This window comes from Hypanus sabinus, chromosome 3 (genome assembly GCF_030144855.1).
Source record: "Hypanus sabinus isolate sHypSab1 chromosome 3, sHypSab1.hap1, whole genome shotgun sequence".
Lineage (NCBI taxonomy): Eukaryota > Metazoa > Chordata > Chondrichthyes > Myliobatiformes > Dasyatidae > Hypanus > Hypanus sabinus.
In genome coordinates, this window is record NC_082708.1 from 29575695 (window position 1) to 29647783 (window position 72089).

The 72089-nt window shown below is 41.7% G+C and overlaps 1 long non-coding RNA gene across 1 annotated transcript; it reads left to right on the forward strand.

Annotated features, from left to right (window-relative positions):
• Positions 1–1403: 1403 nt before the first annotated feature.
• LOC132390731 (uncharacterized) lies at positions 1404–55211 on the forward strand. Its single transcript, XR_009510993.1, has 3 exons — positions 1404–1560; positions 2262–2335; positions 55153–55211. It is a non-coding gene; the product is annotated as an uncharacterized LOC132390731 (long non-coding RNA).
• Positions 55212–72089: the final 16878 nt, after the last annotated feature.

The following is a 72089-nucleotide window of genomic DNA, read 5'->3' on the forward strand; positions in this document are numbered from 1 at the left end:
TTTCTGTATAATCACTCAAAGAGTTGAACTGCATGTGCATGTAACGAGAGCTGTATAACTCATCTCCTTCTACCTTAGGCCAAGAACTTATCAATCATCCCTGCTGTGGACACTTTCTGGAGGTCCAAGATCCTCATGCTCCATGACCACTGGACTAGGTGTGTAAATGTAGGAGGGGACTATGTTGAAAAATAAATGTGCTAGGTTTTTCTAAAATTCACACCTTCTACCTTAGGCCACGAACTTATTAATTACCCCTTGTAGATTTCAACCATTTTGAAAATTCATCTGGCTTAGTAATTGGATTTTACTCTCCACTGGTGTACTAAATGCACTATGTTTAAATCAGACACCCCCTCAGATCTCCTAAAAAACTCAGTAAATTGGTCAAACGTACATTAAAGCAGTGCTGTGGTGCTTTGTGTGCAGACTCGTATATAAGAGCAGGACTGGTTTCTCATTGGCAGCTTCATGCAAATCTTACTGTTCTATTGCTGCACTCATTGCTGGGAAGTGAGTTCTCAACACAAAATAGGGCTCTGCTGGTGAAAAAGCATTCTCGGAAGGAAAACATGGTGCCCCTCCTATCTGTCACAAGGCTCGTCGCTCCGGGGGAATCAGCTTTCAGTCCTGCCCAACAGGGTATTCAAGTTTGGGTGGATGCTGTGTGATGTATTCCAGTTCCAAACCCACAATGCAAAATATCAGACAGTACACCATAAACAATCAAATGATGAACTTCATGAATCTTAATCCAAATATAGGGTTATTATGAAAATAAACGAACAAAAACAAAAGGGCCAAAGTTAAGTCTCAATATACTGTTGGAGCTCGCTCAGCAGGTATTCCTCCACAAACGACCTCTGCCGAAATGTCGCCGACCCTCAGTCTCCAGTGTATGCCATCCAGCGGTCTCCCAGCGCTCTCCACACACGTCCCTCCTCTTCACTGTCCTCGACCAAAAGCCCGCAGAAAACTCCGGCTCCCAGACATACAAGAAAGAATAACATTTCTCCCATTGGATAGCACCCCCCCCCCATTATCTGTAGCTATAACCAAACATTGTTGCTACAGAGAAACCATTACCTCGTCAGTAAACATTACAGAGAAGCAATTACATTAGCGTTAGCAGTTAACAGTACAGAGAGACCCTACATAAAATATTAAACAGTGGGAGTCCAACAATTTCAGGTCTGGTTGAGAACTGGGTCAGTAGGCACATTAGGATGGAGTTAAATTGGCCTTTACTTCCAAATGTGTGACAGCAATTTACTCAACTGTGTAACGTCTGATTAATTTGTTTTCCATTGGCTTCACTTCCACATATTCCAAGCCACTAGTTTCATCCTCTGTGATGTTGTGAAACCCTCCACTTCCCATTAAAAAACTGCTGGACTATCCAACGTAAGGCTGAGCCTGGGATGTTTGTTGTACTAATGCTGTTATGGCAAAGGAGAAAGTGATAAATCCTCTTTGAATTCTGTTTGCAACTCACTTCAAAAGAGAAAGCTTCCATATGCCAGGCCAAGCTGAAAAAAAATATACCACGTGCCTTATCAGGTAAGCTGGTTTCTCTGACGAATCCTTATTCTTATCTCAGTAGGACAGAAATGTAATTGGCTCTGATTCAAATTTGTGCAAAGGAATTTAAATTTGATTGATTTTGGTTGGGTACAATAAACAGACACAAATTGCACCGATGCTCTTAATATGCTTAATAATTACTGGGGAAACCTGCTCCCCTGTTGCCCCTGCACTAGATGATTAATTATTCTTATCTGCAAATTGAACAAGATATGTTTGGTTTGATATAGGTATAAAACATTACAATTGTTTTCATCTTAATATGAGCATTGCCAAATAGAATATATGTAGAAATTATTTAAATGGGAAATCATTTGCTGTTGTAAGATTATAGAATTAAAAAAAAAATCTGATAATGAAAATACACAAAGGGGGACAAAATTCCTGGACTAGAAGAGTTGATGTATTGAACATGTGAAACTAATTACCCTCCTAGAACAATGCAGAACAGGTGTTTCTTCAGATTGAGCAGGATGCATTCCCAAGTTAACACCAGTGGCAGATGATCCACAGTGAGGTGAGATGCTAAACTTGCCAATGAACATACCAGTAAGTTAGGATTTTGAATGTAAAAGTCCCAAACTTGCTGGTTGGGTTCATTTTGTCATTGGACTCCAGTGATGGAGCCTGATGTTGCTGACATTCTGTAGAGAATCTGCTCAATGATTGCCTTCCAGATCAGACCTGCCACAGACCTTTGAGCCCAGTAATTGCTAAAGGTGTTTCATGTTTGTGCGGAAGGAAAAGTAAGGTAAGTTATATTTTAAAATTACTTCTATTTGCTATAAGATATTTAAATATTTGGCAGTGTATAAGATCCTTTTTAAAATTCTGTACTGATAGTTTCATTTTTAATTGTTTTGAATGTTACTGGATGTCAGGAACGTTAGGAAAGACAACAAAAGGTTAACAGTTTTGGTAGGTGGCAAAGCTTTGCAATTGTTTGGAAATTATTTTTTTTCCAAAGTTTTGTGTGCAGGCTTTTACTGGTGTAGTTATGTGACCTGGGCAGGTGTGTGGTAAGTGCAGGCGAAAATTTAGATGCATATTTTCTTCCTGCCAAATAAAAGAAATCCAAGCTTTAAAATTCAAGGTGTAGTTTTTGGGCTGATTAGATTACAATGTGATGTATATTTTTAATGGGAAAAATGCAAGAAATTGCAGGACTATTATCCTCTGGAAGTATGAAGGAGGAGGAGGAGGAGGTGGATCTTGTGATTGAGGAGTGTGTGATACAGTGTTGTCAAACTGGAATTCAATAAACCAATTTCTGCAACGTGTTCAGCACACATACAGAATTCAGTGTAATATGGCAAGAAGAAAGCTTTATTGGAACATTTTGAAAGAATTAATAAGCATTTGGAGGTTTGTTCCTGATTGAGTCCTGCTGAGATTTTCTTCAAGTCAACTTGTGTTTCATGCTTCTAAACATCTGACTGGTATGATAAGCATTGATTGACAATGTCTCCATTTTAAACTTACAGCAATCTTTGTTCCGTCCATGACTTGCGGAGTGCAACTTGATAGGGAGAATGAACGTTAATCGCACAGATCACAACAACTTGCTAGAAGGAGTTGAGGAGGGTCATACAGAAAAGAATTAGGGTCACTAAGTCCTCGTTAACCTCAATAATAAGCAAATACTTTGAGAGGCTGGTCAAGGATTACATCTGCAGCATGCTACCACCCACACTGGACCCCTTACAATTTGCCTACTGACATAACTGATCGACGGATGAAGCAATAGCCACAGCTCTACACACCATCCTTACACATCTGGGGAGGAGGGATGCTGTTCTTGGACTACAGTTCGTCATTCAACACCATAGTTCCTTCCAGGCTCAACAAGAAGCTCAGAGGCCTCGGCCTGCCTTGTGCAGCTGGATCCCAGACTTCCTGTCAGATCACCAGCAGGTGGTAAGAGTGGGCTCCCTCACCTCTGTCCCTCTGACCCTCAACACAGGAGCCCCTCATGGCTGTGTCCTAAGACCCCTCCTTTACTCTCTGTATACCCATGACTGTGTCGCCACCAACAGCTCCAATCCCTGTTAACTAAATTTGCTGATGACACTACACTGATTGGCCTTATCTCAAATAATAATGAGGCAGCCGACAGGGAAGAAGTCATCACCCTGACACAGTGGTGTCAAGAAAACAACTTCTCCCTCAATGTTGCGAAAACAAAGGAGCTGGTTGTGGACTACAGGAGGAATGGAGACAGGCCACTCCCTATTGACATCAATGGATCTGGGGTTGAGAGGATGAACAGCTTTAAGTTCATAGAAACATAGAAAACCTACAGCACAATACAGGCCCTTCATCCCACAAAGTTGTGCCGAACACGTCCCTACCTTAGAAATTATGAGGCTTACTTATAGCCCTCTATTATACTAAGCTCCAAGTACCTACCTAAAAGCCTCTTAAAAGACTCTATTGTACCCTATCATTCCTCAGCATTAACATCGCTGAGGATCCTTCGTGGTCTGTACACACTGGCTGTGTGATGAAATAGGCACAACAGCTCCTTTTTTACCTCAGACCGTTGAAGAAGTTTGGAATGGGCCCCCAGATCCTAAGAACTTTCTACAGGGGCACCATTGAAAGTATGATGGAATTATGGTATTGTGGTATTGCTTATGGTATTGTTTGCACTGTTGTAACTATGTGGTTTTGTGCAGGTCTTGTAGCTTTAGTCTTTGGTCTTGTTTTGTCTGGTGTTTCTGGGGAACACGCTAAGATGGTAGCGCGATATTAATACGCAGCAGCCTCTCCGAACTGTGGACTGGGGATTGCCAAACGTTATGTGGATTTTCTGGTGTAGTCTGTTTTGTCATGTGCTTTGTTGATATCATTCTGGAGGATCGTTGTTTCATCTTTTGACTGCATTACATTTGTGGTTTTTAAATGACAATAAACTGAATCTGAATCTTGACTGGCTGCATCACTGCCTGGTACTTCCATCAATCGCAGGTCTCTGCAGAGAGTGGTGCAGACAGCCCAGTTCATTTTAGATGTGACTTCCCACTATTCAGGACATTTACAAGAACAGGTGTGTTTATATAAAAAAAAAGGCCTGAAGGATCATTGGAGACCCAAGTCACCACAACCACAAACTGTTTCAGCTGCTACCATCTGGGAAACGGTACCGCAGCATAAAAGCCAGGACCAACAGGCTCCGGGACAGCTTCTTCCACCAGGCCGTCAGACTGATTAATTCATGCTGTCACAACTGTATTTCTATGTTATATTGACTGTCCTGTTGCACATAATATTTATTATAAATTACTATAAATTGCACATTTAGATTTTTACTCCTCATGTATGTGAAGGAAGTAAGTAATAAAGTCATTTCAATTCAATTCAAGCACCTGCTTATGCCAGCACTGGATTAGTTTAGCATTTGCAGTAATATTACATGAATCCTAATTTATTCTCCTTAGTTTTCCACTAACATTCCCAGATTTGACACTAACCAAAGCAAGGTGGCAACTTGCTGTAGACAATTAACCCACCAGCTCACACGTCTTTGGGATGTGGACGGAAAGTGGATCACCAGGAGGAAACCCACACACTCAGTGAGTTGGCTCCAGAGGTCAAGATGGATCTTCAGTTGCTGGGGCGATAAACCAGCAACTAACTGCTACTCACTTGCCGTATATTCAGGAGGCCACATCACCGATTATTCCAGAAGCTGTCCATAAAATGCCTCCTATTCAGATCCCAGCACCCTTTTTTAAAATTCAGTCCAGTCCTCCTCAGATCCCTTTCTCAGCTCGTTGTGATCCCATCTTGCTTTAGACACTCATGAGAAAATAATTCTTATTACCAATCCCATCTGTCTGACAATTGTTGTAAACCTCAAGCAGGTCACCCCCAGACTCCAAAGTTGAAGAGAAAAAGAAGCCATCTTATCCAGTCTCTCCTTATAAACTGAACTGCGGCAATCCAGGCAACATCCTGGTAAACCCCCTCCAGCATACTACGATCCTTCCTACATGACTAGAACTACACATAGTATTGTGACCTAACCAAGTTTTTATAGAGCTGTATCTTGAAGGCAATTCCTGCTTGTGTCTTCTTCATTGTCTGTCTTCATTACTGCTGCCACGTCTCAGGATCTGTGGACTTCTACCTAAAGGTCACCTGATTTCTCAACTTCACCTTGATTATTCAATTTACTATGCATGTCCAGCCCTAACCTGACCTTCCAATATGTATGCATCACTGCACTGGTCAAGATTAAATTCCATCTGCCATTGCTCTGCCCAATTTTCCCTCTGATCAATACCTAAGACAATCATCCTTGAATCAAATGCCACAAATTTTTATCTTGATTTCCCGAATGATGTCTGTAATCCTTTCCGTACGCAGATGTTACAAGTGCTTCACCATTTCGCATGAAATAGGAATGCTTATACTCAGGATATTTAATGATGAAAATCTTAAAGCACTTCCTGGATATTTGAAATAAACGCAGTAAACTCCGAAAACACTGAGCAGATCAGGCAGCATGAGCGGAGATAAAAGGGGTGAATATTTTCTGTTGAGAAAGGTACTTCTGTTTGCAAAGCTAACTGTTGCTCTTTCACACAGACTTTCTGAATGTTTCAAATTTCCGGTAGTTATACTTCTTTAGATTTTCATCATTATATATCCCATGAATGTGAAAATTTCCCATTTGTAGAGAAACTATGAATGAAGATTTAATGAACAATTTCACACAGTTGTGCTTGTAGATAACCAAAATTAGGACCCTTTTTATATTTAGGTTCTTTTGTTTCACAAGAAAACTGAAGAGCCATAGTAGCAGAGGAGATATTACCATACCAGTGATGATCTTTCTAAACTTATTGAGATACAACATGGAATAGGCCCTTCTGGCCATTTAAGCCATGCTGCCTAGCAATCCCCTGATTTAATCCTAGCCTAATCATGGGGCAATTTAAAATGACCAATTAACCTACCAGCCAGTAGGCCAACACCACCTTTGGACAGTGGGAGGAAACCAGAACACCCAGAGGAAACTTGTGCTGTCATGGGATGAATGTACAAATTTCTTCCAGGCAGCGGTGGGAATTGAACCTGGACTGCCTGTATTGTAAAGCGTGTGTTAACCACTATGATACTGTCTTGTCCCAACACTAAGGATAGACTAAATACTCTTTCATCTATTTTAAATTTTCTGATAGTAATCACAGAAAGGACTAATGTGATAGTAGTGATCAAGAGCTATTGATAAACCAGATCTGAATGACCTTAGTTGATGTCTGCAAATAATCAGCAGATAGAACTCACTGCAGTTAATTCTGATGGGGCTCATAGGAACGTATTATATTTTACAGTTCTCTTTTAGTGTTCCTGTACATTGATGCAGCACACTATAATCCTATTTTGTTTGAATTCTTTGCAACAACCTGTCTCTGAATGTGAATAAAACAAAAGAGATGGTTGTTGACTTCAGGAGGGCACAGAGCGACCACTCCCCGCTGAACATTGACGGCTCCTCGGTAGAGATCATTAAGAGCACCAAATTTCTCGGTTTTCAGCTGGCGGAGAACCTCACCTGGTCCCTCAACACCAGCTCCATAGCAAAGAAAGCCCAGCAGCATCTCTACTTTCTGCGAAGGCTGAGGAAAGTCCATCTCCCACCCCCCATCCTCATCACATTCTACAGGGGTTGTATTGAGAGCATCCTGAGCAGCTGCATTACTGCCTGGTTGGGAAATTGCACCATCTCGGATCACAAGACCCTGCAGCGGATAGTGAGGTCAGCTGAGAAGATCATCGGGGTCTCTCTTCCCGCCATCATGGACATTTACAATACACGCTGCATTCGCAAAGCGAACAGCATTATGAAGGATCCCACACACCCCTCATACAAACTCTTTTCCCTCCTGCCGCCTGGAAAAAGGCTCCGAAGCATTCGGGCTCTCACGACCAGACTATGTAACAATTTCTTCCCCCATGCTATCAGACTCCTCAATACCCAGAGCCTGGACTGACACCTTACTGCCCTATTGTCCTGTTTATTATTTATTGTAATGCCTGCACTGTTTTGTGCACCTTATGCAGTCCTGGGTAGGTCTGTAGTCTAGTGTAGCTGTTTTTTTTTTCTCTGTGTTGTTTTTTACGTAGTTCAGTCTAGTTTTTGTACTGTGTCATGTAACACCATGGTCCTGAAAAACGTTGTCTCGTTTTTACTATGCACTGTACCAGCAGTTATGGTCGAAATGACAATAAAAGTGACTTGACTTGACTTGAAACATCGAAGCAGACTTAAGTTATGTGTTAGAGAGTATAGTTAGGGAATTTGGGGACTGGGGGCAGGAGGGGTGTTTAAAATACTGTGAAGGAGGAGGGGTGTTTACAATACCATGTTGTGTAATTTAATAACTTTCCCATTTGATTTTAAAATCCAAGAATTAACTAATAAATATGTCTCACTGAAAAGACAGAGGGGTCTTAATATCATCTAAAAGCAGATTTTTTTAAGATGGAATACAGTATAGGATGTGTATGGCTTTGAACTTTGGGAGAAGGAATAAAAGCATAGATTATTTTCTAAACAGGGAGAAAATTCAAAAATCAGAGGTGCAAAGGGACTTGTACATTGAATCAGTGGTAAGGAAGACGAATACAATTTTAGCATTCATTTCCAGAAGATTAGAAAATAAAAGATTCTTGATTGTTCAGGGCATGAAGGGATATAGGTTGAAGGCAGGATATTGGGGCTGAGAGGAAAAGTAGATCAGCCATGATGAAAAGGCAGAGCAGATTTGATGGACCAAATGGCCTTACTCTGCTCATTTAGCTTATGGCCTTACAAAATTACTGATGTAATCTTGAGCAAACATGAGGAAATCTGCAGATGCTGGAAATTCAAACACACACAAAATGCTGGTGGAACACAGCAGGCCAGGCAGCATCTATAGGGAGAAGCGCTGTTGACATTTCGGGTCGAGACCCTTCGTCAGGACTAAGAGTCTCGGCCCGAAACGTCGACAGCGCTTCTCCTTATAGATGCTGCCTGGCCTGCTGTGTTCCACCAGCATTTTGTGTGTGTTGTTGATGTAATCTTGAGACTTTATAAGGGATTGAACAGACAACATTTGGAGTATTGTGAGCAGTTTTGATCCCCTTATTTAAGAAGAGATATTTTAGCATTGGAGAGGCTTCAGAGGACATTCACGAGAATGATCCTGGGAATGAAAGGGTGCATGTATGAGACATTTTGATGACACTGGGCATGTACTCACTGGAATTTAGAAGATTGAGTGGGGATCTCATTGAGCCCAATCGCATATTGAAAGGCCTGGATAGAGTGGATGTGGAGAAGATGTTTCCGACAGTGGGAAAGTCTAGGACGAGACTGAGTCTGCTACCAGATTGCTAAATTCGTCCAATTCTGTTAAGAAGTACTCGGTCAGAGTTAAGCTGAGCTTCATGTTTAGACCACCAGATGGCACTTGTTCCTGCATTTCAGTACTTACTGGTGCAACAAACATTCCACCAAAGGAATTCAGCGGTCGAGCAGCATCTGTGGGTGAAAGGAACTGTAGACTTTTCAGGTTGATCCCTGCATCAGGAATGTGGAAAGGGGAGATGGCCAGAATAAAGAGCAGAAGGGGAGTGGTGAGATGGGAGTCTGGGACGATTAGCATGTTGGTTAAACATCTCTAAAAAAAAGTATACATATTAACTTTATATTCACAGTTAGCCTTGTGCCTACTTTAAACTGGCAATCTGTAAGATTTATATTATACCTCTTAACTAATCTTTTATTCTTCATTGTTTTTTTTTTGATTATTTGCACAATTTGTCTTTTACACATTGGTTGTTTGTCCATCTTTGTTATTGATAGTTTTAAAAATTTTGTAGTATTTCTCTACTTTCCTGAAAATTCCTACAAGAAAGTAAATCTCAGGGTAGTATATAGTGACATTTATATACTTTGATAATAAATTTACTTTGAACAAGGTACGGACAAGAGAGGAACAGGAGCGCCTACAGGACTGCTTTGAATCGGTGGATTGGACTATGTTCAGGGATTCGTCTTCAAATCTGGATGAGTATGCTGCAGTTGTTACCGACTTCATTAAAACCTGTGTGGATGGGCGTGTGCCTGCAAAAACTTGCTGTACATTCACAAACCAAAAGCCGTGGATGAACTAGGAGGTTCGTTGTCAGTTGAGGATTGGACCTATGGCATTTAAGTCTGGCGACCCAGGTCTCTGTATAAGAAGACCAGGTATGACTTGTGGAGGGCTATTTCAAGAGTGAAGCGACAATTCCGATGAGGTTGGGGACGATATTGGATGCATGCCAGCTCTGGCAGTGTTTGCTTCCTACAAAGCAAAACCCAGCATCGTGACTGGCAGTGAAGTTTCATTACCAGATGAGCTGAACTCCTTTTACGCCTGCTTTGAAAGGGAGGATATAACTACAGCTGTGAGGATTCTTGCTTCACCCAGTGACCATGTGATATCTGTCTTGGAGGCTGATGTTGGGCTCTGGTGGAGTAACCTGGTAATGGTTTGAAAAATTGTGCCAATCAACTGGTGGGAGTATTGGAAGATATTTTCAGTCTCTCACTGCTACGGTCAAAAGGACCTGCTTCAAAAGGGCAATAGTTCTATCAGTGCACAAGAAGAGTATTGTGAGCGATTCCAAGTTCCTGGGCGTCAAGATCTCTGAGGATCTAACCTGCTCCCAACATATTGATACAGCCATTAAGAAGGCATGACAGTAGCTATATTTCATTGGGAGTTTGAGGAAATTTGGTTTGTCACCTAAAACACTCAAAAACTTCTACAGATGGAGAGCATTCTGACAGGCTGCACCACTGTCTAGTATGGGGAGGGGTGGGGATCGAAAGAAACTAGAGAAAGTATTAAACTCTGTCATCTCCATCATTGGTACTAGTCTCTGTAGTATCCAAGACATCTGCAAGGAACAGTGTTTCAGAAAGGCAGTGTCGATTATTTAAAAACCCTTATCACCCAGACATGCCCTCTTCTCATTATTATCATCAGGAGGGAGGTACAGGAGTCTGAAGGCACTCACTCAACGATTCAGGAACAGCTTCTTCCTCTTTGCCATATGATTCCTAAATGGACATTGAACCCATGAACACATTTTTTTTCATTATTTCTGCTTTTGCACTATTTTTAATTTATCTGTACATATATATTAGCAATAGATTGATTGGTTCACAGAGAAAGCTTCACATGGGTCGGGGAGAAAAGTTTAAAAAAGGAACGTTCTGCGGGGCTCAGTACATTAGCGGCGAATCAATCAATTCGACAAAAGAGAGGGCTTTGCACAGTTTGGGGAGTAGAGTTTTAAAAGGAGCGTCTCATGAGGCTTGGCGCATTAGAGTAGTGGTTAGGTGTCAGATTGGGATGTCCACAAGACTGCCAGTCTCCGCAATGGCCATGTCTGTACCAGGCGCATCGAGCTGCAGCTCCTTAGAGACCGAGTTAGGGAACTGGAGCTGCAGCTCAATGACCTTCGGCTTGCGAGGGGGAGTGAGACAGTGCGGTGGTGGTAGAGGGGAACTATAGGCAAGTAGTCACCTCGGGGCCACAGGAGACAGATAAGTGAGTGACTGTCAGGAGAGGGAAGGGGTTAGGTAGTGGAGAGCACCCCTGTGGCTGTCCTCCTTAACAATAAGTACTCCATTTTGAGTGCTGTCATGGGGGACAATCTACCTGGGGGAAGCACCAGTGGCTGTGCCTCTGGCACTGAGTCTGGCCCTGTGGCTCAGAAGGGTAGGGAAATGAAGAGGATGGCAGTGGCAATATGGGATTATGTAGTAAGGGGGACAGACTGGTGATTCTGTGGATGCGAAAAAGAAATAAGGATGGGAGTTTGCCTCCCAGGTGCCAGGGTTCATGAAGCTTCTGAGTGTGTCCACAATATCCTGAAATGGGAGGGTGAGCAGTCAGAAGTCGTGGTACATATTGGTACCAACGACATAGGGAGAAAAAGTGCGGCAGTCCTGAGTGTAGAGTACAGGGAGTTAGGAAGAAAGCTGAGAAGCAGGACCTCGATGGTAGTAATCTTGAGACTGTTGCCTGTGCCACACAATAGTGAGTTTAGGAGTAGAATGAAGTGGAGGATAATTGCGTGGCTGAAGGATTGGAGCAGGAATTCAGATTTTTGGATCATTGAGACCTTTCCTGGGGCAGGTGCGATCTGTACAAAAAGGATGGGTTGCACTTGAATCCAAGGGGACCAATATCCTGGTGGGGAGGTTTGCTAATGCTATTGGGGAGGGTTTAAATTAGATTTGCAGGGGGGTGGGAACTGAAGTAAAGAGGCAGAGGATGGGAAGGTCGGAGCACAAGTAGAGACAGCTTGTAGGGAGTTTGTGGAGAAGGGTAGGCAGATGTTAGAGCAAAGATGCACTCAACCTAATGGTTTGAGATGTGTCTATTGTAATGCAAGGAGTATCATAAACAAGGTGGATGAACTTAGAGCGTGGATCAATAGTTGGAACTGTGATGTTGTGGCCATTACAGAGACTTGGACATCTCAGGAGCAGGAATGGCTGCTGTGTGTGCCAGGCTTTAGATGTTTCACAAGGAACAGAGACAGAGGCAAAAGAGATGCGGGCATGACATTGCTAATTAGGGACAGTGTCACAGCTGCAGAAAAAGAGGACATCATGGAGGGATTGTCTACTGAGTCAGTGTGGTGGGAAGTCAGAAACAAGAAAGGGGTAATAACTCTATCGGGTGTTTTTTATAGACCCCCCAATACTAATGGGGATATCAAGGATCAGATGAGAAGGCAGATTCTGGAACGGTGCAATAATAATAGGGTTGTTGTGATGGGAGATTTTAACTTTCCTAATATTGATTGGCATCTCCTTAGCGCAAGGGGTTTAGATGCGGTAGAGTTTGTTAGATGTGTTCAGGAAAGTTTCCTGATACAAATGAGTACAAACCAACTAGAGGAGAGGCTGTACTTGATCTTGTATTGGGAAATGTGCCTGGTCAGGTGACAGAATTCTTGGTGAGAGAGCATTTTGAGGGTAGTGACCACAACTTTATCTCCTTCACCATAGTGCTGGAGAGGGATAGGAGCAGACAATTTGGGAAAACATTTAATTGATATAGGGGGAAACATGATGCTATTAGGCAGGAACTTGGGAAGCATAAATTGGGAGGAGATGTTCTCAGGGAACTGCATGGCAGAAATGTGGCAAATGTTCAGCGAACTTCTACATGGAGTTCTGTATAGGTATGTTCCACTGAGGCAGGGCAAGGATGGTAGAGTTAAGGAACCACAGTGTACAAAGTATGTAGAAAATCTAGTTAAGAAGATAAGAAAAACTTATGAAAAGTTCAAGAAACTATGTACTGTTAGAGCTCTAGAAAATTACAAGGTTGCTAGGAAGAAGCTTAAGAATGAAATTAAGAGAGCCATAAGGGGCCATGAGAAGGCCTTGGTGAGCAGGATTAAGGAAAACCCCAAGGCATTCTACAAGAATGTGATTAGCAAGAGGATAAGCCGTGTGAGAATAGGGCTAATCAGGTGCGATAGCAGAAACGAGCATGGAGTCGGAGGAGGTAGCAAAGGTACTTAATGAATACTTTGCTTCACTATTCACTAGGGGAAAAGACCTTGGCAATTGTGGGGATGACTTAAAGTGGACTGAAATGCTTGAGCATATAGGCATTAAAAAAGAGGATGTGCTGGAGCATTTGAAAAGCATTACGTTAGGTAAGTCACCAGGACCAGATGAGATATACCCCAGGCTATTGTGGGAAATGAGCAAGGAAATTGCTGAGCCTTTTGCAATGATCTTTGCATCATCAATAGGGACAGGGGAAGTACCGGAGGATTGGAGGTTTGTAAATGTTGTTCCCTTATTCAAGAAAGAGAATAGAGATAACCTAGGAATTACAGACCAGTGAGTTTGACTTCAGTGGTGGGCAAGTTGTTGGAGAAGATCGTGAGAGGCAGGATTGATGAGCATTTGGAGAGACATAGTCTGATTAGGGATCGTCAGCATGGCTTTGTCAAGGGCAGGCTGTGCCTTATGAGCCTGATTGAATTCTTTGAGGAAGTAACAAAACACATTGATGAAGGTAGAGCAGTGGATGCAGTGTATATGGACTTCAGTAAAGCGTTTGATGAGGTTTCCCTGAAAGGCTCCTTCAGAAAGTAAGGAGGCATGGGATCCAAGGAGACCTTGCTTTGTGGATCCAGGACTGGCTTGCCCACAGAAGGCAAAGGGTGGTTGTAAATGGTTCATATTCTGCATAGAGAACGGTGACCAGTGGTGTTCCAAATGGATCTGTTTTGGGACCTCTTCTCATAAATGACCTAGATGAAGAAGTAGAAGGGTGGGTTAGTAAGTTTGCTGATGACACAAAGGTTGGGGGTGTTGTGGATCGTCTGGAGGGTTGTCAGAGGTTACAGCGGGACATTGAAAGGATGCAGAACTGGGCTGAAAAGGTGCAGATGGAGTTCATCCCAGATAAGTGTAAAGTGACAACACGAGTGAATCTGCAGATGCTGGAAATAAATAAAAACACAAAATGCTGGAAGAACTCAGCAGGCCAGCATTTTGTGTTTTTATTTTTTTTAAGTGTAAAGTGGTTCATTTTGGTAGGTCAAATTTGAAAATAGAATATAATATTAATAGTGAGACTCTTGGCAGCATGGAGGACCTGAGAGATCTTGGGGTCCATGTCGGTAGGATACTCAAAGCTGCTGCGCAGGTTGACAGTATTGTTAAGAAGGTGTATGGTGTGTTGGCGTTCATCAACCATGGGATTGAGTTCAAGAGCTGTGAGTTAATGTTAGAGTTATACAAGACCTTGGGCAGACACCACCTGGAGTACTGTATTCAGTTCTGGTCACCTCACTACAAGAAAGATGTGGATACTATAGAGAGAGTGCAGAGGAGATTTATAAGGATGTTTCCTGGATTGAAGGGCATATTTTATGAGAATACGTTGAGAGTACTTGGCCTTTTCTCCTTGAAACGAGGGAGGAGGAGAGGTGACATGATAGAGGTGTATAGGATGATGAGAGGCATTGATCGTGTGGATAGTCAGAGGCTTCTTCCCAGGGCTGAAATGGTTAACATGAGGGGGCACCGTTTTAAGGTGCTTGGAAATAAGTACTGAGGGGATGTCAGGGGTAAGTTTTTCACACAGAGAGTGGTGGGTGCGTGGAATGCACTGCGGGCAGCAATGTTGGCAACAGATGAAATAGGGTCTTTTAAGAGCCTCTTAGATAAGTACATGGAGCTTCGAAAAATAGAGGGCTATGCGCTAGGGAAATTCTAGGCAGCTTCTAGAGCAGGTTACATGGTTGGCACAACATTGTGGGCCAAGGGGCCTGTAATGTGCTGTAAATTTCTATGTTCTATATACTTCCTAAAATAGATTTTATTTATGTTTCTATATTTATCATGTATTGAACTGTACTGCTGTCACTGTTAACAAATTTCATGACATATGCTGCTGATATTAAAACTGATTCTGATTCTATGCTGCTACCAGGATTGGGGCTTGTGCTGGAATAAACATCATTATATAGAGAAGCTGATGGCAAACCTTTCTTCTGGTTTTTGTGTTGAGTGGTCCTGTCCTCCTCCCTCTAGCTACCCACATTTCTTCATTTAAAAAAAACTGCATCCTTTCTATTCCTTTGGAATTTGTCTCCTAAAATGAAACCTTCAGTTTAGTTCTCCTGGCAGCCTTTGGGCTCTTTTATCTGCCCACTGCATTCTGTGGCTCCATGCCCCTGATCAGTTCTTTTGCCCTTTGCTTCCCTGCCACTGTCCAGAGCCATGTAATCCTCAACGACCAGATCTCTGCAGTTAGCTCTCACTCTTGCCTCATGCCTTCCTCATTATCAATCAGCCACTGATGGTTATTAACCTTATTTCAGACTCTGTTTCTCCCCCTCCCCAATATTGTTAACATTAGTATGGTGAAGGTTAATTGCTTCGGACTGTGTGTCATCAGAAAATAAAACCTTAATATAGCCTCATTATAGGAGGGGTGTGGAAACTTTAGAGATCCTACAGAGGAGATTTACCAGGATGCTGCCTCGACCAGATAGCATGTTTATGACGATAGGTTGAGCAAGCTAGGGCTTTTCTCTTTGGAGTGAAGGAGGATGAGAGGTGACTTGAAAGAGGTGTTAGACTTGATAAATTTTCATTGATTCTATTGTGTTCTTCGTATCTGTCTGAATGCTTGCAAGAAAATGGATCTCAGGGTAGTATATGGTGACATAAGTATACATGCAATGGCCACTTTATCAGATACCCTTTGATAATAGATTTACTTTGAACTTTGTTTACAAGTTGAGGGGATGCATCGATACAGTGGACAGTCAGGGATGTTCTCCCAGGGTGCAAATGTGAGGGGGCATAACTTAAAGGTGATTGAAGGAGAGTGTAGGGATGATATCAGAGGTAAGCTTTTTCACACAGTAAGTGGTGGGCCCTGCTAAGGGTGGAGGTAGAGGGAGATATGTTAGCAACATTTAAGGAAGTCTTCGATAGGCACATGAATGATAGAAAAATGGAGGGCTATGTAGGAGGGAATGGTTAGATTGATCTTGGTGTAGGTTAAAAGGTTGGCACAAGATTGTGGGCCGAAGGGCCTGTAGCATTCTGTAATGTTCTATATTCTAATGCAAACAACACAAGTTCTGCAAATGATGTTTTCTTTCCATTTTCCAACTGGGTGGATAAAACAAATAATTATATCAGCACATGTTCGGCATTTCACTGTGATACCTTCTTTAGATCTGAAGATGAGGTATTGAATTATATGCTTCATCTTTTGTTTTGGGGAATCTTGAGTCACACATTGGTGTGGTTTTACCTTTCCACATCTGTCATGGTTTCTGTGAATATGGTTTAGAGTTGCCACTGGCATAATGACGATGTATCATTCATGCAGAGATGAAAGACTGTCAGCATGAGCACTGTGGACCCAACGTGGCCCATCATTCACGTACCCGAGGAGTTTATGATCCAATGGTAAACACAAAGTACACTGCAGATGCTGTGGTCAAATCAAGACGTACAAAAAAACTGGATTCTGCCCGACCTTATGATCGAATGGGTCTTCTAGCCAGCAGCAGCTGATCATCATCCAACTAAAAGGGTGATAATTGTAAGTTGCAGTAACAAGTGTTCAACACAAAGCACCTCAATAACCAAGCAGCGCCTCTTACTTTCTTAGAAGTTTGCACAGATTCAGCATGTCATCTAAAACTTTGTTAAACTTCTATAGGTGTGTGGTGGAGAGTACCCTGACTGGTTGTATCGCCATTGTTCAAGAATGGAAAAACATACAAAACGTGGTAGGTACCGTACAGTCCATCGCAGACTGTATCCCCACCGTTCAGCACATCTACAAGAAAACAGCATCCTTCATCAAGAGCCCACCATTTGAGCCATGCTCTCTTCTCATTGCTACCATCAGGAAGGAGAACAGGAGCCTTAGGTCCCACACCATCAAGTTCAAGAACAGTTACTACCCTTCCACCATCAGGCTCCTGAACCAGTGTGGATAACTTCACCCAATCAACACTAAATTAATTTCACAACCTATAGACTCTATTTGTTCTATTGTACTTCTTTATTCTGCTGTGAAAGTCTGCAAGAAAATGAATCTCAGGGGAATTTTGAGTAAAAAAAATAGCAAAAACAAAACAGCTGAGTGATCAGGTGGGACATCAGTTTCACCAACTTCTGATAGTGCAGGACACCCTTGCTTCCCATACTTGGACACCATGTTACAACTTATACATAGTCCTTGTGTCCACTTAAGATCAGCCATGTCTTGGTGAACACTAAATTCAGATGGACATAAAAGGGTCCTAGGCGGTATAGCGGGAAGGGGTTGATTAATGCATTTTATTATATATTAAATTAGGCCATTACTTGACTGCCACACATCAGTACTAAAGTGGTCTATAGGCCATTGTTATTCATTGGAGCTTAATGTTTCATTATACCAATGACTGACTATAAGACTTTTTGAAGTACCTAGAAGTTCTCAAGGGGCACAATGGGTATTTGAGTTTAAGTTAAACGCAGTTTCTTTTATTAACATTTGAAAGCATCAATCTTCCTTACAAATTGATACTAAAAGACGGCATGATACAGAAAAGTTGCCGCATGAAGGCACTGTGCTTCCTGTTTAATTCTCAACAGTGAATATCTATGAACCATACACACATTTCAGAGTTCAATTTATTATGAAAGGACGTATATGTCACCGTGTACCAGCCTGAGATAGATTTTCTTCCAGGCATTCACAGTGGAACAAAGATATGCAATAGAGTCAATGAAAAGCTCCACTCTCTTAAAGAATGACAAACAACTAATGTGCAAATACAAAAAAAAATAATGAGCAAATAAATAATATGGAGAACATGAGTTGCAGAGGCCTTGTGCGTGAGTCCATAGGCTGTGTTCAGTGTTGAGATGACTGAAGTTATCCACACTGGTTCAGCAACCTGATGGTTGAAGGGTAGTAACTGTTCCTGAACTTTGTGGTGAGAGACCCCAGGCTTCTGTACCTCCTCCCAATGGCAGTAGCCAGAAGAGAGTATGGCCTGGATAATAGAGGTCCTTGAAGATAGATGCTGTTTTCTTGTGGCAGCATTCCCGGTAGCTGTGCTCATTGGTGGGGAGGGCCTATCTGTAATAGACCCGACTGTGTTCACTACTTTTTGTAGACAGACTGTTCTATTTTGCCTGAGTACAAATAATTCATGATTCTTATTTTGGAGCATTTTAAATTTGAGCTTTGCAAAGGGATAGCTCCCACTGATAGCCACAAGAATAAAGATCCAGCAATCACTGGATTATTCCCTTTCCTGATGTCAATTTGAGTCTGGTGTAAGCGAGATCAGAATTATGATATCCAACAACAGGGAAGTAATAAGCCAGCTGCGCAGCCCATCATGTTGAAGAATCTGCACAGTTAACAATATAGGATTCCTGGGATTTGTGTCAGAGGTGTGGTGATGTGCACTGCTAACGTTGGTAAATAGCACGTGCTTTCTTTGAGAACATGTCCGAGCTCAACTAGTATTTCCTATCCTCAGTGCTGCAGCTTTCTGTGGCAGTAGGACTTTGCATCCAGACATCTGTCATGTGATGAGATGCACGCCCTGCCCATGAGGAAGACAGGAAAAACCCTTACAACAGGCAAAGCCACATTCATTTCAGCTGGATGTGCAGATGTGGAACCACAGTAAATTTTTCAGAACCATTCAAAGACATTAGAAAACCACTTTTGAATATCCAAACTGTTAGAAGAATCATAAAGTTAAATTAAAAACTTCTCTTAATTATTTTGGTGGCATTATTTGCACTTACTGAGTTTATATACCAAAGCAGTATTTCCCAATCATTTGGAGCCCAATGCCTCACTAAAGCATTTTCATACTTGCCAATGCCCCTCTTGGGTATAATATACTTTCCGGTGCCCCCTGTGTAAAGACATGCTTACCATATGCTAACATGAGAAAAATTATTCTGCTTTAAATTTTTATTTGTCTTTAAACCTACCTTACACTGTACCTGTGCACTGTACAGCAGCTTTGATATCACTGTGATCCTTGAGCTTGATGGTTTTTAGCAAGAGTTGAAATATCTGGTTCAAGTTGTGACAGTAAAAGCCTTAAATCCCCACGTGTAACAATGTCCAAGCAGTTTCTGTTTTTTGTGAGTATGTGTTTCACTGCACTGAAGCCTCCCCCTTCAACAAGGTAGGATGATGGAAATGCAATGAAGAGTAGTTTGGCTCTTTTCCATAGACCAGGAAACTACTGTATGTACAAACAGTGTAGCCACATACCACAAAAACCAACTTTTTTTGAAAACATTTTTGAACTTTCATTCCAAATTTTGATAATTTCTTCTCGCATCCTCTCTTCCTGTTCTTCCACCTTGCAAAGAAATGGTTTTAATTACCCAGTCTGGAATTTTCAGATCGTTCAAATCCTTGAATCAATTCTGAAAACTCCTTCTTCAGTAACTTTTGCAAGCAGTACTCTTGCAAAGAGAGTTCCATGCTTTCCTTGCAGGGAAACTGTGAGACTATCCTTCTTCCAATGTTACATAGAAACATAGAAAACTTACAGCACAATACAGGCCCTTTGGCCCACAAAGCTGTGCCGAACATGTCCCTACCTTAGACTACCTAGGCTTTACCCATAGTCCTCTATTTTCCTAAGCTCCATATACCCATCCAGGAGTCTCTTAAAAGACCCTATCGTTTCTGCTTCCACCGCAGCTGCCGGCAGCCCATTCCACACACTCACCACTCTCTGCGTTTATTTAAATAAATAAATAAATAAATAAATAAATAAATAAATAAATAACATTTGAAAAAAACTTACCCATGACATCTTCTCTGTACCTAATTCCAAGCACCTTAAAATTATGCCCTCTCGTGCTAGCCAGTTCAGCCCTGGGGAAAAGCTTCTGACTATCCACATGATCAATGCCTTTCATTATCTTGTACACCTCTATCAAGTCACCTCTCATCCTCTGTCGCTCCAAGGAGAAAAGGCCGAGTTCACTCAATCTATTCTCTTAAGGCATGCTCCCCAATCCAGGCAACATCCTTGTAAATCTCCTCTGCACCCTTTCTGTGGTTTCAATGTTTTGCTTATATATTTCCAATTTTCTGGTAAAAGTGGTCACTGCACTATTTGCCTGAATTAAATTGAGATTCTCACTCTGCTGTTTCATATTTAGCATGTTCATTTTGTCGTACAGATCGGCTAGGTATGCTACATCTCCATGTAGAAGTTCAATTTTGTTTCCCAAGCTCTTGTCGACTTTGAACAAAAATTCAACCGCGGTGTCAAAAGATCAAAGAAACGTTTTAAGCAACAGCTTTTTCACAGCCAACACACTTCAGAGTGAAGAAGGAAACGTTCAAACCCTTCATCATTATCTTGGCATAACTGGCAAAATATTCTGCCATTTAATGGATGAGCCATAATTTTGTTGATAGCAGATTTTAAAAGCGTCATGCTTGAAAAAAGTCACCTGCGAGGTTTTTGGCTGCAAGAAATTGACAATGAATTACACAATGGCTTGCAAGCAGACTTGGAATTTCCTTTTTATAAATGCCACTAAAGCAGCATGGTGACCTGTCACTAGACAGTGCTATCCGTTGCTCAAGAAATTATGCTCCTAATCAGAATACTTTTATGTTCAATATAAATTTTGAACTCATCATAGATTGATTCTCCATTGATATTTGTTTTTAACTTTTTACAAAAGAAACACACCCTTTATAGACTTCTCATTTTTGATAAACCATATATATGTCATTAGCAATGCCTCGTTGTCTTGCACAGTTGACTCATCCAGTTGTATCCCAAACTCTATTTTTTGTAGCTCTGTGCACAGTTGATACTCAGTGTCTTCATTTATTTCATCATGATGAGGTACAGAGTTATTACTCAGAGGAATTGATTTTAAAATACTGGTACCCATTTTGGGAACAGAGGTGAGCACTTCTGATACAGCAGGCATTGTTAATCTTTCACCAATTTACCACACTTTGCTATGGTTTTGGAAATGTTATAAGAAGCAATGTGACCACTATCAAGGTCATTTTTAGCATTTTTGGCAAGACTTAAGTGTGCAGTGACTTTCAAATGTTTCTTTCATCTTCTGGAACTGAGCAATACCGTAAGTACCTTTACAGGGTGTCTTTTATGTACATTTTCCTGCGGCCTTGATGGTTTCATCTTGTAGACAGTACAGTATTACAAATAAGATACATGGAGCATTGCTGATCTGATGGGAACGGAATTAAACCATACTCCCGGAATATAACATTATATTGAAGCACTTTCAGTAGTTTCTGTTTCTTAGCTGGGATTAGAATTCAAGGTTTCACTGCCTTCAGATTTTGTCCATCATTAATGGGGCTAAATTAAAATAAAAAGTCGACACAAACTGGAAATACCAATTGGATGTTGATTATGGCAGCGAGTTGACAGGATCAGTCAGGTCTTGTGCCTCAGGTTAGGCTATTGCTTACTACCTACCCCAGCCAAGAATCTTGAACTCCCCCAGACAACTTCTATTTCCTCTAATGCCCCTTAGGATACATAACTGCCCCCACTGGGAATCACTGTCCTAAAGTTCTAACAGCACACCCTGTGGAAGAATAGGGTACTGCGTCCAGCTACACCTGGGTTTCAGTGTTAACTGTGCTTGTGTGTGCAGCTGTCAGATTTCTTCCATCGCAGTGGCAAGATGTAATTGATTGCCTTTAAAGTCCTGGGCTTGTATATACACAGAAGTAAGTGACTGCACAAATGTACGAAATGATTTCAGGCCACTTGGCCCAGTTGCTCATTTGCTGGTGTGTTCTATCTGAGCCTTCGATTATTCTCATCCAAACCTATCAGTGTCATCTTTTCCCTCACGTGCCTGTCAACCCTTCTCTTGAATGTATCCAACTGCTTTATTGGTTGATTATTATCCCTTTCAACCCCATTCTCCTGTCTTCTCCCCATAATTGTTGATGCCCTGACTAATCAATCACTATAAATGTACTCAATGAATTGGTCTCCACAACATCCATTGCAATGAATTCCATAGATTCACTACTCTCTGACTAAAGACATTCTTCCTCATCTCTGTTTTAAAGGCACGTCCCTGAATTTTGTGGTTGTGTCCTCTGGGCCTAGCCTCCCCCATTATTGGAAGTGTCCTCTCCATGTCCACTCTACATGGCTCCTTCAGTGTTAGATAGACTTCAATGGGATCCTCCCATACTCTTATTCTTCGAAAGGGGCTACTTCTGGCTGGATTTCATGGTGACTATTTGATGTTGAATGTCTCTGACTATACTTTTCCCCACAGTTGAAAACATTCTCTCCACGCTCATTATATCAGAAGCAAACTTTCATCATTTTAATTACCTTCAGTAGGTCAACCCTCAGTCCATTTCTCTCAAGAGGAACAAAAGCAAGCCTGTCCATCAAGAAAAGAAAACCCAATGGAAAATGGCTTGAACAGTGAAATAGATAATATTTTTAAAAAGAACAGAAATGGTAGATTTGATGAAATATCTGAGCAGGCGAAGACGGGTGCCTGGATAGTACTCTCTTCCACAGAGTGTTCATTTCCTTTCTGGATACATTTATATCAGCTTTGTCGTGGAAAACTATGTCTAGATCATCCAATTTATTTGTAAGTGGTAAAAATGTTTAGCTATAATCTCACAGTTCTAAGTATCAGGAGAATTCTATTGAAGAATATGCTCTCCAAGAATGTGTTTTGAACTTCAGATGTAAAGTATATCTACACCTGTATGATTTCCTTTTTTGCCAAGGAAACTAAATCAAGGGCCATTTCAACAGAACATAATCTGATTATTTTGGATCAATTTTGATTCATCCTATCTTATTTCTCACAAGGCTTTTCAAGAAAGCTATAAGTTGAGAGATGGAAGACATTAATGAACATACCCACTGCATTACACACCCTCTCCAACTATTGCTTCCTGTGCACTCTGTGTACATGAATGATAGAGGTTCTTGAAAGAGACAACTGCTCCTGAATAGCAGCATCCATTAACATAACAATGCATTGCTCTTCACAGATTTAACATGAGGAGATGCTGAGAGGGGTATCAGAGGATTTTGTCATTTTCAGACAAGACCTTGACACTTAAAATAACTGGGTTTGTGTCTGCTACATTGGTGGTCATCTTTTATGAATGCACTGAGCTCCTTTACACTTACTCTAACAGTTATATCAAGGCATGTAATGTTTTTAATCAAAGTGAGTACTTTACCAGATTTGTGCCCTTGATAACGAAGTCCTCTTTTAATCAGAACTCTGTGAAATAATACTGCAATATTTAACATTGTTCCCCTCCGCAAAATATACATCAACATAGAGTAAACTTTTAACTGATAAAATAAATTGCATTATTCATCAGAAACTAAGCCAGTAAGAGAGAAAGCCTCATAAAAATCTTGTCATTGATATCCAAGAGTCTCAAGTTTGAAGAAACTCAAGCTGGATTTGTAACGCTTACAATACAATAATATAATGATAAGTAGTCAGATACTTTACAACAGAAAAGATGGATAGGATTCATCGTTAGTCTTGGTTCATTTCTCCTGAGACTTAACAATAAACATATATTTGAAATAATACAGATTGTTGGATTTTTGTTATTATAAAGTTACTGAAGACTCAATCTGTGTGGCAACCGGTTCATAGCATAATCAAACTCAATGACTCTGAATTTTTGTGAGATTCCCCTGATATCTTGCAATAACTCCAGCAGGGGATCATTGGGCAGTCTGGGGAATGGTATAAATAAACATTTTTGGCTGCTAATCCTATTTCTCCAAGACATTTTTTTTGTTCTCACGCCTGAATTTTTTAAAAAAAATTCCAGGCAACCACATTTTTCTTCACTTAACATCAGTAATTGGATCTCAAAGGCATTTCATTTGTTGTAAAAATACTTTGGGACATCCTGCAAATAAGAAAATGTATAAATGCAACTTGTTTCTTTTCTAAATATTAACAGCTGTCATGAATGAGGAATCTTGCTGCGAATACAATTAGTTTCAAAACTGGCCCTGGTAACAAGAAGATGGAAAGCATTCAGCACATCAAGAGTACCCTGTCATTAGGTAGATCATGACTAATCTACATCTCAGCATAGTTCAAAGTTCAAAGTAAAGTTATTATGAAAGTATAATACAAGTATATTAATTGAGACTTGTTTTTTAGTAGGCTTTTACATGAAATTTAAGAAGTATAATGGAATTCATTAAAAAATACTGTAAATCACAAAGAGTGACAAACAACCGATGTGCAAAAGAAGACAAAACATGCAGATAATTTTTTTTTTAAAAAGGGAATAAATAACACTGAGTTGATACTCAGTCTAGTCTCAGCACAGACTAGAAGGGCCGAGGTGGCCTGTTTCCGTGCTGTAATTGTTATGTGGTTATATGGTTGTCGAGCCCTTGAAAATGAGTCTATAGGTTGCGGAATCAGTTCAGCGAGGTGAGTGAAGTTATCCATGCTGGTTCAGGAGCCTGATTGATAGTCAACCTGATGGTATGAATATTGATTTGTCCTTCCAGCGAACAAAATTTCCCCCTAACTTCCTCTGTTCCCCAATCTGACCTTTTCTCGCCTGCCTATTATTTCCTCCTGGGTCCTCTCCTCCTTCCCATTCTCCTATTGTCCACTCTCCTCTCCTATCAGATTCTTTCTTCTCCAGCCCTTGACCTTTCCCACCTACCTGTCTTCACCTGTCACCTTCCAGCCAGCCTCCTTCGCCTCCCCCTAACTGTTTAATTCAGGCATTTCCTCCCTTCCCTCTCAGTTCTGAAGAAGGCTCTCAGCCCAAAACAGTTTACTCTTTTCTGTAGCTGCTACCTGGTCTGCTGAGTTCTTCCAGCATTTTGAGGGTGTTGCTTTGGATTTCCAGCACCTGTAGATTTTGTCATGTTTGAGAATTATAAAGATTAGCTTTACTTGTCACATGTACATCAAAATGTACGGACCTTCCCGGGAGGAAGAAGGAGGAGCCTAGGAGAGACAATGGCACCTAATGGCGGCTCCTTTGCTTGCATCTTCAGAAACAGCTCTATTTGGTATCCCTATTATTCCCTTTCTGGGTTCTTTTGAAGACCGTGACCTGGAGCTACATACTGACTTCGGTTCTTTGCGGGGATGGGACCTGTTATTCGATATGCCAAGGATGCAGCCTGGGAGATTAGCTGGCCTTCGGGGTTCCGGGATCTCGTGGCCCTGGAGACTGGCAGACCAAGGATCTGTGTCTCTGCAGGAAATCGGTATGTCATGGGAGACGGAATATTGAAAGCTCGGGCTGGCTGTGTGCCCAGAGACCTGAGTTCTTTGGGCACAGAGCTCAGAAAAAGCGATGCGGCGAACTGTTAACACCATAAATCAGTGAGTTGTTTGTTATGTCTCCCCTTCACTGTGAAACTGAGACACCTCTTTTCTCCTTATTATGTAGAGAGAGAGAGAGAGAGCCTGTGGTGTGTTGAATACCGGGTGAACGAGTGGTCTTCGGGGTACTGCAAGTCTGTGTATTTATTGATGTTTTACTGCACGTTGAGTGCTCGGTGGGGGCACCGATACTTTTTTTTGCTGCTGAGGGAGGGAGATTGTTGCTTTTCTGCTGTTTATGCGTGGGAGGGGGAGCTGGGTGGGGGACTTTGTGGTTCTAACATTTAACTGTCATTCATTCTTTGGGGCACTGCTCTGTTTTCGTGGATGGTTGCGAAGAAAAAGAATTTTGGGATGTATACTGTATACATTTCTCTGATGTTAAAGATGCCTTTGAAATGTGTTGTTTGCATCAAATCAAATCAGCGAGGATTGTGCTGGGCGCTGACGTAGCACGTCCACAACTCACTAACCCTGACTCATACAGTACGTCTTTGGAACGTGGGAGGAAACTGGAGCACCTGGAGGAAATCAACGTGGTCATGGGGAGAATGTACAAACCCCTTACAGGCAGCGGTGAGAATTGAACCTCAGTCCGTGATTACTGGTGCAGTGATAGCATTAAGCTTGCTGCCATGCTATCTGGACTGTTAAGCCCATTAAGGATTTTGCCTGTGGTTTGGGAACTTGCTAAAGACCAATAACAGTGAAAGATTACCCACTCCAGGCTAATTCACTTCTACTATGGCTCTACACTCAGTGGCCACGTTAGTAGGTGCCTACTGTACAGAGTTCTGCAGGAGCATTGTATGCCCACAAAGTTCAGCAGAAAGCAATGTCCACATCTCACAAACAAATGGTTAGAAAAAACTATTAACAATTGATTCAAACTGCACAGTTCACAGACAGAGAAGTCACGCGACATCCAGTTTCAACAGCAATGAAATGGCTTCACATTGGCAAAAGGAACATGCATCCAGGCGAGAGGTGAGAAGGGCTGATGCTCCCCATTCAGTAACCTTTCTCACTTTTATTTTCTTGTGGATAAACTTAGGCCTGTGACATTCATGCAGACTTTGATAGTGTTGAAATTTGAAAGCATGTGAATTAAATGTAATCATGCATCCTATTGCCAGTGTAACACGTCAGTCAAATGTGTTTAATATAATTTTAAAACACACATGATTCAGCAGATGCTGGAGATCTTCAGCAACACACACAAAGTGCTGGAGGAACTCAGAAAGTCAGGCAGCATCTATGGAATGGCTGAGAACTTTTCATCAGGACCGAAAAACAAGGGGAGGGGAGGGAGTTCAAACTGTCAGATGGTAGGTGAGACCAGATGGAGGTATGTGTCGGCGTGCAAGGGGGTGAACTAAAAAGCTGGGGGTGTGATCAATGGTAGAGGTGAAGGTTTGAGGAAGAAGGAATCTGATAGGAAAGGGCAGTGAATCAGGAAAGAAAGGAAAGGAGGAGGGGTAGAGGTGAGAAGAGTGGCTAACTAAATGGGAAATGGAAAAAGAGAGAGGGGACAGTGATTCCTGGAAGTTAGAGAAATCGATGTTCATGCTATCAGGTTGGAGGCTACCCAGACAAGATATGAGTTTAGCCTCACCGTGGCAGTAAAGGAGGCCATGGACAGACAGACGTGTCAGAATGGGAATGGGAAGTTGAGTTGAAATAGGTACCCACCAGGCTTGGTTTTTGCCGCAGACAGAGCAAAGTCGTTAGATGAAGCAGTTCCCCAATCTGTGTTGGGCCACATCTTTTCATAGGAAAATAAAAACACAAAATGCTGGCAGAACTCAGCAGGCCAGACAGCATCTATGGGAGGAGGTAGTGACGACGTTTCAGGCCGAAACCCTTCATCAGGAGTGAAGTAACATGGGATGGTCGAGGGGGGATAAGAAGTGGGGGGAGGGATGAAGTAAAGAGCTAGGAAGTGATAGGCTGAAGGGAAATGGGATGGGGGAAGGTGGAGAATTATGGGAAATAAAAGAGAAAGAAAGAGAGGGCTGGTGGGGGGGGATTATATTGAGGGGAGAAAAAGAGAGAAAGAGAACCAGACTAAAATTATAGATAGGGATGGGGTAAGGGGGGACAGGGGTATCAACGGAGGTCCGTGAGTTGAATGTTCATGCTGGCAGGTAGGAGGCTACCTAGGTGGGAGATAAGGTGTTGCTCCATCAACCTGCGTGTGGCCTCATCTTGACGGTAGAGGAGGCCATGGACAGACATATCGGAGTGGGAGTGGTCTGTGGAATTGAAGTGTGTGGCCACAGGGAGATCCCGCCACTGCTGGAGGACTGAGCGCCGGTGTAAAGTGAAACGGTCTCCCAGTCTGTGGCGGGTTTCCCCAAGGTATAAATGGCCACATCAGGAGCACCGGATACAGTATATCACCCCAGTTGACTCGCAGGTGAAGTGGTGTCTCACCTGAAAGGACTGTCTGGGGCCTGGGATGGTGGTGAGGAGAGAAGTGTGGGGGCAGGTGTCGCACTTCTTCCTTTTGCAGGGATAAGTGCCTGGAGGGAGGTCAGGGGGGAGGGATGGGGGGGGGATGAGTGGACAAGGGAGTCACGTAGGGAGCATTCCCTGTGGAAAGCCGAGAGTGGGAGGGAGGGGAAGATGTGTCTGGTGGTGGGATCCCATAGGAGGTGGCGGAAGTTACGGAGGATTATACGCGTTTTAGAGGAAGCTGCTCTGGGAGCACTGGATACAGTAGATGACCATGACAGACTCGTGGGAGAAGTATTAGCTCACCTGGAAGGACTCTTGGGCTTTGAATAGTGGTGAGGAAGTCAAAGTCAAAGTCGAGTGAAAGTAAAATTTATTATCAGAGTACATGCAACCTTGAGATTCAGAACCCTGAGGAAGGAAGTGCAGGTCAGATGCAGCACCCGTCCCACTGGCTGTGATAAAAGGCAGGAGGGAGAACAGTGGAGAAAGATGAGTGGACAAGGGAGTCACATAGAGAGCAGTCCCTACAGAAAACAAAGGAGGGAGGGAGGGGAAGGGAAAGACATGCTTGGTGGTAAGGTCCAGTTTGAGATGGCAGAGGTTATGAAGAATGTTGCGCTGGATACAGAGGTTTGTGGGGTGGTAGGTAAGGGCAAGGGGAACCTTATCCTCTTGAGATGGTGGGAAGATAAGGTGAGGGCAAATGTACAGGAAATGGAGATGAGGGTGAGAGCAGCATTGATAATGGTGGAAGGGAAATGCTGTTCTTTGTAAACAGAGGACATTTCAAATGTTCTAGAATGGAAAGCCTCAGCCTAACAACAGATGTCACAGACACGGAGGAACCGGGCGAAGAGAATGTCATTTTTAACAAGTAACTGCATGGGAAGAGGTATAGTCAGAATAGCTGTGAGGGCAGTAGATGTGTGTTTTAAAAAAAAATTAGCAGTAGATAGTCTGTCTCCAGAGATGGAGGCACAGAGATTGAGAAGAGAGAAAGGGGTGTCCAATGGTCCAAGTTAATTTAAGAGCAGGGTGGAAGTTGGAGGCAAAGTTGAGGGAATTGATGAGCTCAGCATGAGTGCACCAAGCAGCACCAATGCAATCATTAATGTAGTGGGGAAGACTTGGGAAGTGTTACCAGTACGGGCTTGGAACATGGAGTGTAATACTATATTCCATATCATTTTAACAGTGTATTTCACAGACTTGAGTTTCGAGTAGAATTGTAACTCTTGTTCATACATATTTTCTCTATATTTACGCAGTAAAATATTCCACCCCCCATCCACATTTCTTTAAAGGCTAATGAGGTAGATGCTCTACTCAGTAAGTTAATTCGCTCCTCAGACCCCTCCCTTGCACTAACAATTGAAGTATTACTAAATGGTATTAAGTAGCGAAAGATACACAGCACAAACATGAGCTGACAATGTTAATTGTAAAAATATTATAATTTGTTATTGTTCACAATACAAACAGTGATGAAAATAAAATGCAGAACATAAGCAGGAAAGGGGAAACATTAGCGTTTTATATTCTATGCACAGCATGGTAATCTCACAACACGGACTTGACACGATTAGAATGCAGACCTCTCCTGGGGTTGTGAGAAAGATTGCACTGAAAGACTTGCCAAACTTCCTGCTGTTACATCTTTTCCTTCTGTGGCAATTTTTACTTCACTATAGGGAATCGTTTGTTAGAATGATTCAGCTGCTAGTAAGTTGCTAGTCATTTGTTTTTCTGTTAAATTTAATATTCGGATTTTCTGTAACAATTGTGATATAATATTATCTAGGAGTATGGTTTTGATAGATGTGAAACCTACAGTATGATTTTAAAGTTGTCCATTAATGAACAGATCACCGACCTGATGGATGAACCAGTTGATGCTAATTTGATTTCAGATGATTTCTTGTTAAAATAGCTCAGACTACACTCAGTGGCCACTTTATTAGTTTCAACTGTAAACCTGCTCATTAATGCAAAAATCTAGTCAGCCAATCGCCTGACAGGAGCTCAATGCATAAAAGCATGCAGACATGGTCACGAGGTTCGGTTGTTCGAACTAAACATCAGAATGGGGAAGAAATGTGATCTAAGTGACTTTGACCGTGGAATGATTTTTGATGCCAGAAGGTGTAACTTGCGTGCCTCAGAAACTGCTGATTTTCTGGGGTTTTCACACGCACAACAATCTCTAGAGTTAACATCCAGTGAGACGGAGTCTGTGGGCAAAAATAGCTTGCTAGTGAGAAAGGCCGGAGGTGAATTCGAAAATGGTTCAAGCTGACAGGAAGGCGGCAGCAAACAAACAATCACGAGTTACAACGGTGGTGTGCAGAAGCGTATCTCTGAATGCACATCACATTGAACCTAGAAGTGGATGGGTTACAGCAAAAGAAGACCATGAACATACAATCACTGGCCACTTTATTACGTGCAGAAGGTACTTAATGCAGTGCCACTGAGTGTAGCTTCCATGTTAGCATGTAACACAGCATGAAGTGTGCAGATGAGAATTACACAAACTGGGCAAAGGCTAAAAATACCTTAAGTATTTTTCAACTGAGGCTTTGAAAGGGACAGATAGCAGGCACTTAAGTTAAAGCCTAATATATAACTTCATTTTCATGGCATATTACACCATCTGTATGCCCAGACACAATGATTGTTATGTAATCATTGCCAGGTACTTTATAATTCACAAGTTTAACTGTTACTTTATTGTGAAAGTCCTCACTGCACTTCATCCTCTTAAAAAATCCTGATATGTTTGTTAATTTTTACATTCACCCATCAAGTGCATTGTCACTGTTGGCGGAGACAAGCGACCAGATGTGAGCCATGGTGGCAGGGCCTCTGGCACCGAGTCTGACCCTGTGGTGCAGAAGGATGGGATGGAGAAGAGGAGAGCTGTCATCATTGAGGACTCTATAGTCAGGGGAGCAGACAGGAGATTTTGTGGACGTGAGAAGGAAACCCGCATGGTTTGTTGCCTCATGGGTGCCAGGGTCCGGGATGTCTCTGACTGGGTGCATGACATCCTGGTACGAGAGGGAAAGCAACCAGAAGTCGTGATACATGTTGGTACCAACGACACAGGCAGGAAGAGGGAAGTGTGAGTTTCAGGAACTAGGCAGAAGGCTGAAGAACAGGACCTCAAGGGTGGCGTTCTCAGGATTGTTGCCAGTACTACGTGATAGTGACTGTAAGAATTGGAGGAGATGGCAGTTGAATGTGTGGCTGAGGAGTTGGTGCAAGGGGCAGGATTTTAGATTTTTGGATCATTGGGATCTCTTCTGGGGAAGGTGGGACCTGTACAGATTGGATGGGTTGTACCTGAACTCGAGGGGGAGCAATATCCTTGCAGGTAGGTTTGCTAGCATGGTTCGGGAGGGTGTAAACTAATTTACAAGGGGGTTGGGTCCCAGAGCAATAGAGCAGTGAAAGAAGTGCATGGAGTAAAGTCAGATCTAACATATAGAGAGGCTTTGAGGAAAGAGCAGCAGAATAAAGGGTATAAAGGTAGTAAGGTAGAAGGGCTAAAGTGTGTGTACTTCAATGCAAGAAGCATCAGGAACAAAGGTGATGAACTGAGAGCTTGGATACATACATGGAATTATGCTGTAGTGGCCATTACAGAGACTTGACTGGCACCAGGGCAGGAATAGATTCTCAATATTCCTGGATTTCAGTGCTTTATAAGGGATAGAGAGGGGGGGAAGGGGAGGAGGGGGTGATTTATAAGGGATAGAGAGGGAGGGTCAGGGATACTATTACAGCTACAGAAAGGGTGGGTAATGTAGCAGGATCCTCCTTTGAGTCAGTATGGGTGGAAGTTGGGAACAGGAAGGGAGCAATTACTCTACTGGGGGTATTCTATAGGCCCCCTGGTAGCAGCAGAGATACCGAGGAGCAGAGTGGAAGGCAAATTTTGGAAAGGTGCAAAAATTAACAGGGTTGTTATCATGGGTGACTTTAACTTTCCTATTATTGATTGGCACCTGATTAGTTCCAATGGTTCAGACTGGGCAGAGTTTAAATGTGTCCAGGACGGATTCCTGTCACAGTATGTTGACAGGCCGACTCGGGGGAATGCCATACTAGATCTAATATTAGGTAATGAACCGGGTCAGGTCACAGATCTCTCAGTGGGTGAGCATCTGGGGGACAGTGATCACTGCTCCCTGGTCTTTCATGGAAAAGAATAGAACCAGAAAGGACAGGAAAATTTTTAATTGGGGAAGGGTAAATTATGAGGCTATAAGGCTAGAATGTACTATGGACATATGGTTGATGTTTAGAGATCTCTTGCAGGATGTTAGGGATAAATTCTTCCCAGTGAGGAAGATAAAGAATGGTAGGTTGAAGGAACTGTGGATGACAAGTGAGGCGGAAAATCTAGTCAGGTGGAAGAAGGCAACATACATGACGTTTAAGAAGCAAGGACCAGATGGGTCTATTGAGGAATATAGGGCAGCAAGGAAAGAGCTTAAGAAGGGGTTGAGGAGAGCAAGAAGGGGGCATGAGAAGGCCTTGGTGAGCAGGTTAAAGGAAAACTCCAAGACATTCTTCAATTATGTGAAGAACAAAAGGATGACAGGAGTAAAGGTAGGACTGATTAGAGATAAAGGTGGGAAGATGTACCTGGAGGCTGTGGAAGTGAGTGAGGTCCTCAATGAATACTTCTCTTCGGTATTCACCAATAAGAGGGAACTTGATGACGGTGAGGACAATATGAGTGAGGTTGATGTTCTGAAGCATGTTGATATTAAGGGAGATGAGGTGCTGGAGTTGTTAAAACATATTAGGATGGGTAAGTCCTCGAGGCCTGTTGGAATATTCTCCAGGCTGCTCCATGAGGTGAGGGAAGAGATTGCTGAGTCTCGGGCTAGGATCTTTATGTCCTCGTTGTCCATGGGAATGGTACCGGAGGATTGGAAGGAGGCGAATGTTGTCCCCTTGTTCAGAAAAGGTAGTAGGGATAGTCCAAGTAATTATAGACCAGTGAACCTTACGTCTGTGGTGGGAAATCTGTTGGAAAAGATTCTTAGAGATAGGATCTATGGGTATTTAGAGAATCATAGTCTGATCAGGGACAGTCAGCATGGCTTTATGAAGGGCAGATCGTGTCTAACAAGCCTGATAGAGTTCTTTGAGGAGGTGACCAGGCATATAGATGAGGGTAGTGCAATGGTTGTGATCTTTACTAAGGCATTTGGCAATGTTCCACATGGTAGGCTTATTCAGAAAGTCAGAAGGCATGGGATCCAGGGAAGTTTGGCCAGGTGGATTCAGGATTGGCTTGCCTGCAGAAGGCAGAGGGTCGTGGTGGAGGGAGTACATTGGGATTGGAGGGTTGTGACTAGTGGTGTCCTACAAGGATCAGTCCTGGGACCTCTACTTTTCATGATTTTTTTTAACGACCTGGATGTGGGGGTAGGAGGATGGGTTGGCAAGTTTGCAGATGACATAAAGGTTAGTGGTGTTGTGGATAGTGTAGAGAATTGTCGAAGACTGTAGAAAGACATTGATAGGATGCAGAAGTGGGTTGAGAAGTGGCAGATGGAGTTCAACCCAGAGAAGTGTGAGGTGGTACACTTTGGAAGGACAAACTCCAAGGCAGAATACAAAGTAAATGGCAGGATACTTGGGAGTGTGGAGGAGCAGAGGGATCTGGGGGTACATGTCCACAGATCCCTGAAAGTTGCCTCACAGGTAGATAGGTTAGTTAAGGAAGCTTATGGGGTGTTAGCTTTCATAAGTCGAGGGACAGAGTTTAAGAGTTGCAAGGTAATGATGCAGCTCTATAAAACTCTGGTTAGGCCACACTTGGAGTACTGTGTCCAGTTCTGGTCGCCTCACTATAGGAAGAATGTGGAAGCATTGGAAAGGGTACAGAGGAGATTTACCAGGATGCTGCCTGGTTTAGAGAGTATGCATTATGATCAGAGATTAAGGGAGCTAGGGCTTTACTCTTTGGAGAGAAGGAGGATGAGAGGAGACATGATAGAGGTATACGAGATATTAAGAGGAATAGATAGAGTGGACAGCCAGCGCCTCTTCCCCAGGGCATCACTGCTCAGTACAAGAGGACATGGCTTTAAGGTAAGGGGAGGGAAGTTCAAGGTGGATATTAGAGGAAGGTTTTTTACTCAGAGAGTGGTTGGTATGTGGAATACATTGCCCGAGTCAGTGGTGGAGGCAGACACACAAGTGAAATTTAAGAGACTACTAGACAGGTATATGGAGGAATTTAAGGTGGGGGGTTATATGGGAGGCAGGGTTTAAGGGTCAGCACGACATTGTGGGCTGAAGGGCCTGTACTGTGCTGTACTATTCTATGTTCTATGTTCACACATGAAATTAGTTCTACAAATTGTTTTAAATGTTTGTCTGTAGCCTGAAGAGAAAGAACAAATATTGAGTACCATTGGATTGACATTTATATCAGAAGGGAAGGGACCTTACTCATAAGGAATGGTAAATTCTCATGTTAAATGAACAAGGATCCAGAAAGAACAGCAATTTTAATGAAGAATACAAAGGCCTCTTTGTAGCTGGTTCAATTAAATAAAATCACTTCATCACACTCATGAGATCATGGCATCTTCTCAAAATAATTTCACAGCAAAGAAGAATTAGCTGATTTAGATATATATTATATTACATTTCATTACATGGCAAGGGATCACATATTATTTATTCAAGCTTTGCTGCAAGGAATTAGATGTGTTAAAGACCAACACTGTTTAAAAATGGGCTATTGAACAAAGTAAATAACTCAAAACTATGCAAGGCTCGAGGAAACTCCGAAGTCCAATATCACAATTGGCAAGATCTAATTTAAAGCAAGCTAGGCTACATCTTCATTCACTCTCTTCCACTCAAATAAACAATTACTCAAGTGTTAGTGACAGATTCAAGATTCAGGGAAAATGCTTCACATATTCTTTCTAATTTAGCATTGATTTTACTTTATCTCAAACTAAATGTGCAAATGTCAACTGGAAGTTGAATATTGCCAACTCTATAGTGGGGTAGTAACCACAACTCCCTGAATGGACTTGACAGGTCTCATTTATGTTTCTGATGTTTATTATTATCTTCTTCTGTTTATTTGAACAGAATCAAATTAAATTTCCCCTTCAAGGACAAGCCACAATGGAATTTCAATCATAATCGTCAATCATGTTCTCTGAAAGCAGAGCTGATTTTTTTTTGCCTACCAAGTGTATGCAAATGAAAATAAATAATCAGAGGGAAACTGAAAATTCTGGAGGTATTCAACATGGTGGACAGCAGCTGTGGTGAGAGAAAGAGTGTTAACTTTTCCATCACCTATCATTGGAGTGAGCTTTGGATGAGAATGGTTACTGGAAAATTAAGGAACAGGGTATGTATGGAGTTAAAATAAGATCAAAAAGGAAAATCACTGACTGGACAAAGGGAATAGAGTTAAATAAACAGTGGAGTCATTACCAACACCTGCTGACTGAACAGATGGGAACATGTTACAATCCAAATTTGTTGATGCTACATCTGGAAGCTTGTAAAAGTGTCTGATTGAAAGAGAAGGTGCCATTCCTGATGCTTCTGTTAAGCTTCATTGTATGTTAGAGGGCAGAGGTCAAAGAGGAAGTGAATCATGACCATCTAGGTCTGCCAGTTACTTTATCAACATGCCTCTGGAATCTGTGAGATAAGGAGCCTGTACTATAAAGAAGAACATCTGGACATATAAATCCATGCAGATGATGCAGCCATCACAAAATGTATTACTATGCCAACTATTAGTTTAGACTGAAGCAGTACTAAATAGGAATGTTACAGTTCTGTGCAAAAGTCTTAGGTGTGCGCGTGCGTGCACACACACACACACACACACACACACACACACACACACACACACACACACACACACACACACACACACACACACACACACACACACACACACACACACACACACACACACACTCCCACTCCCACTCCCACTCCCACTCCCACTCCCACTCCCACTCCCACTCCCACTCCCACTCCCACTCCCACTCCCACTCCCAAACGGTGTCTAAGACTTTTGCACTGTATTGCATTTGTCAACATGGAGTGGAGAGTGAGCTTGTAAATCTGACGGGAGCAAAGGATGCTGGGAATGGCGAGAATGAAGCCCCACATTAGGGGTATGGGGCAGGTGGCAGAGAAGTAGTGCTGGGGTGGGGGTGGTCAAACAAGCTCATCAATGCCTTTACTTCCTCAGGAGGCTGAAGACATTTGGCATGTCCACACACTCAGCCCTGAGACCAGGCAAGGTCATTTAATTCCAAACAATTGGCTTATTGATCATTACAGAATGATCATGCCCCTTCCCCTTTTCTCAACCATGATTCCCTTCTCACTGCCCCCTTCCCACTCTCAGTCCATAACAGAGACCCATATCAGAATCAGGTTTATCATCACTCACATATTTATGAAATTTGTTTTCTTTTGTGGCAGCAGTGTAAATTACTACAGTACTGTGCAAAATTCTTATATATACCCAAGACACAGTACTGTGTTTCTATTGCCTCATAAATTCATAGCTGGAGACATTGGTAACACTGAGTTTCACAATCAACTCATTTTTCAGTAATGATGTGTACTAAATAAAATGCTCACATCATTATTGAAATTTGGAAGGCTTGTGGGGTGCATTTTCTAAATTGTGTCAAGCTTCTCAGTTGTTGCTGGAGCTCCCTACACCCTGGTAAATATGGCATACTTTCAATAAACCTCATATGTAGCAGAAAGAATATGGGAGGTTGCAAGCTGAGTCCCTTTCAAAGGATTCCTAGTTTTTGATGTCGAAGGTAAATGGTGAACCAAAGGGCTGCAACTCCACAGATGGTGGAGCAGTTGTGTTGAAGACTGTTCAGGTTTGTGCTGATAAACCCCAATTGAAACACAGAGGCATGATAGTGGGCATTTCAATCAAGAGTGAATCGAGTCACCTCCTATTAATATTCAATAGCAATGTCATCATCTACAGAAGGTAGCTTGATGAGACTTAGGTCTGACACTTTTTCCTTTAAGTTGGTTTACTCACCTTGATTGCAGACATAACTTGACAGATTTCATGCCAGTGTCTCCACACAGAATCTATTTTCACCACACCATTAAGAGGATGAGGTAGTGCAAGAAAGAGTGTAGAAGAGATAGAAACATAGAAGATTGCACAACAGCTCTTTGGCCATGAGGTGCCAGACTTCTGGTTGGAAGAGTTAGAAGACCAGAGAGGTGAAAAGGACTGCAGTGCTGATGGGAGAATCCTTAGATAGAGGAACAGAGACAAGGTTCTGTGGGTGCGATAGAGACACCAGTTGGTACATTGACTCCCTGGTGACAGGATCAAAAATGTCTTGGATTGTGTCCATGGCATTCTCAAGGGCAAGGGTGAGCAGCCAGAAGTCTTGGTACATGTTGGCAGTAATGACATAGGTAAACAAGGTGAAGAGGTCCTGAGGAGAGATTTTACGGAGTTAGGTAGAAAGCTGAGAAACAGGACCTCCAGGATAGTAATCTCTGGATTTCTGCCCGTGCCACAAGCCAGTGAGGGTGAGAATAGGATGATACGGCAGATGAATGCATGGCTGAGGAACTGGTGCAGGGGGCAGGGGTTCAGATTTCTGGATCATTGGGATCTCTTCTGGGGAAGGTATGATCTGTACTAAAGGGTTGGGCTACAGCTGAACACAAGGGGGAACCAATATCCTCGTGGGCAGGTTGGCTAGAGTTGTTTGGGTGGGTTTAAACTAACTTGGCAGGGGGATGGGAACCGAACTGATGGTGCTGAAGATGAGGTAATTGGTTTACAAACAGATTCAATGTGTAGTGAGGCTTCTAGCAAGAAGAGGCTGATGATAGGGAAAAATTGCAGTCAACAGGATAACTTGCAACATAAAAGGTGGACAAAATTGAAAAAGGTGAATGCAGGACTAAAGGTTTTATATTTGAAGGTATGCAGTATGTGAAATAAAGTTAACAAGCTTATAGCACATTTACAGATTGGCAAATATGATGTTATAGACATCACTGAATCATGGCTGAAAGAAGATTATAACTGGGAGCTTAATGTCCAAGGAGAGACATTATATCGAAAGGATAGGTAGGAAGGCAGAATGGTGTGGTGTGGCTCTGTTGGTAAAAATGAAATTAAATCATTAGAAAGAGGTAACACAGAGTCAGAAGATGTTGAGACATTGTGGATAGAGCTAAGGAACTGCAAGGGTAAAAAGACCCTGATAGGAGTTATATACAAACCCCCAAACAGTAGTGAGTTACAAAGGGAGTTAGAAAATGCATGCCAAAAGGGCAACATTACAATAGTCATGGGAGGAGCTCATGGTTGAGCCCACTAAGAGATCAGCTATTCTGGATTGGGTATTGTGTAATGAACTGGAGTTGATTAGAGAGTTTAAAGTAAAAGAACCCTTAGGGACAAGTGATCATAATATGATCAAATTCACCCTGAAATCTGAGAAGGAGAAGCTAAAGTTAGATATATCAGTATTACAGTGGAGTAAAGAGAATTACAGAGGCATGAGAGAGGAGACGGCTGGAATTGATTGGAAAAGAACACTGGCAGGGATGACAGCAGAGCAGCAATGGCTGGAATTTCTGGAAGCAATTTGGAAGACAAAGGATATATACATCCCAAAGAGGAATAAGTATTCTAAAGGCAATATGGTACAACTGTGGCTCAGAAGAGAAATCAAAGACAACATAAAAGCCAAAGGGGGGCATATAATAGAGCAAAAATTAGTGGGAAGTTAGAGGATTTGGAAGCTTTTACAGACCAACAGAAGGCAACTAAAAAAATCATTAAGAAGGTAAAGATGGAATACGAAAATAAGCTAGCTAATAATATTCAAGAGGATACCAAACGATTCTTCAGATACATAAAGGGTAAAAGAGAGATGAGAGGGGATGTCAGATTTCTGGAAAATTATGCTGGAAAGGTAGTAATGGGGGGACAAGGTAATGATGGACAAACTGAATGAGTATTTTGCATCAGTCTTCACTGTGGAGGAAACTAGCAGTATGGTGCAAGTTCCAGGTGCCAGTGGTCATGAAGTGTATGAAGTTACCATTACTAGGGAGAAGGTTTTTGGAAAACTTAGAGGACTGAGGGTAGACAAATCATCTGGACCAGATAGTGTACACCCCAGTGTTCTGAAAGAGGTGGCTGAAGGGAGAGTGGAGGCATTAGTAATGCTCTTTCAAGAATCACTATTTTCTGGAATGGTTCCGGAAGACTTGAAAATGGCAAATGTCACTCTACTCTTCAAGAAGAGGGAGAAGCAGAAGAAAGGAAACTATAGGCCAGTTAGTCTGACCTCAGTGGTTGGGAAGATGTTGCAGTCAATTATCAAGGATTATGTCTCAGGGTACTTGGAGACACATGATAAAATAGGCTGCAGTCAGCATGGTTTCCCCAAGGGAAAACCTTGCCTGATTAATCTGTCAGAATGGTTTGAAGGAAATACAAGGAGAAGGCCTTTGACAGGTGCCACATGAGACTGCTTAGCAATACCAATGGTATTACAGAAAAGGTTCTAGTATGGATAAAGCAGTGGCTGATTGGCAGGAGGCAGAGATTGAAATACAGTGCACATAAAAAGCATTTACCCCACTTGGAAATTTTCATGTTTTATTGTTTTACAAAATTGAATCACAGTGGATTTAATTTGGCTTTTTTGATACCGATCAACAGAAAAAAGACTCTTTCGTGTCAAAGTGAAAACAAATCTCTACAATGTGTTCTAAAGTAATTACAAATGTAAAACACAAAATAATTGATTGCATAAATATTCATCCCCCTTTAATATGACACACCAAATCATCACTAGTGCAGCCAATTGGATTTAGAAGTCACATAATTAGTTAAATGGAGATCTATTTTTGGAGCCCTGTGTGCAATCAAGGAGTTTCAATTGATTGTAGTAAAAATACACTTCCATTTGGAATGTTCAACTGCTGGTGAGACAGTATCCTGACAAAAACTACACTGTGAAGATAAAAGAATGCTCCAAAAAACTCCACGAAAAATATTATTGAAAAGCACAATTCAAGAGATGGATGCAAGAAAATTTCCAAGCCACTGAATTTCCCTTGGAATACAGTTAACTCTGTCATCAAGAAATGGAAAGAATACGTCGCAGCTGTAAATCTGACTAGAGCAGGCCGTTATCAAAAACTGAGCGACCGTACAAGAAGGGGACTAGTGAGGGAGGCTGGCAAAAGACATATGACAACTCTGGAGGAATTACAAGCTTTAATTGCTGAGATGGGAGAGACTGTGCATACAATGACTGTTGCCCGGATGCTTCACCAGTCACAGCCTTATAGGAGAGTGGCAAAGAGACAGCCATTGCTGAAAAAAATTAACATGAAATCTCAGCTAGAATTTGCCAGAAGGCATGTGGGAGGCTTTGAAGTCAGCTGGAAAAAAGTTCAATGGTCTCATGAATCCAAAATTGAGCTATTTGGCCATCAGATTAAACGCTAAGCCAAACACTATACATCGTCAAAAACACACCATCACTACCATGAATCATGGTGCTGGTGGCTACATCATGCTGTGGGGATGCTTCACTCCAGCAGACCCTGGACAGCTTGTGAAGTTAGAGGGTAAAATTAATGCAGCAAAATGCAGGGAAATCGTGGAGGAAAACCTGATGCAGTTTGCAAGAGAACTGCAACTCAGGAGAAGATCTGTTTTCTAGCAAGACGATAACCCCAACCAAGCATAAAGCCAAAGCTACACAGGATTGGCTTAACAACAACACTGGAGTGTTGTTCTGGAGTGGCCAAATCGAAGACCAGACCTCACTCCAATTAAGAATTTGTGGCTGAACTTGAAAAGCGCAGTTTACTTACGATCCCTATGCAATCTAACAGTTTTGCAAGCAGAATGGGGGAAAATTGCAGTGTCCAGATTGGAAAGCTGATAGAGACCTATGCACACAGACTCAAGGCTGTCATTGCTGCCAAAGGTGCATCTACTAAATACTGACTTGAAAGGGTGGATACTTATGCAATCAATTATTTTGTGTTTCATATTTGTGATTAATTTAAATCACTTTGTAGAGATCTGTTTCCACTTTGATACAAAAGAGTATTTTTCTGTTAATCAGTGCCAAACAAAGCAAAATTAAATCCACTGTGATTCAATGTTGTAAAAGAATAAAATATGAAAACTTCCTAGGTGGTGAACATTTTTATAGGCACTGTATAGGGAGCCTTTTCTGGTTGGCTGCCAGTGACTAGTGATGTTCCATGGGAGTCTGTGTTGGGATTGCTTCTTTTTACATGATTTAGATGATGAAATTGATGGATTTGTTACAAAGTTTGCAGAAGATATGAAGATAGGTGGAGGGGCAGGTAGTTTTGTGGAAATAGGGAGTCTATAGAAGGACTTAGAAAAATTGGGAGAATGGTCAAAGAAGTGGCAGATAGAATACAGTTTCAGAAAGTGTATATATGGTCATGCACTTTGGTAGAAGAAATGAAAGGGTTGACTTGGAGAGAAAACACAATAATCTGAGGCACAAAGGGATGTGGGAGTCCTTGTGCAGGATTCCCTGAAGGTTACTTTGCAGGTCGAGTCTGTGTTGAGGGAGGCATGTGTGATGTTAGCATTCATTTCAAGAGGACTAGAATATAAAAGCAAGGATGTACTGCCGAGGCTTTATAAAGCACTGGTGAGGCCTCACTTGGAGTATTGAGAGCAGTTTTGGGTCCCTTATCTTAGAAACCGGAGAGAGTTCAAAGGAGTTTCATGAAAATGATTCCAGGATTAAATGGCTTATCATATGACGAGTATTTGATGGCTCTGGGCTTGTATTCACTGGAATTTAGTGGGGTGACCTAACTGAAAGCTATAAAATGGTGAAAGGTCCTGATAGAGTGGATTTGGAGAAGGTGTTTCCTATGGTGGGAGCCCTGCCCTTCAGTGTTATCTGTGTGGAGTTAACATGTTCTCCCTGTGATTGTATAGATTTCCTCCAAATGCTCCACTTTTCTCCCACGTGCTAATGATATCCATGTTGGCAGGTTAAGTGACGGCCATGAGTTGCCCTCGGTGTGTAGCTGAAGGTTGAATATTGGAGAACAAACATTCTGCTGAAGGAACTCAGGAAAAGCCCCATTTACATCATAGTGTGCGCTGACAAAGGTGGAACCCAAGTGCAGGGGAAAGACAAGACTTCCGTGTAGAGATGGCAAACAGAGTTTATACATAGGAATCCAAACTGAACATTAGCGGTTCAACCGAGTGTCAGCGCGAGATGAAACATTCTCCAAGCTATAGCCCCATAGTAAGGGCTATGGCACATCTGCTTAAATAGACCAGATGACCTGGAATCCTCAAACCTATCAAAATAAAATTTAAAAGGTTAATCAAAGTTTGGGCAGGGTTTGGTCAGCACGGTTTGTGGATTGGACCCTAGGTGGTTCACGTTGAGATGTGTTTCAGCTTTCTGGTCACTCCTTCTTTGTTGCTGTTTTGTGCTATTTCGATTGGGGCAGCCTTAGGTTGATGAGGTTGATTGAACTGAACTGAATGTGCCTGAACTGTTTGATGGTTTGTGTTTGGTGCTTTGTACTCCGTGTTCTCCACTCATCTTTTTGGGGTTTGTGGAATTTGTTCTCTTTTTGGTATGTTCGGGCTTTGCCATTTTTCTTTTAACAGGCTCCATTCTTTCTTGGTTTTGTGGCTGTCTGTAGGAGGACAGGTCTCTGGGTTGTATACCGCATACATACTTTGATAATAAATGTGCGTATTTGAATTGAATCTTTAAACCCTGAATCAGGAAGCTAATAGCACAATAATGAAACCTAGGAGCCAAACGCTCTCCAGCTCCCAGCAAAGGCTTGGAGAGTTCATTACAGCTTATGGGAAGAGAAGAACTACCAATGCATTGGGTCAAAATTCGGCCTCAAAATCAGGAGCGTAGCTGATGGGAAAGTAGGGTGAATAAAACTGGTATTAGTTTAGGATTAGTGTAAATAGCTGATTGCTGGTCATGATGGATTTAATGGCCAAAATACCTGTTTCCTTGTTGTTTCCTCCTCACCTGGTCTCACCTCTCACATGCCAGTTTATGCTTCTCCTCTCCCACCACCTTCTTTCACCCTTCCTATCCTGTCCAGATAAAGGGTCTCGCATCGAATCATTGACTGTTCATTCCCCTCCATAGATGCTGCCTAACTTCTGAGTTCCTCCAGCATTTTGAGTGTATCTCTCCATGAGTTCAAAGTTCAAAGTAAATTTATCATCAAAGCATGTATACCGAATCAACTTGGAGATTCATTTCCTTGCAGGTGCACACAGTCTGAATCTGACATCCTTCCATATTCACAGTGCCAGACACCCCAGTGGCTGTCTTACCTGTAGGACAACTTACTTAGGTACAGTTATTGATCTTGTGTGCTTTATTGATTGAAAGGTAGTATCTGTCTCTAAGGCAAGCTTTTTATTGGCTCATTTACGATGCAACTCTCCCAGATCTGGCACATCCCCATATGGTAGTGTGGAAGGGTTTTCTGGGCTCAGAAGACTGGGTGTGCCTGTTTCAGCTCCAGCATCTTGGTCTGTTTCAGTTGGTCTATCCAGCTTAACTGCAATAAATTCTCACAGTGTTGTGATGCAATTATGTGATTTGTTAGGCTATTTCAGAGGGAAGTTTCATCTTAGTGCTAAGCTCTGTACAATACAATAAGTCTGCTAATTGTGGTGTCACTTTATTAATCAATAACCATTGTTTACTAGTTCTTATCCATGCTGTTTTTATTTTAATTTTACATAAATAATTTGAATCTAATCAGCAATAATGGACAACAATGATTTTGCTTCCTGAATACTTTTGGGTTTATCTAATGGATTTGGGTTGATGATCATGAAGATCACCGTGAATTTTCTATATGACGCTTATGTTTGATATTTCAATTCATAGTTCAAGTCAATTAAAATGTTACCCACAATATAGACTGAAAGGTTTTCTACCTTGGCCGGGTATGCTTAGGCAGGGCAGGTGCTGCATGACAGGACAGGTTTTAGAAAGGCTATAAAAACATCACACACACACTGTTCTATGTACTGTGTTTAAACGTGTATTGATTTGCGATCACATTGATACGCATACTCTATGTGCATAGCATATTGTGTGTGCGCAATATAATAAGGTAATTGTATTTTCAGGAGTAATTGTGATAGCAAAATATGTCACCAATGTTGCAACAGCTATAATATTCCCTGCTATATTTGTGGCGGGTATATGCTTAAATCTCAAATGCAGAGCATGACACCTCTTATTAAGAAAGCCTATGAGGTCTACTTTGGATGTAAAATTGGCGACCAAGATAAACCTGGGCTCCTCACATTTGTTGCTCAGAGGTACTGGGAAGTCAATGCCTTTCGCTGTGCCGATGACACGGCAAGAGCAGAAGGATCATATGACAGAGTGCTACTTCTGTCTGACCAGTGTGTCTTGTTTCTCTGCTAAAAAACGAGAAATCCATTGAATACACCAGTCTCCCTTCAGCCATGAGACCTGTGCCACATGATGACAGTCTTCCAGTGCCAAAGCCATGAGACACATGAGGTCTCAAGGGGGCAGACAAAGATGCCACGATGCACGTCAGGAATGGAAAATTATACTGATACTGATACAGATTTCGAACACTTTATGGTGACCCTCATCTGTTAACTTAATATGAGTTAAATAACTGGTCTTGTGTTGTGTCTCTACAGCTACATATTAACTAAATGAAAGCACCCATGCAAAGATGAGGTTAACTGGTGTATTCACTTTGCAGACAGAAAGAACAACAGATCAACTGACACGTATAGTTATCAGTCAATAATCAGTGCCAAGGGGAGTCATTGCACTAAAAGAAATAGATCCATATATTACACCTCCTCCCCCTTGAGATTAATGTAAAATAAATGTCTATGTAACAAAACATTCAATTTCCCTTTAACAAATCATACTCAAAAAAACATGCTTTCACAATAACAGTCCATAATTAACTTCATTACACTGAAGAATAGGTCTTTTGGGTGATGCTTTGTTTCTTTTAGGATAGTGCCTTTGGACCAGTGGAGTGGCATCAGATTTTGCCGGTGTCTTGTCAAACACGACTTTCTCTCTTGCAGGTGTCACATTGCTGTTGGTGACATGATCATCACTGAGATTCGGTTGAGCATCCAGTATCCGGTCCACATAACATCTCCATGTATGATCTCCAACATCCACTGTGTACAACATTGGTCCAGTTCTTGTAGCTATCCTACCGGGTGTCCGCTTGTCTTCTCAGTAATCCTGCACTAGGACTTCCTGTCCAACCTCAACGTTCCTTGCTGATTTACTTGGCAACTGGCTCAACTGTTTATTCTGCACTTCCCTTCATAGATCTGGTTTTAGGATGTCTATGTGAGATCTCAGATTCCTGTTCATGAACAGCACTGCAGGGGTTTGATTTTTGTCACATGAACAGAGTTCCAATACATAAAAAGTACATTATCTGCCTTATGCTGCAGAGAAATGTCCTCCTTGTCCATAACATTAATGGACTTCTTGAAGGTTTGGATAAACTTTTTAGCTAACCCATTTGTTGCTGAGTGGTGAGGAGCTGACTTGAAACGTCTGATACCATTTTTCTTCATGAATAGTCTGAACTCTTCCGATGTGTATTGTGGTCTGTCATCACTCACAATTTGTTCAGTAAGCCATTTCTAGAGGTCATCCTCAGAGCAGAAACCATCTTTTCTAAAGTGGTTGACTTCATTGGTATGACCTCCAGCCACTTCCAATGAGCATCAGAAACATAGAGACTATGAATGGCCCAGCAAAATCAATATGTACTCTTTGCCATGGTGACGACAGCCACTCCCACAGGTGTAACGGTGCCTGTGGGGGTGCATCTTTAACTTTGTGGTATCCCGAACAGCTTTTCATTAAGTCTTCAATCTGTTCATCTATACCACTCGTAGCTTCAGGTGAGCCTCTTCATCTTGACTGTACCCAGGTGTCCTTCATGCTAGTTTTTCTAACACCATACTGCATAGTTTAGAGGGAACCACAACACGAGATCCACATGTCAGCTTCCTTTGACATACAGGCAGTTCTTCTCATCTCACCATCCTTGCACGATGATGCCATTGACTTTTGACGATGTCGGGTCATTCCTTGTTTCGCTTTGTACTTCAGAACTTGTTATAGGAACCTGGTCCACCAATGCTGTGTGAAACACCTCTGCTTGGTCACAGAATGAAAACTTTTCTTCTTCAGTTGCCAACAGTGGAAGACATGACAAGCCATCAACTTTGTCATTAGAGTGGGCTCCAAGGAAAAGTGCCCAATATTATAAATGGGTAGCAGACATTGCTGGGATTCATAAGTCACCCAGATCAGATGAACTGCACCCTAGGGTTCTGAAAGAGATAATGGTAGAGATTGTGGAGGCATTAGTTAGATCTTTCAAAAATCATTGACATGGTACCGGCAAATGCCACTCCACTCTTTAAGGAGGAAGGCAGCAGAAAGAAAATGATAGACCAGTTAGCTTGATCTCAGTGGTTGGAAAGATGTTGGTGTTAATTGTTAAGGATGAGGTGATGGAGTACTTGGTGACACAGGGCAAGATAGGACAAAGTCAGCATTGCTTCCTTAAGGGAAAATCCTGCCTGATGAATCTGTTGGAATTCATTGAGGAGACTACAGGTAGGATAGGTAAAGGATGCTGTGGTGTTGTATATTTGGACTATCAGAAGGCCTTTAACAAGGTGTCACATATGAGGCTGTTTGCCAAGTTAAGAGCCAGTTAAGAGATGGAATTACAGGAAAGTTACTGGCATGGTTAGAGCATTAGCTGATTGGTAAAAGACAGTGAGTGGGAATAAAAGGATCCTTTTCTGGTTGGCTGCTAGTGATTAGGGGTGTTCCATAGGGGTCCGTGTTGGGACCGCTTCTTCTTATGCAGTATATCAATGATTTAGATGATGGAATAGTTGGCTTTGTTGTCAAGTTTGCAGCTGATATGAAGATTGGTGGAGCAGCAGATAATGTTGAGGAAACAGATAAGCTGCAGAAAGACTTAGATTAGGAGAATGGGCAAGAAAGTGGCAAACAAAATACGTGTTGGAAAATGCATGGTGACTTACTTTGGTAGTGGAAATAAATGTGCAGATTATTTTCTAAACAGGGAGAAAATCCAAAAATCTGAGATGCAAAAGGGACTTGGAAGTCTTTGTGCAGAACACCCTAAAGGCTAACTTGCTGGTTGAGTTGGTGGTGAGGAAGGCAAATGCCATGTTAGCATTCATTTCAAGTGGTCTCGAATGCAAGAGCAGGGATGTGATGTAGCAGGGATACCTTGAGTATCATGAATAGTTTTGGGCTCTTCATCTAAGAAAAGATGTGTTGCCTTTGGAAAGTGTTCAGAGAAGGAGGATCACAAGGGTGATTCTAGGAATGAAAATATGAGAAATGTTGATGGGTCTGTACTTGTTGGAATTTAGAAGGATGAGGGAAGATTTCATTGAAACCTTTCAAATGTTGAAAGGCCTAGACAGAGTAGATGTGGGAAGGATGTTTCCCATGGTGGTGGGGGGGGGGTCTAGGACAAGAGGACACAGCCTCAGGATAAAGGGCATCCATTTAAAACAGATGTGGAGAAATCTCTTTAGCTAGAAGGTGGTGAATTTGTGGAATTTGTTACCACAGGCAGCTGTGGAGGTCAGGTCATTGGGTGCATTTAAGGCAGAACTTGAGAGGTTCTTGATTGGACATGGCATTAAAAGTTATGGGGAGAAGGCCAGGGAGTGGGGCTAAAGAGGGGGAGGAAAGTATCAGCCATGAGCGTAAACTTTCCTCCATTGGAGGTATTGGTGGAAATTCTTTACTCCCCATATTAGACTAAGGGCCTCTTGGTCGATCCGTGCATTGTTGCGTTCTGCAGTCATCAGTGATCTTGAAGCAAATGCTATCATACATTCAGATCCATCTTTCATAGTGTGCAACAAAACAGCTCCAATGCCATAAGGGGATGCATCACACACCAATCTGATGGGCAAGGGTGTGTCATAATGGGGGAGCAGATCAACTGATGTCATTAGTCTTTTTGTTTCCTGGAATACTCTTTCATATCTTTCTGACCATTCCTACTTTACAGCCTATAACAGTGCGTTCAATGAGTGCAGAACTGTAGCAATGTTTGGAAGAAACTGGTGGTAGTTTACAAGGCCCAAGTATGACCTGAGTTGTGGCACATTTTCTAGTTTGGGTGTCTGCAGGACTGCTTCATTCTTCTCTTGATATTTATTTAAGCCATGCTTGTCAATGAAATGTCCATAATATGAGATTTCATCCTTGAAAAACTCACATTTCTCTCTCTTTGCTGGCAGACCATACTCACTCAGCCTGGTAAGCACTTTACCAAGGTTCTGTTCTTCATCATTCTTGCCAGTCACAATGATGTCAACAAGGTAACATTGTGTTCCTGGTGTATCTTGGAGCACTTGATTGATTGTTCTTTGACAACTTGCTGGAGCTGATGCGATGTTGAAGACAAGACGATTATACTGGAACAGTCCCTTGTGCATGTTGTTTGTGAGAAATGTCCTGCTTGACTCCTCAATCTCCATTTGCAGATAGGCTTGTGACAAGTCAATCTTTGATGCAAAAATGTCAAAGAAGCAAGAATGTCTTCTATTCATGGCAGGGCACAATCCACAGTATGCAGTGTGGGCGGATGCTCACTTTGAAGTCCCTGCATTTGTGAATAGCTCTAGCCTTCTCTTTCTTGATCACAGGGACAATGGACATGGCGCAATTTTTCCAAACAACCTTGGAGAGAACTCCAGATGTCTGCAAGCTCTGAAGCTCAGCATCCACTTTAGGATGTAGTGCATAAGACACTGGACACACTTTATGGAATCTTGGTGTTGCTGTTTAATCCAGTTCAATTCTGGCCTTCGTGCTTTTGAGTTTCCCAGTCTCCCTCTCAAACACCTTCTCATTAGCATTAAGCAACTGTGATAGTTTCTGTTTAATGCATCATTTGGGCTGCAGTTGTCTGTTGATGACACACTGAGAGCTTTGAACGTGCACCAGTCTAGTTGGACTTTTCTGAACCATCCATGTCCAAAAACTGCTGGCCTTCCATTTTTCAACACATAAAGCTCTAACTGCTGTATTTTGCCTCCATCCATCACCTTTACTTTTAGTTTGCCTTTGGGAGACACTTTTTCACCTGTGTAGGTCTTCAGCATCTCTGAAGTCTTTTCTAGTGGTGACTTAGAAAACAGACTGTTATAGATAGCCTCGGAAATATAGACAAAGCTGACCCCATATCCAGCTCCATTTTCAGTTTTGCAGCAGACATATCTGTTGTGATCCATATGATTTTGTGATCTGCTTCAGTAATGCCATGCAGTTCTAGGCACGGCAGCTCACCTTTGTCAGACTCTGTGTTGTCTGTTTCAGTTTCTCATTCAATTATTTTGTGCACATGCTTAGTTTTGTATTTGAAACTTTTTATACTGTGTGGTTTGTCTTTTTGGTTGTGCTTTTTATCTGACTTGCACACTCTCATTATGTGACCTTGTCTGTGACACTGTAAACTTTTTCTTTGAACCAACAGTCATTTGCACCATGGAAGGATTTGCTGCATCAATAACATTTTTGGCCTTTTGCACCATTCAGGGCATTTTCTGCATTTCACATTCTAAATTATTTTTCTGTAGTTCTGCCACATCCTTTGCAGCAATCTCTAACAATATTGCAATGGTCAATGCCTGTTCTAAGGTTAGGTCTCTTTCTGATAGTAGCTTGTTTTGAGTGCTTTGACTATGTATGCTACCTACAAGTCTGTCTCCTAATGCATCAGAAAGTCCATCTCTAAAATTACAATATTGCGTAAGTTTGTGCAGTACTGCAATGTATTCAGAAATGTTTTCATCCTTTCACTGGTTCCTTTTGTGAAACCTAAATATGTCAGCTGTTATTAGTGGTTTAGGGCTCAAGTAATTTTGTAAAACTGCAACAATTTTTTTCAAATGTCCTGCTTGCTGGCTTTTCAGGATCTGATATTGCACTCTGAGGAGCCCCTATGTGTGACTACGCTCTGATAGCAGAGCGGGACCCAAATAGGTGCCTTACTGCTCCGATAGCAGAGCGGGATCTGCTGTTTTTCCTGTTTTTTCCCGTGACCTCCAACATTGCTGTTCTGATAAGAAACAGAACTATCAAAGTGCCTCCAGTGCACACTGCACACTTTCAAAGCTTGATAACTGTCCCATGTCAGCCAAAGTCAAATCCAGAAGATGGTCTTAACGCATTAAACCGAGCCTTACTAAAATGTTAGGTCTTTGACTGGCAAATTACTTTTAATTAATGACTTAATCATCAGGCAGAGCCTTGATTTCATGTTACTAACAGAGATTTGGCTAAACCAAAACAACAGTGCAGCAGTTCTCATCTTTAATCAGCTCCTCCTAGTTTCAGTTTTATAAGTGAGACCAGGGTAATGAAATGAGGCAGAGGAATAGCCATTCTGTTTAATAATTCTTATCAGTGTAAGCAGATATCATATGGAACATATGCATCTATTGATTGTTTTGCTCTTTAGTTGAAATCCTCCTGTTGTGCTTTATTTTTAACTATATACAGGCCACCAAATATTTTGCAAACTTCTTTGATGACTTACGGTCTATTATTAGCATTGTTACATACCCCGTGGGTATCTTGTGACTGTCTTATGACCATGATGTAATTGAGTATCTGGTGAGTGTGATGTAATGGTCTTGTGATGGTGGGGTGATGTAATTTCCCGCCAGTGTGAGGTCATGTGATGACCTGCTCTCAACAGGTGTAAAACTGGAAAGCCTGCTGTGATGCAGGAGTTCTGTGTTGAGTCATTGTTCAATTCGTCAGTTACTCCGTTATGCTGCGTATTTGGTCTCATAACGCAGTTTCGTTTTAAAGTGAAGTTCTACTTTCTACTGTAAGATACAGAATTGTGATGGCAGTTTTGATCATCGCTGGCAGTTATGTTTGATGTATCTTTGATTTAATTTTAAAGTCTAAGTATTGGAGAGTGAAGACGTGAAGTACGGGAACCCGAATGATCGAGTAAAGTTCGGCGGTTTAATACAGGATCGACCTTATTGGATCTTCGTTCAGGGAAGTAGTGACCTGCATCTGAGATAGCCCCTGCCTGTAAGAGCAGAAAGGGTTGTGCAGTGTTATTCGTCAAGAAAAGGTCAGCTCCTTTAAGCCGTTAATGTCATGTTGTCAAGGAAATCATTACTTCAGGAAAGTCTCTCCTAATTGACTGTATAAAACAGAGACTTTTGCATTTGCCACATTTAAGACTCTGTTCGCATTTACCTCTTTAAGAACTGTTTGAGTTGCTGTATAGCAGTTAACTTCCGGTTAAGTTAGTCATTTGTTTACTTTTCATTTTTTTTTTGTTGAGCAGAGTTTAATAAAATGTTTATTTGTTTATAAAAAACCTGTCTCAATTCTATATTCATTGTTGCCGGAGATGTAGCATAACAGCTTTGACTTTAACTGAGTAGTGATTGTTGTTGATTTTAATATTCATGTTTATAACCCTGAAGTCAGTGATGCTAAAGAACTGTCTTGCATCGAAGACAACTATGGAGTGACACAGAATGTGAGAGGGTTCAAACACTGCAAGGGCCATACTCCTGGCCTAGTCATTTCCAAAGGTCTAAACACTTCTGAGGTTCAAGTACCCGATATTGCTCTTTCTGACAATTTCTGTATTTTCTTTAAAATTACTCTATCTTTATTCATTAGCACTCAAACTGAGGTCATCACCAAACAATATATCACTGAAAAACACCAACAGTGTTATTCACACCGGCCTTTTCTCCCACAACAGCCTTCTCTCCGGCCTCTGTCAGTAATCTTGTAGACCATCTCATCTCTAAGTACTGATGTCATTATGCAATCACCCCCACAACAGTAAAAGTATTTTCTGGGAAGGAAAAGCACCATGGAGAAACACCTCACCGGTTAAGCTCCCAAAAAGAGCATTGAAAAGCTGAATGCAGGTGTCGGAAAACAAAACTCCAGGTCTATTACGACATTTATAAAGAAACTCTTTGCACCTTTAATGTAGAGTTCCAACAGGCAAGGCAGTCCTTCTTCAGATATTATAAACAGCAATAACGCACGTGCCTTTTTTGCTACAGTTGTCAGTAACACCTGAACTTCTCTCTACAAAGTCACGTAATGACCTTGTGTTCTTTTTTACTGACAAAATTCAGAAGATTAGACATGCTGTCAGTGTCTCTGCATCAAGTCACAATTCAGTGTCATCCTTTCACTCACTTAGAACTCATTTAATTAAGATGACACAATTCAAACTTACTGAGTCAAAACTTGAGAAAAATTTGTACTACATATGAAATCCTCCTCCTGTTCCCTTGACCTTTTACCTACAAGCTTTTTCAAAAATGTTTTTAGTTGCACAGCGCCAGACACTCTGCAAATAGTCAGCACTTCTCTTCTGTCAGGCTGCTTCCCAAAAGCCCTGAAAACTGAAGTTATTAAGCCCCTGTTAAAAAAAAAGAACAACCTGGATGCCTCAGTAAATAACAACTACAGGCCTATATCAAACTTACCATGTTTAAGTAAAATCATTGAAAAGGTTGTTTATCAGCAACTTAACAGCTTTTTGGCACTAAGCAACTGTATCGATGTTTTCCAGTCCAGATTTTGACAGCACTAAGCACTGAGGCCGTTCTGGCGAAGGTTTTAAATGACATCTGCTTAAACCACGATGATGATAAAATTTCAGTTTTGGTTTTACTGGATTTCATTGCTGCTTTTGACATAGTTGACCATGGCATATTACTGGACAGACTGGAAGACTGGGTGGGACTTTCTGGTACAATCCTAAAGTAGTTTAAATTGTACTTACGGGGGAGGAACTAGTTTGTATTGATTAGTAGCTGTGTATCTGACCGAACAAAAATGGCATGCAGAGTGCCTCAAGGATCTATACTAGGGGCTCTTCTGTTTAGCATACTGTACATGTGCTCCCTCTAGCTCAAATCATGGTAAGCAACAAAATACCTAACCTTAATTATGTGGATGACTCTCAGATTTATATTACAGTGTCATCAAGTGGCAATGGTCCCATACCATAACTAAAGAACTGTATTGGACAACTCACTGGTTGGATGAGCCATAATTTCCTTCAGTTAAACAGAGAGAAAACTGAACTAATTGCTTTTGGTGCCAAAAAAGTATGATTAAAAGTCAGTGCTCAGTATGAATCCCAACAAACCAAGTCTACAAACCAAGCCAGAAATCTTGGTGTTGTGATGGACTCCGACTGAAATTTTAACTGCCACATTAAGACAATTACAAAGTCAGCCTACTGCCATCTTAAAATATAACGAGAGTTAAAGGACTCATGTCTCAGTAAGATTGAGAAAAACTCATCCATACATTTATTTTTCATCGGCTTGACTACTGTAATGGCATTTTCACAGGTCTCCGTAAAATATCCCTCAGACAGCTGCAGTTCATTCAGAACACTGCAGCTAGACACCTCACTAAGACCCGGAAAGTGGAACGTATCACTTCAGTTCTCAGATCATTACATCTGGCTTCCTGTCCATCAGAGGACTGACTTTAAAATATTACTACTGGTTTATAAAGCACTGAATGGTCCAGGGCCAAAATACATCTCCGATCTCCTGCTGTGTTATGAACCTTCCCGGGCTCTCAGGTTGACTGGGGTGGGTCTGCTTACCGTCCCCAGGGTCAAAACTAAACATGGTGAAGCAGCTTTTACTTACTATGCTCTGCGAATCTGGAACAACCTCCTAGAGGATCTGAAGTCTGCCCTAACTTTAAGCTCTTATATATATAGAACATAGAACATAGAATAGTACAGAACATTACAGGCCCTTCGGCCCACAATGTTTTGCCGACCCTCAAACCCTGCCTCCCATATAACCCCCCACCTTAAATTCCTCCTCTTTAAGCCTCAAGGCTTAAACACTTTCTTTTCTCTGTAGTTTTTAATTAGAATCTCCCGCATTGTAACGTCTGTCAATCGTATCTATATTTGTTGTGATTTTATTTTCTTCTAAATTTTCTGAAATTTGCTGTTTGATTTTTATATCTATGCAAAGGATTTTGAACTGCCTTGTGTTTAAAAAGCGTTGCTTGATTAAGTTGCATAATAGAGCTTTGACCAATGGCCAGTCCAGGCATTGGAACTTTGGAGAGGAGGGAACTTCAACCGAGTCCACTGCCTGAGGTGAAAGGCAGTAGTGGGATGCGGCAGCATAACAGAAATTTGACCAGTGACCAGTCAGCATCTGGGATTGATTGGTAAGAGCAAGTGAAAGGAAGAGAGTAGCAAATGCGGCGGCCATTGTCTGAGTGGTCATCGTCAGGCTTTAGCTCTACAAGGCTTCCTTGAAGTGAGGCTTCAGCTAGAGAAAGCAAAGGAAAGCACAAGTTTTTCCTCCTTTTCTTTACATCTGCTCAGAGAAGAGATGCCAGGTAGGGTAATGAAATGTTTCTCTTGCAGGGTGTGGGAAGGCAGGGAGACCTACAGTGGCCCTGACCACTACAACTGTGAGAAGTACATCCAGCTGCAGCTTCTAACAAACCACGTTAAGGAGTTGGAGCCTGAACCGGATGAAATCCAGATGATTTGGAATACTGAAGGAGTGATAGATAAGACATGCAGTGAGGTAGTTACACCCAAGGTGCAGGACACAGGAAATTGGGTGACAGTCAGGAAAGGGAAAAGGGTTAAGGAGCCAATGCAGAGTATCCCTGTGGGCGTCCCCCTTAGCAACAGGTATATCACTTTGGATACTGTTTGCGGGTATGACATAACAGAGGAAAGTCACAGCGGGCGGGTCTCTGGCACTGAGGCTACGTCCACACTAGACTGGATAATTTTGAAAACGCTGGTTTCATGTAAAAACAATAGGTGTCCATACTAAGCATTTTTAAAAATATCTCTGTCCACATTAAAACAGATATTTTGGTGAATCTCCTCCTACTGTGCACACACAGGACACATCTACCGAAAACAAGCGACATGTTTGGTGTCGAATCTTGCCGTGAAAGACTTGGAGCACGTTTGTTCAGTTACAGACTAGAAAAACTTCAACGACGGACTGCTGTTGGTTCTCGCGCAGGAGAAGTTAAAGCTAAAAAAAAAACAAATACTGGAGCGTATGGAGGCAACCGACAGGGAGCTCACAGACAGTGTGACCTGGCTGATGAAGAACATTGAAAAACTGATGAACTCTGTTGCATTAATAAAGCCCCTTGTTAAATGTATAAAACATGTCTGCATCAGTGTTATCTTGTATTTCCATACAACGTTACATAAGGCTGCTACACATCTATTGTCAGAAAAGTACTTGTAAACCACCTTCATACGAGCAAGGATGGAAAACAGGGCAAAGTGAGTATACTTATTTATTCAGTAAGTTATGGGTCAAAGTATTTGGTGAGTACATTTCTAACTCTTCTGGCTTCAGTCTCGTTGCTGTCTGTTCTGAAATTGTTAAGTTGCATTCAAGAAAACAATGAAATGGTGCACTGCTGTCACCATCTGTTCCGGCACGTCATGATTGCATTTTTGGATTTCTCCGGTTACCCTGTCCACTCTGCTCTGGCCAATCCAGCGTTTTCAAAATTACACACTCTGGAGAGCATTTCTGAAACTCTCCATTTTCGGGGGATGAAAACACCGTTTTAGTGTGGACGGAGGGTAAAAGCGAAGAGAAAAAGTTTCGATTACAGAGTTATCCGGTGTAGTGTGGACGTTTAGTCTCGACTTAATCCTTAAAAATAAGCTAGGGAATGCAGAAACAGTCTCCGAAAATGCCAAAACAGTAAAATTAAACAAAGAGGAGAATGCCTATGTAATCTCTAATGAAGATAATCAGCGCCATTTTCCATTTAACTTGCACACCCAATGAAAAACTGTTTTTAGTCTGCCTCTGTAGCTCAGAAGGGAAGTGGGGTGGGGTAGAAGAGGCATGTTGTGGTGATGGGGGATTCATTAGTTAGGGGAATGGACAGAAGGTTCTGTGGGTGGGAACAAGATTTTCGGATGGTATGTTGCCTCATGAGTCCCAAGGTCCAGAATATCTCAGATCGAGTCCTCTGTCTTTTTAAGTGGGTGGGTGAACAGCCAGAAGTCATGTACCATCTAGGTACCAATGACATGGGCAGGATGAGTGACAAGGTTCTGCATTGGAAGTTCAGGGAGTTAGATGCTAAGTTAAAGGGCAGGAGCTCCAGGGTTGTGATCTCAAGTCTGCTACCCATGCCATGTGTTAGTGAGGCCAGAACTAGGAAGATTATACAGTTTAATACATGGCTAAGTATTTGGTGTAGGAGGGAGGGCATAAGATTTTTGGATCATTGGGCTCCCTTCCAGGGAAGGTGAGAACTGTACAGAAGGGACAGTTTGCATTTGAACTAGAGGGGGACTAATATCCTAGTGGAAAGGTTTGCTAATGCTGCATGGTGGAGTTTAAACTAGAGTTGCAGGTGGCTGTGAACCAGTGTGCCAGAAGAGTTCGTGGAGAGGCTGTGGACGCAGATAAAGTCAGGAATCAAAAGGTTGAGCATAGTGCGACTAGTGTTCTGAGCTGCCTACATTTCAATGCAAGAAATACTGGAGGGAAGATGGATGATAGTGCAGAGGTAGCCGGTTTACAAACAGTTGAATGTGTAGTGAGGAGAGGCTGTTGATAGGGCAAAATTACAGTCAACAGGATGAGTTGCAACATAAAAGGCAGACAAAATCGAGAAGGGTGAGTACAGGACTGGAGGTGTTGAATCTGAACGTGCACAGTATATAAAATAAAGGTAGATCAACTTGTAGCACAGTTACAGATGGGCATGCATTGCTGAATCACGGCTGAAAGATTATAGCTGAGAGCCTAATGTCCAAGGATACACACTGTATCAAAAGGACAGGCAGGAAGGCAGAGGGGGTCGGGGGCTCTGTTGGTTAAAAAATGAAATCAGATCATTAGAAGAGGTGACACAGTGTCAGAAGATGTTGAATCATTGGGGACAGAGTGAAAGAATGGCAAGGGTAAAAAGATCTTAATGGGAGTCGTACACAGACCCCCAAATAGTAGTAAAGATGTGGTCTACTAGGTACAACAGGAGATAGAAAGTGCATGCTTAAAGGGCAACGTTACAATAGTCATGGGGGGGGGGGGTTCAATATGTAGGTTGACTGGGTAAGTCAGGTTGATGCGGGATTACAGGAAGGGGAATTTCTAGAGTGTCTTAGAGGAGCTCATGTTTGAACTGACGAGAGAATCAGCTATTCTAGATTAGGTGTTGTGCAGGGAAACAGAATTGATTAGCTAGCTTAAGGTAAAGAACCACTGGGGCCAGGCGATGATAATATGATGGAATTCCACCTGAATTTTGAGAAGGAGAAGCTAACGCCATCTGTATCAGCATTACAGTGGAGTAAAGGGAATTACAGAGGCATGAGAGAGGAGTTGGCCAGAGTTGATTGGAAAAGAACACTGGCAGGGATGACAGCAGAGCAGCAATGGCTGGAATTTCTGGAAGTAATTCGGAAGGCTCAGGATATATACAGCCCAAAGAGGAAGAAGTATCCTGAAGAAAAGATGACACAACTGTGGCTAACAAGAGAAGTGAAAGCCAACATAAATGCCAAAAAGAGGATGTGTAACAGAGCAAAAATTAGTGGGAAGTTAGATCATTGCGAAGCTTTCAAACACCAACAGAAGGCAACTTAAAAAGTCATTAAGAAGGCAAAGATGGAATATGAAAGTAAGTTTGCCACTAATATTAAAGAATTGATGGCTTTGTTGCAAAGTTTGCAGATGATATGAAGATACATGGAGGGGCAAGTAGTTTTGAGGAAGTAGAAGCTACAGCTGGACTTAGTCAGATTAGGAGAATGGCCAAGTAAATGGCAAATGGAATATAGTGTCAGGAAATGTATGGTCATAAACTTTGGTAGTAGAAATGAAAGGGCTAACTAGTTTATAAATGGAGAGAAAAAAACTGAGGTGCAAAGGAACTTGGGAGTCCTTGTGCAGAATTCCCTAAAGGTTAGTTTTCAGGTTGAGTCTGTGATGAGGAATGCAAATTTAATGTTAGCGTTCATTTGAAGAGGACTAGAATATAAACGTCAGGATGTAATGTTGAAACTGTATATAGCACTAGTGAGGCCTCAATTAGAGTATTATGAGCATATTTAGATCCCATATCTTAGAAATAAATTACTGAAACTGAAGAGGGTTCAAAGGAGATTCACAAAATGGCTTGTTATATGAAGAGCATTTGATGGCTCTGAGCCTGTATTCACTAAAATTCAGAAGGAAGAGGGGTGACCGATTGAAACCTATTGAATGCTAAAAGGCCTTGATAGACTAGATATGGAGAGGATGTTTCCTATTTTGGGAGAGTCTAAGACCAGTAGTCACAGTCTCAGTAAAGAGAGGAACAGAGATGAGAAGGAATTTCTTCATCCCGAGTGTGATGCATCTGTGGAATTCTTTGCCACAGGCAGCTGTGGAGGGCAAGTCTTTATTTATACCACGCAGAGATTGATAAATTCTTGATTGGTTGGGGCATGAAACGATATGAGGAGATGTAAGGAGATTGGGGTGGAGCAAAATTGGATCAGCCATGATGAAATGATGGTGCAGATGCAATGGGTCAAATAGCGTAATTCTGCTCCCATATCTTCTGGTCTAAAGGTAAAAGTCTGTGTGTTTTAACATCCATTAAGCTAAGAAGTGTAGAGACTTTCTTTTCCTCATTCATGTCGTTCACATTACAATACAGTTCAACGCTCTCAATATACAATTCCCAATTTTCATTAACACTATCAAATTTGTAAACTTTCATGACTAAGTCTATTGTCATGTTACTTTGACATTAACTTTGCTAGAGTGAGTCTCTCACAGTGTACAGTGCAGTATTACTCGTGCATCTCTTTGTTAGCGTCCATGAGGGCCTTCTCTATACTGATTCACTCTTTCCTCTCCTTGTCTCTCTCCTTTCCTCTGAATTTTATTGGCTCATAGCTGTTGGTGCAGCTGGTGATATCCGCTGATATTTAGGTTCATACTCTGTACAACTACATATCAATTAAATAAATGCAATCACACTGAGTTGAAGCTAGCTGATGTATTCACTTTGCAGAGAGACAAGACAACAGATCAAAGCACATGGGTAAGTTGTCAGTCAATAATCAGTGCTAAGGGGAGTCATAGATCCATACATTACAGTCTGTCCAAGGCTAAAGCAGAATTATTGGGCTCAAGACTGCAAGAATAGATGGTACAAACATTTCCATGAATGGTTTTGATATTTGAGTCAGATATTTCCCGGAATAACTTGTGCCAAGATCCACAACTCAAACAGGTTATCAATGACAGGCAATTCAAAGAGTTTTAGTGAGACTGGAGAAAACCACAATGAAGGCATTCAAGGATGTTGTTGAAAATTTTCATGGCAAGCTCCACGCAGCTGGTTGACAACGTGCTTCAACCATACAAAACCATGAAGTGCAACACGTCACTAAAAATTTATTTTCTGCATTCCCACTTAAACTTCTTCCCTGCAAATCTTGGCACTGTCAGTGACGAGCATGGTGAAAGATTTCACCAGGACATTACGGTCACGGAGAAACAGTATCAGGGCAACTGGAATCTATCAGTGCTGGCTGATTATTACTGGACACAAGCGAGCAGCCTCAAACACTGTACAAATGAAAATATCAACAGGCATTTTACTCCTGATGAAGGGTTTCGGCCCGAAACGTCGTCACTACCTCCTCCCATAGATGCTGTCTGGCCTGCTGAGTTCTGCCAGCATTTTGTGTTTTTATTTATTTCCAGCATCTGCAGATTCACTCGTGTTGCCTTTGAATTCACTACTGCGAAGCCTCTTCCAGTGATGCCCACACTGAAGAATTTCAGATCTTCTCTCCGACGGGAGTTCAGCGAGAGCCTCTCTCTCTGCTCCCAACCTACTAATTCTTCAGTGCTCAAACTTTTGAACTCCTGATGAAGGGTTTCGGCCCGAAACGTCGTCACTACCTCCTCCCATAGATGCTGTCTGGCCTGTTGACTTCTGCCAGCATTTTGTGTTTTTATTAACAAGCACTTTAGCTTAGTTGAGCTATTGCAAAGTGTCAGCACCATTATGCAAATTAAGCACATCATGTTAAATCCAATGTCATGTTTCTCCAAATTCCTAAGTGATACGGGTAGTCAGAAACCATATCTGTGTTCAGTTTCAAGCAGACTATTAAAAACACAAAACATTTCTGAGGAAGCAATACATTTGGAAAAAAAATGCTGTACAGTGTAACCTTTTATGTAGATTTTTTCAAAACTCATTAAAAAGTCTAATATTTCAGTTCACAATGAAAAAATTCACTTCCTTAATATGAGGAGGGAATACAGCTGGGCACTCATCATCCAAGGGTACACACCCTGTCTAGGAGACAGGCAGGTGCGTGGAGGAGGCAGGGTGACTTATTGGTAAGAAGTGAAATCAAATACTTAGAGAGAATTGACATAGGATTTGAAGATGGAAATGTTGATATGTTCTTGATTAGTAAGGGCATCAAAGGTTATGGGGAAAGAGCAGGAGAATGGGCTTTAAAGGAAAAATAAATCAGCCGCGATTGAATGGTGGAATAGATTTGATGGTCCAACTGGCCTAATTCTGCTCCTATGTCTTCTGGTATTGTGGTCTTTCCCTTAGAGCACGATGTGAAAAAATGTGAAGTTGCTCATGCTGGCAGGAAAAAAAATATGAAGAGGTCATATTTTCCACAAATACATGATTGTCTGAAAGTGGATTCAAAGGTAGACAGGGTAGTTTTTGACGTGAGGGCTTTTGGTGCACTGGCCTTGTCAGGCAGGGCACTGAGTAAGAAGCTGGAATGCAACGTTACAGTTCTACAGGGCGTTTGGTGAAGCTGCCTTTGGAACGTTGTGTTCAGCTTTGTTCACCTTACTACAGGAAAGATGCCCTTTATGCTGGAAAGGTTTCAGAGAAGATATATGAGGATGTTTCTGGAATTTGTGCTATGAGGTGGGGTTGAGCAGGCTGGGATTTCATTCATTGTGTTACCGATTCAAGCAACAATAAGTATATGAGTTAGGCAGGGGTTTTTATAACAAATAACACGTTTATTAAGCACTGAAAACAAACCCCCCAAAAGTAAACAAATCAATAACGTAACCGGAAATTCGCTGCTGTGCGGCAGCTTAAACAGTTCTTAAAGCAATGAAGCTTAAACAGTTCTTAAAGCGATGTTGCAAAAACAGTTCTTCAAAGTAGTATTGCAAATGTTCAAAATGCTTACAGCCCATTAAAGGAAGAGACTTTTTAAGATGATTTAAATTCTCTTTCACGTCGTGTTGTTGCAATTCCCAGGTGAACTACTTTTCCCACGAAGAATCTTACGAAGATGAAGTGAAACGGTTTAAAGGCACTGACCTTTCCTTTACAGAACTGTTCCCAATCCTTTCTGCTATTTCACAGGGATTAACACGAGAACAGTCAACGAATTCCTTCCGAATGAGGATCAAACAAGGTCGAACCTGTTTCACTGTCGAAATCGATTCTCCTCGATCTTTTAACTCCCGAACTCCGATCTTCACTCTCCACTGAATCTCAACCAGCAGTATTGTAAAGAAACTGCTGGCAATGACCTTTTAAACTTTAGGCATTAGATAAAACTTCATCTTTCAACTAAACTGCGTCATAACATTAAATCATGCAGTGGCATGAAGTCAACATAGCAAATCCAGCCACGAACTGCCCCTCCTCACAGGGAGGGGTCCTCCTTTTATACCCTGTAAAAAAAAACCCTGTCACATGACCTCTACTGGCGGGAAAATGATGTCACTCCACCATCACAAGACCATTACCTCAAGTCCAGTATAGCTTCAACACCTGTCACGTGACAAGTACACCATTGTCACGTGTCACGGGTACGTAACAATTGGAGCATAGGAGAATGAGGGTAACCTTATAAAATATATAAAATCATGAAGAGCATGGATAGCAAGAACCCCTTAGAGTTGGGGAATTAAGAACTAGAGATCATAGTTTTAGGGTGAGTGTAGATTGATTGAATAGGAACCTAAAGGTCAACGTTTTCACCTAGAAGATGGTCCATACATGAAACAAGCTGCCAGAAGAAGTAATTGAGTACATTAGCACCATTTAAAAGGGATTTGAACAGGTACATGGAGAGGAAAGATATAAAGGGACATGGGACAACCATGGGCAAACAGACTAACCAATATGGGTTGGCATGTACCATTTGGGCTGAAGGGGCTGTTCCGTGGTATGTGACCTTATGATACTATGATTCTAAATGGTAGGAAGTTTCAAGGCTCTGAGGTTCAAGGGGATCTGGGTGTCATACTTCTCTAGGATAGCGTGCCATTACAAAAATAGGGAGGTTATGCTTCAGGTGTTTAGGGTATTGGTGAAACCATATCTGAAGTAGTGTACTATATGGTCTCCTTATTTAAGAAAGGATATGAATTCATGAGAAGCAGTTTAGAGAAGGCTTTCTGGACCTGGAATGGTTAGATGTCTTGTGAGGAAAATTTGTTTAGAAGGGTGGGAAGAGACTTGACTAAAACATAGGAACTCGAGGATCTTAATGAGGTAGCCATGGAGATGTTTCTTTTTCTGGAAGAACCTAGAACAGAAGTTACTGTTTAAGATAAAGTAACATTTGTAAAACAGGGATGAGATTTTCTTTTCTAGGAGGCATTGAATTTTTGGAAATCCCTTCCCAAAGGGTGGTGGAAGCAGAATATTTGAAGTCCTGATAAGCAAGAAGGAGAAATGTTACCAAGATAGATGAAAACTGATGACATTACAGTCAGATTATACATAATTTTCTTAAATGGTGGAACAAATTTAAGGAGCAAAATGGCCAACTTCTGTTCCTAACTTGTACATTTCTATATGAAGTTAGAGCAACTCCACTTTATTCTCTTCCAAATCAATTTGCATTTGCCTGTTTCCTCTTTAACACCTTACTTAATCCTATTTCCATTGCCTGTTTATTCCTTCAGAATGAAAAACAATTTAGAATAACCAAAAAAAAAACAAAAGTTATCTCTTTAAAACTCTCAAAGGAAAAAGAAAATATTCCCCATGCAATAACATTCTCCAAACATTTAGTATTTCTTAAATCTTCTTTCAATATTCCTCAGATCTTTAAGAAAAATACTCTCTATTTTTAGAGGTTTATTTATTTCTGGCTTTTTTTATCTTGTCTTTGCATCTTATTCTGCTATTCCTTTGTGCTTCTGAAGTAATTTTGAGAATTTTAATATGCTGTAGTCATTCTCCGCTTGTGCTCATTGTATCAGAGATATGTTCTTACCCCTTCACAGTACAAGTAATCTCAAGGGATGTACTAATAATCCTGAACATGAATTCAAATCCCATCATAGCAGTTCTGTAATTCATTTAAAAAATGTTGATTTCTCTGCTTATGTCAGAACATTTCTCCTACAATGTTCCTTGGAACGTTTGGCTTAAATTCTTTAATATTTCCCTCTCAATGGTACTTCCAAGTCCTTTTTGATTCAATTAGATCATGGTAAGTTTTTCTCAATCTACTTATAGGATATATGCATCTAAGGTAACATCAGCATTTTATGCTTGTCCTTGATTGTACTTGAGAAGTTGGTGGTGAACTACCTTTTAGAACTACTTCTGAATTTTGGTTGAAGGTGCTTCCAAAGTTCTTGAGAAGTTTTAAAGTCAGCAATGATGAAGGACCAGTAGCATACGTTCAATGGCCACTTTATTAAGTACACCTGATTGTTAATGCAAATATCTAATCAGCCAATCATGTGGCAGCAGCTTAATGCATAAAAGCATGCAGACATAGTCAAGAGATGAGTTGTTGTTCAGAACAAACATCAGAATGGGGTAGAAATGCAAGCTAAGTGACTTTAACCATGGAATGATTGTTGGTGCCAGAAGGAGTGGTTTGAGTATCTCAGAAGCTGCTGATCTCCTGGGATTTTCACACACACAATTCTCTAGACTGATGCGAGAAACAAAAATATCCAGTGAACAGCAGTTTCGTAGGTGAAAACACATTGTTAATGAGAGTGGTCAGACCAGTTCAAGCTACCGGGAAGGCAATAGTAACTCAAATAACCACACATTACAATAGTGCGCCGGAGAGTATTTCTGAATGTACATTTTAAACGTTGAAGTGGATGGGCTACAGCAGCAGAGGACCACACTGGGTTTCACTCTTGTACCTAATAAAGTGCCTCGGTTTCACCTTGGTTGGAGTGGCTTGAAGGGGGATTTGCAGTAAAGGTGCTCCCACTTACCTGCTCCCCTTGTCCTTCTGGATATCTATGTGGTGGTTTGGGAGATAGCTTTTGAAAACACAGGTGAGTGAGTGACGAAACATTGCCAGTTATTCACAAAGGGAGGATCGGTGCCTTGATGGAATCTATTTATTCACATCTACAATAATATCCACGCAATTATCTCCTTTTCCAAAACACTACAAGTTTCTGTGAGAATGTTATTTTGCTTCACTTAACATGAACTGTTGAAGCAATCCTTATGCAGACACCTTTTAAAACTCATCTATTACTCTTCAATATCACATTTTTAGATTATCACTGTTGTACAAAACCCTTCATTATAAACTACAGCCTTCTAATTTCAGGATATTCTTTTAATAAAACAACTGCATGCCCTCACTTTTCCTCTCACAGTTGTATCTTTCCTCTCAGTGTTGTGTATTATCCTCCCAAATATACAGAACTAGATATAGAAAACAGATCACCAAGTGTCTTAGAACCAGTGCCATTAGAATTTATGAACTAACCTAACTAACATCACTTAATACTTTATTATCCAGAATTTGTTTCCTCCTGCCTGTAACATCCATTGAATCAACAGTAACCATGTTACCAAATACATATAATCCTAACCATGAACTAACTTTTATATCAGCAAACTTTCCTTCCTCCTTTGGCAAGTTTGTCAATGTACTTGACACACCTTCCTTTCAGACCATCGTGTAGTCTTGTATCTGATATGCCTGTCCTCTTCTACTGCTAATAGACCCCATTAGATCCCTTGGGCAACATCAAAACATTAATCTTTCCATTTGAAAGACATGTCTTCCTATTATAAGCCTTTTATTTTAGTTATTACAATCTTGGAATGCAAACCACATTGCTGTAATAAATCAAACTGCTACTAGTGTCACTTCTAATTAATGTCCAAAGCTAAGACAGAAGAAGGCTTTCTACTAAAGCTACTGTACAACAAAAGGCACTAATATGAGCATTTTGGTGGTGTAGGCATAATTATTATTCATATTGTAAAAATAATCAAATATTGATAAATACCTCAGTGACCACTTTAGTAGATACACCTGTACATCTGAACAATGGGCTTGCGCATTACTGCAAATATCTAATCAGCCAATCATGTGGCAGCAACTCAATGTATAAAATTATGCAGACATGTTGAAGAGGTCAACATGTTCAACAAGAGTTTGTTTGGACCAAGCATTGGAATGGGGAAGAAATGTGATCTAAGTGATTTTAGCTGTGGAATGATTGTTGGTGCCAGATGTGGTGGGTTGAGTATCTCAGAGACTTTTGGCATCCTAGGATTTTCACACACAACAATCTTTAGAGTTTACAGAGAATGGTGCAAAAACAAAACAAAGCTAAAAACAAATCCAGTGACTGGCTGTTCTGTAGGTGAAAATGGCTTCTTACTGAGAGAGGTCAGAGGAGAATGGCCAGACTGGTTCAAGCTGACAGGAAAGTGTCAGTAACTCTGATAATCATGCATTACAACAGAGGTGGGCAGAAGAGCTTGTCTGAACACACATGTTGAAGCTTAAAGTGGATGGGCTACAGCAGCAGAAGTTCATGAACATACCCTCGGCAGCCACTTCATTAAGTACCTAATAACGTGGACACTGAGCGTAACTTTTAGGAGACTTAACATTTCAGGACGTATCCTCATGAGTTTTTACATAGTCATCACCGAGAGTGTTGTGACCACCTCTGTTAATGTTTGGTTCCCTGCCTCCTCCCTCTCCAAGTTCAGGTTGCAGTGAGTGGTCCACTCAGTGGAAAAGGTCATTGGCTGTTAGACCTGTTCATTGCCAGAGTGAAGAAAAAGAGCTGAAAAATTATCCACCCATCCTAGTAGTCACCTATTCACCAATTTGCCATCAGGGAGACACTGCAAGTTCTCTGCCACCAGGACTACATGTCATCTCTGTAACTTCTTTTCCGTAGCTATTCAGCTTCTCAACAAAACTCACTCAACTGTCCCTGCAAAAACATTCGTTAACTGTCCTTGTTTTACTGATAATTATTGAGTCTGTTTATCTGTTCACATTTATTTAATTTTGACGATTGACCCTTGTGTATGTGACCATTCTGTTAATTGTTGATTGCTTATGGCTGTTTGTATTGTTGTCTTGTAAATTGTTGGTTGCTATTTTTTTTGTCTGTTTCGGTATTGTCCTCTGTTTTATGCTTAGATCTGAACCACAATCAATTCTGATATGTTTCACATACTGGCAATAAACTGATTCTGATTTGAATTGTTATTAATAAGTATTCTCAATTTGCTTGCATTAAAAGTAATCAAAAATAAATTTTAATTTTGATCTTCAAAATTGTCATTTTTGTTTATCACTTGCTCATGCCATCTAGTCAGTAGAAGTGCAATGTGTACAGAGATGCTCTTGGATCAATCACACAGGTGGCAGGGGTGTAGGTTTCCTGTACCATATTGATTTACCAGATTGTCTTTTCCACTTTCCCTCCCTCTGTTCTAGTTTCCTCACATTAAATGCTCTATTTCACCCTAACTACATGCCCCCAAACAGCAGTCTGGATGTAGGGTGTAAGTTGAATGAAGAGTTAAAATTGGCATGTCACAAAGGTAATGATACAGTTGTCATGGGGGATTTCAACATGCAGGTAGACTGGGAGAATCAGAATGGTACTGGACCCCAAGAAAGGGGGTTTGTGGAGTGCCTCTGAGATGGATTCTTAGAACAGCTTGTACTGGAGCCTACCAGGGAGAAGGCAATTCTAGATTTAGTGTTGTGCGATGAACTGGATTTGATCAGGGACTTCGAGGTAAAGGAACCATTAGGAGGTAGTGACCATAATATGATATGTTTTAACCTACAATTTGAGAAGGAGAAGGGAAAATCGGATGTGGCAGTATTACAGTTGAACAAAGGGAACTATGGAGCTATGAGGGAGGAGCTGGCCAAAGTTCAATGGAACAATACCCTAGCAGGGAAGACAGTGGAACAACAATAGCAGGTATTTCTGGGAATAATGCAGAAGGTGCAGGATTGGCTCATTCCAAAGAGGAAGAAAGATCCTAAGGGGAGTAAGGGGCAGCTGTGGCTGACGAGGGTAGTAAAGGGCAGCATAAAAATAAAAGAGAAGTATAACATAGCAAAGATGAACGGGAAACCAGAGGACTAGGAAGCTTTTGAAGAGCAACAGAAGATATAAAAAAAAAGGCAATACACCAAGAAAAAATGAGGTACGAAGGTAAACTAGCCAAGAATATAAAGGAGGATAGTAAAAGCTTCTTTAGGTATGTGAATAGCAAAAAAATAGTTAAGACCAAAATTGGGCCATTGAAGACAGAAACGGGTGAATTTATTATGGGGAACAAAGAAATGGCAGATGAGTTGAACAGGTACTTTGGATCTGTCTTCACTAGGGAAGACACAAACAATCTCCCAGATGTAATAGTGGCCAAAGGAACTAGGGTAAAGGATGAACTGAAGGAAATTTATATTAGGCAAGAAACGGTGTTGGACAGACTGTTGAGTCCCCGGGACCTGATGGTCTGCATCCCAGGGTACTTAAAGAGGTGGCTCTAGAAATAGTGGACGCATTGGTAATCATTTTCCAATGTTCTGTAGATTCAGGAACAGTTTCTGCTGATTGGAGGGTGGCTAATGTTGTCCTACTTTTCAAGAAAGGAGGGAGAGAGAAAACAGGGAATTATAGACCAGTTAGTCTGACGTCAGTGGTGGAAAAGATGCTGGAGTCAATTATAAAAGAGGAAATTATGACACATTTGGATAGCAGTAGAAGGATCAGTCTGAGTCAGCATGGATTTATGAAGGGAAAATCATGCTTGACTAATCTTCTGGAGTTTTTTGAGGATCTAACTATGAAAATGGACAAGGGAGAGCAAGTGGATGTAGTGTACCTAGACTTCCAGAAAGCTTTTGATAAAGTCCCACATAGGAGATTGCTGGGCAAAATTAGGGCACATGGTATTGGGGGCAAAGTACTGATATGTATTGAAAATTGGCTGGCTGACAGGAAACAGAGAAGCGATTAACGGGTCCCTTTCAGAATGGCAGGCTGTGACCAGTGGGGTACCACAAGATTCAGTGCCGGGATCGCAGCTGTTTACAATATACATTAATGATTTAGATGAAGGGATTAAAAGTAACATTAGCAAATTTGCCGATGACACAAAGCTGGGTGGCAGTGTGAAATGTCACGAGGATGTTATGAGAATGCAGGGTGACTTGGACAGGTTGGGTGAGTGGGCAAATGTAAGGCAGATGCAGTTTAATGTGGATAAATGTGAGGTTATCCACTTTGGTGGCAAGAACAGGAAGGCAGATTACTATCTAAATGGAGTCAAGTTAGGAAAAGGGGAAGTACAATGAGATCTAGGTGTTCTTGTACATCAGTCAATGAAAGCAAGCATGCAGGTACAGCAGGCAGTGAAGAAAGCTAATGACATGCTGGCCTTTATAACAAGAGGAATTGAGTATAGGAGTAAAGAGGTCCTTCTGCAGCTGTACAGGGCCCTGGTGAGACCCCACCTGGAGTATTGTGTGCAGTTTTGGTCTCCAAATTTGAGGAAGGACATTCTTGCTATTGAGGGAGTGCAGCGTAGGTTCACAAGGTTAATTCCCGGAATGGCGGGACTGTCATATGTTGAAAGATTGGAGCGACTGGGCTTGTATACACTGGAATTTAGAAGGATGAGAGGGGATCTGATTGAAACATATAAGATTATTAAGGGATTGGACACACTGGAGGCAGGAAGCATGTTCCCGCTGATGGGTGAGTCCAGAACTAGAGGCCACAGTTTAAGAATAAGGGGTAGGCCATTTAGAACAGAGATGCGGAAAAACTTTTTCACCCAGAGAGTGGTCGATATGTGGAATGCTCTGCCCCAGAAGGCAGTGGAGGCCAAGTCTCTGGATGCATTCAAGAGAGAGTTAGATAGAGCTCTTATAGATAGTGGGGTCAAGGGATACGGGGAGAGGGCAGGAATGGGGTACTGATTGTGTATGATCAGCCATGATCACAGTGAATGGCGGTGCTGGCTAGAAGGGCCGAATGGCCTACTCCTGCACCTACTGTCTATTGTCTAACGCTCAATGTAATGATGCAGAATGAAAAATAAAATCAGTTGTAGCTCGAGTGCAGAAATACACTGAAATTGGTACTGTCTTATGTTGGCCATATTTCTTTAAGCAGGATTAAGGGGTGGTGAGAGCATGTAAGCAGCAAGGCCCAGTGTTTCCCTCTCCCACTACTCTTGCACTTCACATATACTCCTGTATCCTGATAGTGGAAAATTCAGCCTTTGAACGATAGCCAAGAAATTATTCCCACCTCACACCCACACCCCTCCAACCCACCACCACATTTCCTCTCTTGACGCTCAAGAGACCGCATATTGATTAGACCCATGCAGTTGCATCCAGAATTGAAAAGATCAGCCTTTTAGATGCATGCAGAGAGCCAGTCTGTTCCTGCTGATTATCACTGACACCGTTCCGGAGGCTAGCACATCGCCTCACAGCACTGCCGTTTGGCTCAGTCAGGAGAGTTCTCACCTTTGTAAGTTAGAAAGATAGAGCACTCCAGAAATGTGAGTGGAGATGAGCACTGCGGAAAGGATAATTTGCAGGATCATGTGGGGAGAGTGGAGGAATGGGACTGACTGCCCTACCAGGGGCCAGCACAGACTCGATGGACCCACTAAATGGCCTCCTTCTCTGGATAAAAAGAAACCAACCAGCAATTCACTCAAGTATAAAAATAGATGCTAAAATGACACAGCTTAGGACATCAGTGCCAATTTCTTACGAAAGTGTGAAAATACCGTGTGTTCAGTTGTCATGGCAGGAGCTCTTAAAGCAATGGTTCTCAGTAGGGGCCATTGCTGAATATAGTGATTCAGTTAAACTTAAACTAGAAATACTGAAAAGGACAGGGGATGGGCACCTGGTTTATTTCCATTGCTGGACTGGTGGCGGAAGTGGTAACACGGAGCAAAGATCGGAATAATTAGAGCCTCCTAACGGTAGTAGCAGGTCCTGCCTTCAAATCATTGACTCATCACAGGTTGTCTTCCACAATGGACTTCAGAGTAGAAGCTGAGGCAAGGACTTTCCCTTTAAGTAACATCCAATCAGACTTCATTCCTATGTTGCAGCCTGGTTTTCTAATCAACAACTGTTATAGACCTTAAGACATAGGAGCAGGATGAGGCCATTTGGCCCATTGAGTCTGCTCCTCCATTCACTCATGGCTGGTTTATTATCGCTCCCATTATATACCCCATTCTCCAACCTTCTCCCTGTTACCTTTGGTGCCCTAACTAGTCAACCTGCACTTTAAATCTTGAATCTGTCAGCCTCCACTTTAAATATACTCCATGACTTGGCCTCCAAAGCCATCTGCGGCAATGAATTCCACAGATACACCACCCTCAAGCTAAAGAAATTCCTCCTTATCTCTGTTCTAAAGGGATGTCTTTGTATTCTGTACTCTTGGTTCCTAGACTCCCCCACATCCTGTCCACATCTAGGTCTTTCAATATTTGAAAGGTTTCAGTGAGATCCCACCCTCATTCTTCTAAATTCCATCAAGTACTAACCCAGAGCCAATAAATGTTCCTCATATGTTAACCCTTTCATTTTCTGGATAATCTCAGGAACCTCCTCTGGTCTTTCTCTAATGCCAGCTCTTCTTTCCTTAGATAGGGGCTGCAAAACTGCTCACAATACTCCAAGTACAGGCTGACCAGTGCTTTATACAGCTTCACCTCTATGTCTTCTCAGCACAATTACTGCAACTGAGGCAACACAGGTGTTGCATAACAATTAGAAACACAAGAGGTTCTGCCGATACATGCCAATTGACAACGTTGCCGTGGGCTCAGGAAAAAAATTGTGCACTGACATGTTCCACGTGCCATTCAGTTTTGCATTCCCAGATCTGATAACTGTGCTAAGTGATCCATTTTACAACTGCAAAACAGCTATAAACTAAGCCTCACGTAACTCCTTAAAGGCACTGCTTATAAATTTTGATATCAATGACACCAAGGTATTTACATAAGGTAATTAGCAAAAGAATTAGAAAAAATATGAAGAAACATGTTTATGCTCTACAGATTATGAATTGCATTGTGTGATAGGGTCACGTGCACAGACTCGAGATAGGCCAATAGCATCAATTGCAGGAGGCAAGAACTGCAGAGACGTGGTCTAAGAAGAACTGGATTGCTCTGCTGAAGACTCGCGTTGGCTAAGTGTGTCAATTGGCCCTTGTTCTGTCCTGCTCATGTCTAAGATTCTATGAATCTGCCAGATTACTGGGAAAGAATAAAATCACATTTTCCATCTCCAAACTGCAATTTGCTGCGTCCTCACCTAATAATGAGAACATGAATGTCAGCTCATATTATGTACACATATTCACATTTTTCTGTGACCCTATATAAACTCTGCCCCCTTTCCCTCTTTCAGAAGCAAAGTGTCTCTTCCTCTGAGACACTTACCTGGCTGTACTGTGCAAAACGCTGGTGTGACTGGAGCTGACCTTCTAGCCTCCTGTGTTAAGCAACACAAAGCTATT